Source organism: Pongo pygmaeus, chromosome 10 (assembly GCF_028885625.2).
Source record: "Pongo pygmaeus isolate AG05252 chromosome 10, NHGRI_mPonPyg2-v2.0_pri, whole genome shotgun sequence".
Taxonomy (NCBI): domain Eukaryota; kingdom Metazoa; phylum Chordata; class Mammalia; order Primates; family Hominidae; genus Pongo; species Pongo pygmaeus.
The window spans coordinates 50314185-50384629 of record NC_072383.2 but is presented as its reverse complement, the minus strand read 5'-3'; the positions used below and the strand labels follow the sequence as shown (position 1 = coordinate 50384629).

The following is a 70445-nucleotide window of genomic DNA, read 5'->3' as shown; positions in this document are numbered from 1 at the left end:
TGATTGTTTATCTAGAAAACCCCATCGTCTCAGCCCAAAATCTCCTTAAGCTGATAAGCAACTTCAGCAAAGTCTCAGGATACAAAATCAATGTACAAAAATCACAAGCATTCTTATATATCAATAACAGACAAACAGAGAGCCAAATCATGAGTGAACTCCCATTCACAATTGCTTCGAAGAGAATAAAATACCTAGGAATCCAACTTACAAGAGATGTGAAGGACCTCTTCAAGGAGAACTACAAACCACTGCTCAACGAAATAAAAGAGGATACAAACAAATGGAAGAACATTCCATGCTCATGGGTAGGAAGAATCAATATCGTGAAAATGGCCATCCTTCCCAAGGTAATTTACAGATTCAATGCCATCCCCATCAAGCTACCAATGACTTTCTTCACAGAATTGGAAAAAACTACTTTAAAGTTCATATGGAACCAAAAAAGAGCCCGCATCGCCAAGTCAATCCTAAGCCAAAAGAACAAAGCTGGAGGCATCACACTACCTGACTTCAAACTATACTACAAGGCTACAGTAACCAAAACAGCATGGTACTGGTACCAAAACAGAGATATAGATCAATGGAAGAGAACAGAGCCGTCAGAAATAATGCCACATATCTACAACTATCTGATCTTTGACAAACCTGACAAAAACAAGCAATGGGGAAAGGATTCCCTATTTAATAAACGGTGCTGGGAAAACTGGCTAGCCATATGTAGAAAGCTGAAACTGGATCCCTTCCTTACACCTTATACAAAAATCAATTCAAGATGGATTAAAGACTTAAATGTTAGACCTAAAACCATAAAAACCCTAGAAGAAAACCTAGGCATTACCATTCAGGACATAGGCATGGGCAAGGACTTCATGTCTAAAACACCAAAAGCAATGGCAATAAAAGCCAAAATTGACAAATGGGATCTAATTAAACTAAAGAGCTTCTGCACAGCAAAGGAAACTACCATCAGAGTGAACAGGCAACCTATAAAATGGGAGAAAATTTTCTCAACCTACTCATCTGACAAAGGGCTAATATCCAGAATCTACAACGAACTCCATCAAATTTACAAGAAAAAAACAAACAACCCCATCAAAAAGTGGGCAAAGGACATGAACAGACACTTCTCAAAAGAAGACATTTATGCAGCCAAAAAACACATGAAAAAATGCTCAACATCACTGGCCATCAGAGAAATGCAAATCAAAACCACAATGAGATACCATCTCACACCAGTTAGAATGGCAATCATTCAAATGTCAGGAAACAACAGGTGCTGGAGAGGATGTGGAGAAATAGGAACACTTTTACACTGTTGGTGGGACTGTAAACTAGTTCAACCATCGTGGAAGTCAGTGTGGCGATTCCTCAGGGATCTAGAACTAGAAATTCCATTTGACCCAGCCATCCCATTACTGGGTATATACCCAAAGGACTATAAATCATGCTGCTATAAAGACACATGCACACGTATGTTTATTGCGTCATTATTCACAATAGCAAAGACTTGGAACCAACCCAAATGTCCAACAATGATAGACTGGATTAAGAAAATGTGGCACATATACACCATGGAATACTATGCAGCCATAAAAAATGATGAGTTCATGTCCTTTGTAGGGACATGGATGAAATTGGAAATCATCATTCTCAGTAAACTATCACAAGAACAAAAAACCAAACACCGCATATTCTCACTCATAGGTGGGAATTGAACAATGAGAACAAATGGACACAGGAAGGGGAACATCACACTTCGGGGACTGTTGTGGGGTGGGGGGAGGGGGGAGGGATAGCATTGGGAGATATACCTAATGCTAGATGACGAGTTAGTGGGTGCAGCGCACCAGCATGGCACATGTATACTTATGTAACTTACCTGCACATTGCGCACATGTACCATAAAACCTAAAGCATAATAATAATAATAAAAAAAAAGAAAAAAACAAACAACCCCATCAAAAAGTGGGTGAAGGATATGAACAGACACTTCTCAAAAGAAGACATTTATGCAGCCAAAAGACACATAAAAAATGCTCACCATCACTGGCCATCAGTCTTGTCTTTTTGAGAATTTCATGTAAAGAAATCATACGGTATGTAGCTTTTTGAGACTGACTTCTTTCACTCAGCATAATGCCTTTGAGCTGCACCTGAGTTGTCGTTGTATCAATAGTGTGCTCCTTTTTATTGCTGGGCTTATTCCATGGTATCGATGGGTTATGCTACAGGTTGTTCATCTCCTCTCCTCTTGAAGGATGTTTTGGTTAGTGCCAGATTTTGGTGATTGCAAACTGACTTACTATAAGCAATCATGAACAGGTTGCTATGTGAACGTAAGTCTTCATTTCTCTAGGGTAAATACCCAGCATGGGATTTCTGGTTGTGTGGTGTAAGTGTATGTTTAACTTTGTAAAACATTGTCAAGCTGTTTTTAAGAGTGATTGTGCCATTCTACATTCCCATCAGCAATGTGTCACATTGCATTCTCAAGAGTGTTTGATATTGGTTTTTTTTTTTTTTTGAGACAAGGTCTTGCTTTGTTGCCTAGGCTAAAGTGCAGGGGCATGCTCATGGCTCACTGCAGCCTTGACCTCCTGGGCTCAAGTGATCCTCCCACCCCAACCTTCAGAATAGCTGGGCCTACAGGCATGCACCACCATACCTGGCTAATTTTTTTAAACAGCATTATTTTGTAGAAATGGGGTCTCACTATGTTGCCCAGGCTGGTCTTGAACTCCTAGGCTAAAGCGATCCTCCCACCTCAGCCTCCCAAGTAGCTGGGATTATGGATGTAAACCACCATGCCCAAATGTTATTTTTTTTTTTTTTTGTAGAGATGAGGCTTTGCTTTTTTGCCCAGGCTGGTCTTGAACTCCTGGACTCAAGCAAGCCTCCTGCTTGGCCTCCCAAAGTGCTGAGATTACAGGTGTGAGCCACTGTGACTGGTTTCTCCTGGATTTAAATATCCATTTTCCAATAAACCTAAAAGAGCCTCTCTATGAGCCATTTTGTAGCCTGAATCCAAGTGTTCCTCCTAAAGCACAGATCAGATGGTGTCACTTCTCTGATCAAAATCCCCCCATGGTTTCCCAGTGCTTCTAGGTGAATTCCAAACTCCTAGCATGCACACTCAGTCCCTCATTGCCCCATCCTTACTGACCTCTCCATCCTGATCTCCCACATCTCTTTCCTCAAATCCTATACGATTGTCACCCTACGTTGTTTTGTGATTCCATGAACATGTCACAGTTTCACTTGCCCCCAGGAGTCTGCTTACCTGCAGATATGCACAGACAGTCCTGCCTTCTGATGGCATCTGATTCTGAACTGCTTCTTAAATTTGGACACTAAAAGTTTGCCCCTTGCCAGAGAGTCTGGTTGTTGTCCACCCATATTCTTTGATTTTTAATTAAATCTGAAGAGAGTGAGATTCCAAAGCCTTTCTTTGCATTCCTTCTTAGATCTGCTTCCTCTGTAGGAAGTTCTCCTTAATGTCCAGCCTAAGACATGCACAGTGAAATGCAACACTCTGTCCTTGTCTTGGGATGGGGGACACAGTTGCTCTTCCATGTCTTCATTATCTGTGTGGTTTGCCTGCTGTTACTTGCAGTATGGTGTGGGTTTCAAGTCGGTGCTTCCATTCACTCTTTATTATCTGCTTGATTCCACTCGAGCGTGTGCTGGATTGCCAACAGAAGGGCTCTGGGTGTGGCAAGAGGTTGAGTATGCTGGGAACCTGGCATCTAGAGGCTGAGGACAGGCGAACATGTGTGGGTGGCTCCAAAGCCTGGCTGAGTGGCTGTTTCCTGACATTGAAGCCTCTTCTACCAATTATGTGAATAAACAAGAGTCAGTTGGTTTTCTAATGTGCCCGAGTCAGGCATGACAAATGACCCTGGCAAGAGAGAGAAACATGTCCCAAAAGAATGCACCTGGAGGTTGTAATTAGTATGTCTATCTTCCCACGCCTTCTCCAGAGATCCCATGCTCCGGGCCATGTGCTGAGCTTGGAACAAGGAAAAAGGATGCTGAGGTGGAAACATAAGCTTGCATGGGACGTTTTAGCTTCCTCCTCTCCTTTTTTCCCCTGCGAAAGTTCATTGCCCACTCAGCCCAGCATGAGGTTTCAAGTCCTTGGTGAGAGCCTAGAACGTACAGTGCATTCATTTGATGGTCTGGGCGGGAGTTAGGCTTCACTCTGAACCACCCAGGCATGAGATGATTGCAGGTAAAGCCCCTGCAGGGCAGAGAGTCCTGTCCTTGCAGGCTAGGCACTGTCCAGAGGTAAGGAGAGTCACTTCCTCAGGACAAAAAGGGAAAATATTACCTTAGAGACTCTTGATGGCCCCCACATCCCGAGGACCCCACCGCAGCGGATGTGGTTCCCAGGGGAGCTGAAGGGCTTTCTCTCAGGACCACACTGCACAATTAACTGAGACAAGGTCTCCTGTGAATATTTTATGTTTTAAGAGCTGGGATCTGACTGGCAGAAGTCAATGACCCAGGTCACCGGAGATGGGAGGAGCATGGAAAATCACCTAATTACAGCAAATGCCCTGAAGTTTGGGGCTAGGTTCCAGTAGGAAGCAGCCCATCCATTGTAGGGAGCCTAAGTGTTTTTCTGCCTTGGATCTGGTGAAGGAAAAATGAGGCCAATGTCAGAGAAAAATCAAAGCATCTGGTGGCTCCAGGGTTAGGACTAAGGTGTGTTTGGGATTTGAGGCATTGACCTGTTTTGGCTAGAAAACCAAGCTCAGGAAATTGTCAAATTAGTGAGCCAATCCACCAGGACTTATAAAAAGGGCCACCTCTCTCCTTGCATCAGAAAGTGCCCTTTCCTCAGGCTTTCTGAACTAGGACATCTTCCTGCATCCAGAGAAAATGATGAGCCAGCAGTCCAGCAGGACCTCCCATGCCACCCAGGGCTCCAGTGGCCACTCTGCCATCCTGGTGTCTGGCTAGAGCCATGGTGGTGCCATCAGATCCGTCAGGCTCATGCTCTGGGGGAGGCAGTGCTGCTGCGGCCTGTGCCATGACAGGGGGCACCCTTGGCAGCAGGAGTCTGTACAGCTTTGCAGGGAGAAAGATCTCACTAAGGGTTGCTGGAGGTGCCGCCCAGGCTGGGGGCAGGGCACAGGGGTGCTGGGGGCAGGGCACAGGGGTGCTGGGGGCAGGGCACAGGGGTGCTGGGGCGCCTTGGGAAGCAGTCTGTGTGGGGCTGAAGAAAGGGGCACGAAAAGTGGCTTTGGAGGAAGCTCCTTCAGCATTGGAGGGAGACCTGGTGGCTTTGGAGGAGAGCCTGGTGGAGCCTGGGGCTTTGGAGGTTCAGGGGCCTTTCCTTTTGGCATCCAGGAGGTGACCATCAATCAGAGCCTCTGGTATCCCCTGAACATGGGGATTGACGCCTAGATGGAGGTGAAGACCCAGGAGAAGGAGCAGATCAAGACCCTCAACAACAAATTTTCCTCTTTCATTGACAAGGTGAGTGTCTGAGGTTGGAGAGGGTCAGAGGCCCTGAGACCCCCTGGGATCCCAGGCATGGGAGGCCTGGATTTGGAGACCAGGTCTGCTCCTGAGCCGGGGACTGGACAGAGCACAACCCTCTCCTCCATGGTTGATCACAGGTACAGTTCCTGGAGCAGCAGAACAAGGTGCTGGAGACCAAGTGATGCTTCCTGCAGGAGCAAACGGCCACCTCCAATGACCTGCAGCCCTTCTTTGAATCCTACATTGGCTGCCTCCAGGCTCACCTCGACACACTATTGATGGAGCGGGGTCAGCTGGAGGGGGAGCTGGGCACCATGCAGGCGCTCGCGGAGGCATACAAGAGGAGGTGAGAGGCAGTGCACCCGGTGGTGAGGCTCAGGTGCCCAGAGCATGAAGGTCATCTGGCCTCTGCGGGCATCAACAAGGAGCTGGGGCAATGTGGATAAGGAAGGCACTTGACGGGGTTCATTGGTGGACCTGCCATGCAGCACCGTGTGTATGAGCAAAAGCTCTGCAGCCAGACTGCCCGGGTTTAAGCTTGACTATGTCTCTTTCTAACTGCACAATCACAGGTAATTTATTTAACCAATCTGTGCCTCAGTTTCTTCATTTGTAACATGGGGGTGATAACTGTACCTACGTTGAAAGTTTGTTTGAGAGCTAATTTGATATATGCTGTTCAAACAGTGCCTGGCAAATAGTGACACATTATTAATTAATTAGTTAATACGAATGAGAGGCTCATCAACCAAATAGATTGTTAATAATGCTGGTTTTATTATTACTGAGTGACATGAACTACGAAGGACATAATAATGAAAGGTATTAAATGTCTACTCTGTGCTGGTCCTGTGCTTGGTGCTGGGGCTACAGCTGTACATGGGGAGCTCACGGGGCCGGTTGTTCCCATAGGGCCCTGTGGCTGGGGTAGCTGACTGCATCAGTGTGGCAGAGGCAGAAGAGTGGGACCCTCAGTCATCGTGGCTGTGGTGTAGGGCCTGAACTGAGTGAGGGGCCCGGGAAAGAGAAGCTCAGGGGTGCTCTCTGGGAGTTCCCACCCTGTGGGACTGGAAGGGACATTAACTTCAGTGCTGACTGAGGAACACTGAAAGACCCCAGGGCTGTGGGAGGGGCCCAGGCCTCAGTGTGGGAAATGGGGAGCCATATGGGAGCATGAGGAGCAGGTAGGAGAATGGAGACTGAATTCCATGCAGTGTAGCTGGGCTTGGAGGAGGACAAGCTCTCATGCTTTTACCTCCATCACCAACATCCTGAACATTTATGCCGGTGCTGAGAAGGGCTGGGAGGACTCAGTGCTTCATGGATCCCTATGACTCAGAGAGATTTCTGCTTGACTCACCCCTGAGCTGGACCAGCCAGGGCCCTCTCCTAGCACAGCCCTCTGGTACAGCTGCGGCTGACCCATGCTGTTCCTCTTGCAGGTACTGTGAAGAGCGGAGCAAGCATGCAGCAGTTGAGAAGGACTTGGTGCTTCTCAAGTAGGTGAGCAAGGACGGGGGCTGGATGGGGACTGGGATTGGGACTACAGCTGCCAAAGCCAGGTTGAACAGTGCTCCTCAGGGGTCAGCCAAATTCCCATCATGCCTATGAGAATTCCCAACGTTCCAGAACTTTCTCAATGCTGCCAGCCTGGTCACTTCTCAAATGTCACACTCTGCTTCCCTCATGATTAGATCAGTGCCAGAGGGTCCTGGGTGATGGGGGCAAAAAGTGATGAAGAGAGAGAGAGAGATTTGGAGGCTCTCCCTGAGCCTGAGAGACTTCCTGGGAGAACATGCCCCAGGGTCACGTGAACACTTACAGTTCCCCCATCACTGGTGTCTTATCTATCTCTTTCAAAGGCAGAAATTCTGCTGTCTTTTTTATTGGCTCCTGTGTCTGAGCGGCTTCCAGAGCCTATAAGGGCTCACCAGTTGCCAAATTGCTTTGAGCTCTTTGGAATATAATGCTTTCCTGCTGCGATGAGGCATTAGTGTTATACATAAGAACTCTCTTTAATTCCTGAGTCTCATTTTCAAGTCACTTTTAAAAAATATTCATATATTTATTCTCAGAACATACAAACTTATCTTCTCAGAGAATAGAAAACAGAGATTTCACTCAGTGACAAAGATGGACACTTTGACAGGGGAACAGTCAGTTCACCCTGTCCCCCCATCTACTTAGAAAATCCCCTGGGGGAGGGATGCCTAGAGCACACAGCACTCCTTGGTGCGGGGCTGTGCACAGGTCTAAAGGTTCTCAACTTCCTTTACCATCCAAACAGGAAAACAGCGTCCTTTACCATCCAAACAGCTGTTCAGATGACAGTAAGATTCCACTGTCTGTAATCCTCATGGTGCCAGGTCTCCTGGGGCATCTAGGGCAACAATGCTGCTGCAGTTTACACAGTTTATACAGTTACACAGTCAAGTCAAGTCACTGGGTTCCAAAGGAGGTCCCATCAGGCAGCCAGGTTTCTGTTCAGTCTGGGGAGCAATGCCAACTGGCTGCCCCCATAGCCTGGCATGAGCTGATGGCCCAGTGCAATCCCAAAGCAAAGGAGGGCAGAGCTGGGACAAAAAGCTGCGGTAATTTGCTCTCCCTGCCTCCTACAGCATCATCCTCTCCTTTTGCAGCCCCACATACAGGCCTCCCGACCTGGGGGTCTGGGCTAGGGAGTCGGATTGTTTTCATAAGCCCCCATAACCCAAAAGTGAGGACCTGGAAAAAGGGATGTGAGAGTTCTGAAGAACAGGCATGAGGCAGCTTTGGAAATGCCCTCAGCCCACAGGAAGAATGCTGTGTCAGGCAAAGATGGTCTCTTCCCGGCGCTTCTTGGTGAGGATGGTGCCTGGCTTATGCTGGGCATCTGGGTGGTTGGCTAGTTCGGGGGGACAGGAAGACACTGTCTTCCTGTCCTTGCTTTCCAGGATGGCTTGCTTCGGCTCATAGAACACCGCAGAGTCCTCTTTTGTGAGAAAGGTGATGGCCACCCCACTCTTGCCTGCTCGTCCCGTGCGGTCAATGCGGTGTTTGTAATCGTCAATATTTTTGGCCATATCATAGTTGACAACCATAGACACATCTTGGATGTCAATACCACGACCAGTCACATCTGTAGCCACCAAGATATCCTTGGCCCCAGCCTTGAGGTTGGACAATGCAAACTCTCGCTGCTCCTGGCCTTTTCCACTGTGCAGTGCGCAAGCCTTGTACCCCATCTTCTCCAGGGATTTGGCCAAGATGTCACAGCCCTTCTTCTGGTTGACAAAAATAATGATGGCTGGGCCAAAGCCTTGCTTCAAGATTGCCAGCAGCTTTTTCCTCTTTTCTGACTCTGACATGAGAAAGACCTGTTCCACACGCTCATGGGGCTTGCCTGCGGGGTCAATGTACACCACAGCAGGTCGCTGAAGATAGCTCCTGGCCAGACGCTCCACTGCTGGGGGCATGGTGGCCATGAACATGACTTTGGTGGTCCTTAACGTTTTCCTGACTCAAAGTTGGCCAGCATCTTCTCAGGGTCCTCAGCCTCATCCATGTCCGGCTTCTGGTTGCTGACAGGCATGTGCTCCAGGATCTTCTGAACATCTGGCTCAAAGCCCATGTTAATCATCCTATCTGCCTCATCCAGAACCACGTAGTACAGCAGCTCAGCACCAGGTAGCGATTCTCCAGCACATCAATCAAATGCCCAGGGGTAGTGATCACAATCTCACAACCCATGCGCAGCCTGAAGCCCCGGTCTTCTCTGGAGATGCCACCAATGACAGCCACAGTTGGATATCTAGTGGCTTCCCAAACTTGATGGTCTCTTCCTCAATCTGTTGAGCCAACTTATGGGTGGGAGCCAGGATGTTGGCATAAGGGCCTTGGTCTGACTCTTCGATCCTGTCAATTTTGGGAAGTGTGGTGATCTAGACCAGCAGTGGGATGAGGAAGGCTGCTGTCTTGCTGCTGCCAGTCTCAGCCACATCAATGATGTCACGATTCTGTAGTCCAATCGGAATTGCCTGACACTGGATAGGTGTTGATTCCTTGTAGCCACACTTATCAATGACCTCCAAGATGTGTGGGGGCAGAGAAGAGTCTTTCCAGGATCGGATGGGATTGGGGATCTTGCCATCTTTGGTGGTGATGCTGTAGCCCTCACAGAAGAGCCACCAGTCCCTGTCCCTCATCTCATCTAACTTTTTCTGAGACCAGTGAGGATCATCCCAGTGCGCTTGGCTTCCTTCTTATGAAGTTTGCGGAGTCTTGCCTCCTTCTGCTCCTTTTCTTCCAGGGTTCGCCCTTTTCCATTAGGTCTCCACAGAAATGTGACTGCTCTTGAGGTCAATGCCTGCAATGAAGCCTTGCCCTAACACCTGCACCTGGTGCCGTTCTTTGTACAGGAGGTTGTAGTCAATGGATGTGTCCTCAGATGCATCCCACTCAAAAACAAACTTTCGGTCATTGAGATGTCTTGTTTGGTGCCGCTTTTTGATGCCACCCAGGTAATGCTCCTTAATGGCATGCAGTTCCTTGCTCTTATCCCTCTCTTCCCAGATCTTCTGCTGCCCTTCCTCATCCTCATTTCCACTGGTCTCCCGCTCCATCCTCTCCCTGCATTCCCTACATTCCCGTTCCTGAGGATCTTCCAACATCTTCCTGCCCAAGTCTTGGAACCGTTTCCTTTTCTTCCTCTCCTTTTCAAGCATCCTCTGCTGCTCTTCCACCTCCTGCTGCCGTTGCTTTACAGCTTCAGCCTCTTGTTCCACTTTGGAGAGGAACTTGGGCTTAGCCTCAGCGTCTTCCTCAGCCTTTTTCTTGGCCAGAAGTTCCTCCAGGGATAACGGCTGGACGTTAGGCTTCTTATCACCATGTTCATCCTCTTCATCCTTCTTAGAGTCTCTGTCCTTCCGAGATTTAAAGTCTTTTCCTCAGCCAGGAGAAACTGGATCATTTCTGGTCCTTGTCCCATCTGTGCCCATCCTTGTCTTGATATTGGTCCTTCTTATTCTGATCCCTCTCCTTATCTCATTCTTGTTCTTCGTGCCGTCATTCTTTTTCTGCAGATTTGGAACAAGAACGAAAGCGAGAATGGCTGCCTCCTCTACGTCTGTTCCTTGAACAATGCTGCTTCCTATCTTTAGATGGGGAAGACTTCCAGTTCTGGTCTCTATCCTGCTCTCTGTCAGGAGTCCATGATCGCCTCCTTTTCTCCTTTGAAGGTGATGCATTATGGTCCTTTTTGTCAACCAGCTCTCCTGCCATCACCCTGAGTCTGAATTGCCCAACGCCACCTCAACGTCGCTGAGCTGTCGCCATACTCAAGTCACTCTTAATCTAAGTTTAATGACCAGGGTAAAAGTGGTTTCCATTTCCCTTCATAACCATTATGGACAAGTATAGGCTTTAAGCAAATAAGAATATGCCCATCACTGGTCTGCTGTAATTATGGACAAGTACAGGCTTTAAGCAAATGAAAATACGCCAATTGCTAGTTTGGTGTCCTCCCTCCCCACGTGGCCAAAGTGGACCTGGAGGTGACAGTGGAGAGCCTGATGGATGAGATCAACTTCCTGTGGCCCTTCTCCTAGGCTGTAAGTCCCCCTTCCTTCTCAATATATGTTTAAGATATGATTGATTCTCTTAAGCCCTATTTTTTTATTCATTGCTTTTTTCCTTCACATTTATTACCACACCATCTACTCAGATTCTGAGACCTTTGAAACTATTTATCTATCAAATATTCTAACTCCCTTTCTTTTTTCTTCCTCCTTTTCTGTGTCCCCCACATCTATGATTGCCAGTGCCTATGGATAACATTCTTAGAGTCTCCTCCCCCATCGAAGGTACCTGGACAAAGAGACCCATGCATCCTGCAGTAGGATTTGAGGACAGATGCCTTTTCATTCTTTAGCCTGCTGGCCGAGATTTTGGCCTGCATTTTGGTCATTGTGTTTTTTAGTGGCATCACTAAAAAGCTAACTTTGGGGGTTTGTGGTAGGGGCCTGTCCATTAGATATGAGCAGAATTGTCTTTGTGTCTGCAGGAGTATAACCAACTACTGTCGGAACCAAATGACATGTCTGTCATCCTCTCCCTGGACAACAACTGGCACCTGGACCTGGAGAGCATCATCGCTGAGGTCCACGCCCAGTACGAGAAGATTGCCTGGAAGAGCAAAGCCGAGGCTGAGGCCCTGTACCAGACCAAGGTGGGTGAGTCAGGCACCTTGGAGGAATCAGCTTCCTCTTGAGCCCTTCATTCCTGCCCAACTTTGCCACCTAGGCCCGAAACTCCTATATTGTCCTCCAGCAGAGCTGGGACCCTCTGAAAACTGGCTCACAGAGACACAGGCTTCCCATGGCCTCTAGGACCATGTGTCAGATAAATGTGATTGAGCATTTGGGTGATCAGTAAGAGCCTGACACTGGGGTGATGGGTAAGCTAATTACCCTGATTTGATCATTGCATGATCTATACATGTATTAAAACATCACACTGTACCTCACAAACATGTATTATGTGTCAACTAAAAAAGAACTAAACAAAGAGTTTGACAAATCATAGCTATTGTTATAATCATCATGGTCAATACCATAGGGGCCAGAGTGAGCCCATAGAATGCCTTTATGCGAGTTAGAGAAAGTGCCACTCTGGGCAGATACAGCAATGTGGGCCACGGCATGGCAGGCACAGTGTGGGTTGGGCTTTAGCCCCCACCTGCTTCCTTGGCCAAAAGTGGAAGCCCTGCTCACCGCCAACATTACCATCATCACCACCACCACTGTCCTCCTCACCTTCATCATCATGATCAGCTGAGCAAGTTGATGAACGAAGCAAACCCAGCAGGACAGGCAGCAGTCTTTCCTAGCCCTTTGGTTTGGAGAAACCTCTCAGACTGAGCCCAGGTGTCCCCCTTCCATGGCATGTTCTGGAGGTGCTCCAGCCTTAGAACATACACCAAAGCTTGTCCCCTGGGGTCAGACCTCATATTTTCCCTTCTTCCTGGTTGACAGTTTCCTCTTCCTCCCTCCTCTCAGCTTGGGGAGCTGGAGACCATGGCCAGCAGGCACAGCAATGACTTGAGGAGCACTAAGAGTGAGATCGCTGAGCTCGCCAGGAAGATCCAGAGGCTGCAGGCAGGGATAGAGAGCGCCAGGAAGCAGGTACCCCGTAACAAAGGAGCAGCGCAGCCTGGGGGTTCCTGGGATGGGCCACACTCTGAAGAATGCTCCCTCCAACTCAGGCTTGCTACCTGAGATTCTGGTGGGAAAGCACGAGGGTCCGTCAGGAGGTCAGGCCAGACCCCCATCATTTCCTGACCCTCCACCCACGCAAGTGCACGAGGGCCTTAAAACACACCCATCCAGGTCTCTGGGTGACAATCTGGAAGGCCTAGGTGAGCCTGTCATTCTTAGGCTCGGTTGCACTGCACTGCCCGCTAGCTTTTAACCCCTCTTTCAATACTCCCACGGTGGCAACTGGAATGTCCTTTCCTATCCTCTTTAGCAGTCTCCCAAACTTCCTCTTTTTCTTTAAGAATGGGCCAAACATCTCTTCCTCTCTAAACCCCCTCCTCCTGTGAAGCCTTTGTCCTTCCCTCCTCAGCGTCTCTCCTCTGGGTTGCATGGTGCCCTGTGCTTTTCCGCATCATAGCCTGGCCTCCTGCTACCTTAAATGCCTACTCTTCTGTTTTCCTTCTTTAACAGTGACAGCATTAGGTGCAGGGGCTGTGTCTTGTTTATTGCTGTCTCCTGGCACCCAGCTGTGAAGGACAGAGGGCAGGGATTAGGGAGAAAGTGGGTGAGTGGTTCAGACATTGAGGGTGACTCCTCTGATCTCACTACTCATTGCTGCTTGCCTCAGACACAGAGACCCTGAGTTCTTTTCTCCCAAACTGAGACTACTTGAAACCTCCCTCAAAGTCACTTCCCAAATGGGATGCTCCTCTTCAGCCTCAGTGGGGTTGGGGAGTCCTGTGGAGGGACAGACAGATGGGGACCTGTGCTCACCCACCATATGGCCAGGTGAGTCCAGAGGTCCAGCACATTTTCCTTACCTCCTCCTGCCCCAGAGCAATAACCTGCAGACAGCCATCACTGATGCTGAGCAGAGGGGTGAACTGGTTCTCAGGGATGTCTGGGCCAAGCTGGCAGAGCTCAGGGAGGTCTTGCAGCAGACCAAGGACAACCTGGCCCAGTGCTCTGTGAGTACCAGCAGCTCATGAGCTTGAAGCTGGCCCTGGACATGGAGATTGCTGCCTACCATAAGCTGCTGGAGGGCGAGGAGTGCAGGTGGGTAGGGGACCATGGCTGTGGCAGAGAACTTGCCTTGAGAAGCAGGCTCATCAGGACTTTATGCCTCTGGTTAGATCCATAGTGATTTTGAGCCTAACTGCACTGGCCCATGTCTTCCCTCTCATATTCCCAGTGGCCCCCACAGCATAGGAGGGGACAAAGGAGGGCCTCAACAAATGTTCATTAAACTGCTGTCACTGCTCAGCATGCTCCCCTTCTCCTAGCTCCTTTAAGGCAAACTTGTTTTAAATTTCCGGCAGTAGATAAATGTTTTACTTGAAATGGGCATGCAGTGGATCCCAGGGGTAAATGTCAATCAAGTTTGCGTGTTTAGAGCTGCTGAGGTCATGGGTTCACAGGGGGCATCTCACTGATTCCCTGTCACCTCCCACTGAGATATCATAAAGTCCACCCCACCCTGTCTTACCACTCTCCTCTGATTCCCTATCTTAGTTTTTCATTATTGCTTAGGAAGTTCCTCCTGAGATCTGACTTCAGCCTAGCTGCTGCGATTCACATTTGTGTTGTCTGGACAGTCTCTGATGGAGCCAGGGAAACAGCACTGGCTTGGGAGACCTTCCCATTACTGGGTGATCATTTGGGGTTTACCTGTATTCACTGTGCGACCTCAGATTCCATCCCCACTTTGAGCCTCATGTTTCTCATCCTTAAAAAGAGAGGATTGGACCAATCTTTGAAGTGTTTCCTAACACTCACATTTAGAGTGGCAGGTGGCTCTATGTTTCTAAAATTTGTTTTTTTCTTTTCTTTCTACAACAGGATGTCTGGGGAGTGTCAAACCGCTGTGTGCATTTGTAAGCGTGCATACTATTTCCCTTGAGGTTGGGTCATACCATTGCTAGTGGGATCACATAACCACTCCCCTCAGGATGGAGTGTCAGGAAAATAGACAAAGAAAGTGAGTCTTTATAAAACAAAAGGATTTCTGAGTTTTCCACATTCCCACCTCTTCGAGCTGGAGAAAAAGAAAAGCGCATTCACTGTTGTTCCTTATGTCTGACTCTGCCACAACTGAGCTCACCTGCTTACCACGTACTGTGGCCACCTTGCCTCCTAATATTCCTGCGCCTCTCACTCTCTGTCCCTCAGCCCTGGGCACCTCCACCTTCTCTGCATCCTTGTCTAATTCCTTACCACCTTCCAGCACCTCATGGAGCAGAGGGGTGACTGGCCATCTCCTTGCAGCTGTGGTTCACAACACCAGCACTACTGGTTCCAGGGTGGCCAGCTACAACGGCAGAGGCAGTGGCTCCAGCATCTCCAGCCATGGAAGCCAGAGTGTGGCCAGGGTCAGAGTGTACGTGGGGGCCTGAGCATCCAGTCCACCAGCAGACAAGTCCCTGGGGGCCAGAGCTTGGGAGCCAGCAGTGACTCCTCTTCCTCAGCCAGGATCATCCAGACCACCACCAGTAGCAGCCAGCATGCCTACACCAAATTCTGAGCTGACGCCCTCCCCACTTCAACAGATGGCCCCAGCCATCCCAGCCCCCACCTGCTTAGCTCTCTGCATCACTGGGTTCCTCATTTCCTAGGCCCCAGACACCTCAGGCTCAGGGCAGAGCTTCTTTCCCTTCCTGTGTGTGCGGAGCCTCTGTCAGAAGGTACTTCACTGGTCACAGCCTCTCTGCTCCCAGTTCTGCCCTCAGCTTGCTTTGCAATTTGCTCTCACTTTCTCCCTCTGCAAGGTCTCCATTCATTACTCTCTAACAAATTGCTGTGTGTTTCACTGCATTTTCTTTGACAGTCAATGGGTTTTATTGATTGTCACTTTGCAGAGTGGGGTGGGAGGCAGGGGAAGGAAAGGAGAGGGGAAGAGAGAGAAGCTGTGTCCTCAGAGAGCAACCTGTTGGGAGCAGAGGGCATCATAAGGCATAGACAAAGAGGGGTGAGGGAGAAAGATCCTGTGGCACCTGGCAGGGAGGAGGAGGGGCCAGCCTGCCTACCACTCCTGGAGCCCTGCTCTCTGCACTGGTTTCTGATATCTCATCTGGCCTCTTCATTTTGGTGACCTGCTCCAACACTCCTCCCCTGGCTAATGGACTGAGCATTCCCAGGCCCCCTTGGCTCCCTGCTCTGCAGCCTGTCTCATTCCTGCACACCCTGCAGCCACCTGAGCATCGCTTTGCTGCTGCAGGCTTTGTGCCACAAACCTGCACTGGCCCAGTGGGGTCCTGGCCTTCAGCCCCTTCTAACTCACGACTGGACCCTCAAACCCATAATCCCTCCAGCTGATCCAGTTCTTGCAGCCCCATCGGAAGAGGGGTCCAGGGCCTCTGGGTCTCCACACCCTCTTGGCCCATGGCATGCTCCCATGTCCCCCTACCCCCAGTCACCTTGCTTCTCAAGGCTGGCTCAGATGTGCAGAGGAGAAGGGACTCGGGGATCCATGGGCTGTGACCTGATCCTCCCTCCTGGACACTCTGCTGCCCCCAGGGTCTGTGTCTGCCGGCCCTGGGGGCGGGTCCTCTGGGAGCTGTTTGTCTGTTTGACTCAGGGAAGGGACACCGGGGCTCCCAGTGCTTCTGTGATTCTTCTCACTTCTCCCAGGGAGGAGCCAGAAGGCTCAAGTTGGACCAGCGCACCCCACTCGCCCTGCCCTCTGCCACTGGGATCCTGCTCACCTCCTCCACCGACGGCCCAACTAAAGTCTCCAGGGACTTCCTCGGTGTCCATGTGGTGGCCTGGTTTTGGTCATTTTCTTAGTTCTTTCAGGCCTCTGATGCTGTCGCCCACCCCCATTCTCCCGTTTTCTCTCTCCTCTCTTGCCTTGTCTTCCCAGGTCTTTCTGTTGCCTCTCTTCCTCTGTCCACAAATTGAATGATGGAGTTCTGCAACGTTTTAAAAATCTTTTATTGAACTGCAATATATAGACACAAAAGAGCACAGTGCTCACGTGTTCAGCTTGATGAATTTTCTCAAACTGAACCCACCCACATAACCAACACCCAGATCAAGGATCAGGTGTTCCCCTCACCCCAGAAGCCCCTGCTCTGAGTTCCCTTCCAGCCACTCCCTGGACACATTCCCCGGAAACCCTTATTCTGACTTCTAACAGCTTAGGTGAGTTTCGCATGTTTTTGTACTTCATATAGATGGAATCCTACAGCCTGTGGCTGGCCTCTTTGCTCAACATAAAGTTAGTGAGATTTATCGATATTGTTGCAAGAAGTTGTAGGTCATTCATTCTTATTAGTATTTCACTGCATGACTAAACTCTAATTTATTTATCTGCTTTACTACTGATGGACATTGGATTAGATTCCAGCTTTAGGCTATTAGGAACAAAGCTGCTCTGAGCATTCTTGTACATGGCCTTTGGGGAATCACATATGCACTCCGTGTCTTTGTGTGTACCTAGCAGTGGTGTTGCCGTTCATAGGGTATGCATATGTTCAGCTTTGGCAGATACTCCAGACAGTTCCCAAAGTAGCTCCAGGAAGGCAGGGCAGTTCTTACCAACACTAGCTATTTTCTTTCTTTTGTATTTTAGTTTTTCTGGATGGGGACTGTTTTGTATCTTTGTGGTTTTAATTTGCATGTCCCATAGTGGCTAATGACGTAGAGTTCATTTTCACATGTGTATTGGCCATTTGGATACCTCTTTGGTCCCGTCTTTTGAACATTTTTCTATCGGTGGGGTTGTCTGTCTTTTTCTTACTAATTTATAGAAGTTCTTTATATGTTCTGGATATGAGTCCTTTGTCAGACATGTAAATTATGAATATCTTCTCCCACTCTGGGGGTGATCTTTGCACTCTCTTTTTTTTAACTTTTTTTTTTTATTATTACTATTATCATTATTATACTTTAGGCTCTATGGTACATGTGCGCAACGTGCAGGTAAGTTACATATGTATACATGTGCCATGCTGGTGCTCTGCACCCACCAACTCGTCATCTAGCATTAGGTATATCTCCCAATGCTATCCCTCCCCCCTCCCCCCACCCCACAACAGTCCCTGAAGTCTGATGTTCCCCTTCCTGTGTCCATGTGTTTTCATTGTTCAGTTCCCACCTATGAGTGAGAGTATGCGGTGTTTGGTTTTTTGTTCTTGCGATAGTTTACTGAGAATGATGATTTCCAATTTCATCCATGTCCCTACAAAGGACATGAACTCATCATTTTTTATGGCTGCATAGTATTCCATGGTATATATGTGCCACATTTTCTTAATCCAGTCTATCATTGTTGGACATTTGGGTTGGTTCCAAGTCTTTGCTATTGTGAATAATGCTGCAATAAACATACGTGTGCATGTGTCTTTATAGCAGCATGATTTATAGTCCTTTGGGTATATACCCAGTAATGGGATGGCTGGGTCAAATGGAATTTCTAGTTCTAGATCCCTGAGGAATCGCCACACTGACTTCCACGATGGTTGAACTAGTTTACAGTCCCACCAACAGTGTAAAAGTGTTCCTATTTCTCCACATCCTCTCCAGCACCTGTTGTTTCCTGACTTCTTAATGATTGCCATTCTAACTGGTGTGAGATGGTATCTCATTGTGGTTTTGATTTGCATTTCTCTGATGGCCAGTGATGTTGAGCATTTTTTCATGTGTTTTTTGGCTGCATAAATGTCTTCTTTTGAGAAGTGTCTGTTCATGTCCTTTGCCCACTTTTTGATGGGGTTGTTTGTTTTTTTCTTGTAAATTTGTTGGAGTTCATTGTAGATTCTGGATATTAGCCCTTTGTCAGACGAGTAGGTTGCGAAAATTTTCTCCCATTTTGTAGGTTGCCTGTTCACTCTGATGGTAGTTTCCTTTGCTGTGCAGAAGCTCTTGAGTTTAATTAGATCCCATTTGTCAATTTTGGCTTTTGTTGCCATTGCTTTTGGTGTTTTTGACATGAAGTCCTTGCCCATGCCTATGTCCTGAATGGTAATGCCTAGGTTTTCTTCTAGGGTTTTTATGGTTTTAGGTCTAACATTTAAGTCTTTAATCCATCTTGAATTGATTTTTGTATAAGGTGTAAGGAAGGGATCCAGTTTTAGCTTTCTACATATGGCTAGCCAGTTTTCCCAGCACCATTTATTAAATAGGGAATCCTTTCCCCATTTCTTGTTTTTGTCAGGTTTGTCAAAGATCAGATAGTTGTAGATATGTGGCATTATTTCTGACGGCTCTGTTCTGTTCCATTGATCTATATCTCTGTTTTGGTACCAGTACCATGCTGTTTTGGTTACTGTAGCCTTGTAGTATAGTTTGAAGTCAGGTAGTGTGATGCCTCCAGCTTTGTTCTTTTGGCTTAGGATTGACTTGGCGATGCGGGCACTCTCTTAATTAAGCTACTTGACAAGCAGAATTACTTATTCAAAATTTACTTCTTCTAATTTATCATATTTTTCTTTCGTGTGGTGTTTTTGTGTCCTGTTTAAGAACCCTGCTCTATGCTCTCAAGGCCATGGAGACATTCTCTGATTTCTTCTAAAATCTCTACTCTTTGGCCTTTCACACTGGGGTTTTTATAACATTTCATTTAAAACATGAAAAGACATATAAATCTACTTAATCTTGGTGGTGAACACACAGGTGTTTGCTCTATTGTTTTCAGTATGATTGAAATATTCTATAGTTGAAAATAAAATGAAAAATATTAAAAAATAGGTGTTTCCCTGGGTTCTTTCTTTTTTGCTCTGTTCTTTTCATGTTGCATATTGTCCTGGGTGAGTTTGCCTACTCTAGTTTCACTCATACATTTATTCAAATTTCATCTAGCACCAATCTGGCCCATGTACCATGGGGGCGGTGACCACAGAGATGACTATAACATGGATGCCCCCTTAAGGGACTTACAGTCTAGTGTATATTGGGACACACAAATGCAGGACATACAAATCCTATTCCCAGGAACAGCTATTCCAAAGAACAGCTCAGAGCTCATGCTGTCTTGAACATGAGTATCCTGTCCTTCCTGTCTCTTCTTCTTGTCCCCTTTTAAAAAACTTCATTGAGGCATAATTCGTATACAGTAACAATGCACCCATTTTCAGAGTACAGTTCCATGAGTTTTGACAAATGTAAATCCCTGCATGACCACAACTGCAACCAAAATATACAATATCTTCCAAAATGCTCTTCATGCCCCTTTGCAGTCAATCCCCTGCCAATCCCCAGCACCAGGCTGAGGCTTGCTTTATGTCACTATAGGTTAGTTTTGCTGTGTTTAGGGCTTCATAGGAATGCAATCATGTAGAATGCATTCTTTTGTGTCTGGCTTCCCTGGCTCATTGTAATCTCTCTGAGACCCTTCAGGCATATGTGTTGCAAATATAAATTTTGTCCCAGTCTGAGGTTTGCCTTTTCATGTTCTTTTTTTTATGTATATATGTAGAATTTATTTTTATTTTTTATTTTTATTTTTTATTATACTTTAAGTTTTAGGGTACATGTGCACAGCATGCAGGTTAGTTACATATGTATACATGTGCCATGTTGGTGTGCTGCACCCATTAACTCGTTATTTAACATTAGGTATATCTCCTAATGCTATCCCTCCCCCCTCCCCCCGCCTTTTCATGTTCTTAATGATGTGCTCCAAAGCTCCCTGTCCCTTGGAGTCCCTGTCAATTGGCAAGTGGTACTTCCCAATCAGCAGCATTTGTACCTGTATCTAGAGCTGAGTGCTTGGCTCAGCCCTTGGACTAGATCCAACTCTATGTCCTGTGTGAAGAGAAGTGACTCTTCCCCTTCCCCTAGCCTTTTATAAAAATGGGGACATTTCCTCCTTTAGTAAAATTGCTTACATTCTGGGAATTAGTCCATCAGAATTAAAGCAAACTGGAGCTTTAAAAAAATCCAGGTGCCCAGGCCATGCTCCCTGATTCTGATTCAGGAGACCAAAAGTAGGGCTTGAGGATCTGGATTTTTAAAAGCTGCCCAGTGGTCCTCATGTGTAGCTGCCCATAGAGCAAAGTCCCAAATCTGCAGCATAGCACAGAGAGACCAATGCAATCAGTTTCAAACTACACATTCAGCTCCTTCTCCATCATCTCTCCTCCTCCATTATGACGCCTATCCTGAACATGTGGGATCCCTTACAAATACTTCCCCCACCACATGAGATTTCCCCCTCTCTACCAGTGATGTCTTTTTTGAATTGTCCACCCACTGGGCCCACTCCGACTCCTCCCTCAGTACCCTACTCAAAACTACCTCCTCTGTGATGCCTTCAATAGCCTTTCTTCTTCTCACACCTTAGTACTTTGATCTACTGTCAATAACGCTGACTCCAAAGTGCTCTAAGGTGTTATTTACATGCCTGGTACTTCCTTCAACAAAACTGTAGGCTCCTCCAGACCATGAACTGTATTTTGTGTATCACTGTCTTCTATTGGGAAGCCTGCTGCCTGACACAAGCAAGTGCTCCACGAATTATTGCTGAGTGATTGAATAAATGTTTGGAGAGATGACTAAATGGATACTGGTCAATGTTGCATCTCTTGGAGGGAATGAAGTTCTAGGGGAGATCCTTCTGGACACTCCTTCTTGGATTCTCTGAACAGAGTGCAGGAACACCCATTATGCCTGACTCTAGATCCCTGCTCCAATTTTCACGCTTCTTGGCAGAAACCAGAGCCAGTGGCTAGGTTGAGATGGCTTCTACTTTCTGACTGAATCAGTTTTAAACCTACTTCATGCTTAATGCTTTTGTCATTTTCATTTGGGGCTACAGGTTGTATGAAAGTATTTTGTCTGTGAGTCACAGAGGGTGTGTGTCTGTGTGTGGCATGTTTGCCCATTGGTCTGTCAGGGCAGATAAATGAAAGGACTTTAACAAGTTCAAGACACTCCACAAATGCCAGATACTATTAAGTGTCATGTACGCTTATGAGCCTATGGCTTGGCTTTTTTAGGAACCAAGAACTTTCTGAATTGTATAAGGTTGGCTGGGAGCTGGGTGGGTGTATGTGCCGGGTTTGGGGCCTGCCCTCCCATGGCTTCTACACTGGTTGAGAAGTGAGATATTTTTGTTTGACTTATAGACACCGTAGGGACAATGAGTGTCCCAGGAGCTTGAGGCCAGGAGAGCTCAGGGGGCCAGGCTGGTCATATAAGGCATCATGTTGGGGCTGGGACTTTGGCTGGTTCCTAAATGAGTTGGTTTAGCGTGGAAGGGGAAGGGTTTTAGGTCTAGACTGTGGCCCTCTCCTGGCCCATCAGCTTGCAAAATCACAACCTTGATCCTGCTGAGGAAGGAGCAAGCTGGGGCAGCACAAACCATCCCCTTTGCTGGGAAAATCATGCAAAGTTCCCTTCTAAGGACTATGCTTAGAGAAGCACGGAGTCCTGTTTGTGCCTTTTCTATCAATTCCACACCACTTTGCAAACATGATCAAATACAATTCAATTGCTCAGAGTCAGGGCTTGTTCTGTAAGCTGAGAACTTACAGACACAGAAGGAAGGGACAGACACAGAACATCCTGCCAGTGCCTGCACAAGGAGCCTTTCCAGAGCTCTGAGTCGTATATGCCTCAGTCCGTAGCATGTGCTCCAGGCTGGGACAGAAACTGAACTGGAGGCCTGGCTCTGCCACTTATTGGCTGTGGGCCCCTGGAAAAGTTGTTTAACTCCTGAGCCTCAGTTTCCCTCATCTGTAAAAAAAGAGCTAGAGTGTTGCCATGAAGGTTGAAAAAGTCTATAAGTGTCAATTTAGAGCCTGCTACCTGGCTAGCATTCTATGGCCTGACTCCCTGCTGCCGTTGTGATCCCTCAGTTCCCACGGCGCTCCTGCTTTCTAGTTTATAAGGCCCTTGCTGTACTTCACTCACCTGGCCCTCGATGGGCTCGGGAGTAGAGGCTCAACAGGCAGAGCAGAGGTTTATCAGCTCCACTTTACAATGGGCTAAAAGGAGGCCCAGAGGACCCTGGAGACTGGAACTTGGGGCTCTTGCCTCTGTCCAGCGTGCTTTCCATGGCACTGTTCTGCTGGCCTCTTGGGGTGGGTAGGTCTGGGCACATTGAAGAGGCTGCCTCACTCCCTGGGCCCTCTCCTTCTGGGCTGGGCCAAGTTTCGAGCTGCAGCTGCCTGACCCAAGACCTTTTTTCCTAAGTTTCAGATGCCATGAGGCTGGCCCTCTTCAGTGAGACTCAGCTCAGAGCTCACCTGGTATTGAAGAACAGTTTCTGGCCAGGCCCGGTGGCTCACACCTCTAATCCCAGCACTTTGGGAGGCCAAGGCAGGTGGATCACCTGAGGTCAGGAGTTTCGCCCGGCCAACATGGCGAAATCCCATCTCTACAAAATTACAAAAATTAGCCGGGCATGGTGGTGGCTGCCTGTAGTCCCAGCTACTTGGGAGGACAAGGCAAGAGAATCACTTGAACCCAGGAGGCAGAGGTTGTAGTGAGAGGAGATCACACCACTGCACTCTAGCCTGGGTGATAGAGTGAGACTCCATTTAAACAAAACAAAACAAAACAAAAACAACAATTTCTTATGGAACAGATTCCCCTTTGACTGCAGAGCACAGAGTGGGACAGTCTGCCCAGGGAACCAGAGCTGAGCTCCTCCTGGCTCATGCCCAATCTGCCCCAGGGCCCCATCCATGTGCTCCCCTTGAAGCCTTCTGCACACACAGCTCTGTCCCAACTCTGCTCTCCCCACTTGCCCTCCCTGGCCCAGCATCATCTGCCAGCTACCATGCCATGTACTGTCAAGCTCTGGCCTCAGCCCTGGGTGCTGCATTTGAGGGCCCCATTTCCCCAAGAAGCTAGGACTGCCTCATGGCAGGAAGAATGGCAGGTGCGATTGTTCCTCTGCCCTTGGACTCCACTGGTGAGGGCACTGCTGCCCCAGAGCAGAGGGGCCTCAGTCAGGCGCCAGCCTGGGAGGCATAGCCATGGCCACGGAGAGGAGGGAGTGCAGGGCTCAGTATCTCTCCTGGGGCCTCTGTGCCCTCATCCCCAGGAAAGGCCCACATGGTTTAATTCTAGGGTTGGCGATTCCCTGGCTAGCAGTGCACTCTAATTTTGTTTGAAGAGGCAACAGAGGAGAATAACTGGACTTTTCTAGTTTGCAGGTGTGGGGGATTGGTGGGATTTGCCACTGCTAATGAAGGGATTTGGGATGGGTCCTCATTAGAGCCCCAACTTCCACCCTAATCTCTTTGGGATTTGTTCTTGATGTTAAAAAATGCAAACTGGCTTATTTGCGCGTTCAGACTAGGCCAGGTCATCGGCAGTGGTCAAGGGGTGGAAACCAGTGAATTGTTCTGCAGAGTTCCCCTTCAATAGCAAGGATTTACAAATGGCAAGTGCGGGACAGGAGGATGGTGGGACACCTTTCCTCATTTGCTCCTGGGGCCTCTTTTGACAAAAGCATAGGCCACACTTGGAAACCAAAAGATGACTTGGATTTTGGAGTCAGGATCAGCCCCATATGTGAACAAAGACAGCAGTTTTATGTTATGTTGCTGAGCCCCACCATCAGCACGGGAAGTGACCCAGAGGGCAATGGGCCCAGGAGTTTCCAAATTGTTTTTAAACAGCAGAGTCTTTTATTTAAGAGATCAGTGTGGAGGTGTCAGGATGGCAGTGGTGATGAGACTAGAACACTGCCCACTGCACCCCTTCCTCCCACTCATACCTCCTTTGAACCCTGGGGCTTCAGTAGGTCCAACATGAAACCCCTACTCAAGTATGAAGCCCTCATTCTGCAGAGGAGGAAACTGAGGCCTGGCAAGGGGAAGACTCAGTGGCCGAGTTGAGTTGGGACCTGGGTCTCCTCTCAGTCTGTGCCCCTATTTGGATCCAGCTGCCGTATCTTGGTTTCTTAGGTCAGCAAGGAGCTTTGGGCAAGAATCAGGGCCCTGGGGGATGGGGTAGGCACCAAGGTTTTAAAGGTGGTGAGAACGATGCCTACCTGTGGCACGAAGGGCTGCATGGGGAAGAGTGCCCTGGGCAGGGAATTGTGATGAGCATGTGCATCCTGTGGGCATGCTTGTGATTCTATGATGTCTGTTTCTTTCTCTCTCTGTGTGTGTGTGTGTGTGTGTGTTGGTGTGAATTTATGGTGCATTTTGCTTCTCTCTCTCTCTCCACTGAGTTCATTCTCTTCCACTTTACTTGAGGGTCTTTTGTGACTTGATGGAGAGGAACAGGAGCTTCCCTGAGGTTTGGCGGGTCACAGGTTTGAACTGGTCCTCCCTCCAGTGAGCTGGCAAGGGGAGAAGGAGGTGCTGAGTGGCTAGGAAGTCAGGTCTCAGCAAAGGGGAGAAGGTGAGATCAATGAGAGAAGGGTTCTCGGACAAGCATGGTTCAGAGGGAATTGGAGGTCAGATTAGAAGAGGAAAAGGCAAAGGTCATTTTAAAAGGGGCTGGCCTTTGCAGAGGCTCATTTTCCAGCCTTGGTTTGTGCTGTCAGGATTGGCGTCATCAAAGGTAGTCTTTGCTGCCAAAGGTAAGTAGAGGTAAATGTTACAAAAGTAAGTGACATTTCATGTCACACAGAACTTCTTCCAAATATTATGCCCCTAACAGCCTTAAGAAGAAGCCCTCGTTATTCTTAAATTTTACTGGTGAGGATCTGAGCTTCCTAGGTGGTGGGGGTGGTGTCTCACGTGAGCTGAGGGAAGAGGGCCTTGGGAATCCTGGATTCATTTTTGTTGCACAAGTTTGGAAGAGGAAAAGCTGATGGTTTTTCTGGCCTGGCCCAAGTGGTCCATTCCCTCTACCCTGCCCAGGCTGGCCTCAGCCCCTCTCTCTGCTCACCCTCTCCTAGGGCACTTGGCAGTGACTTTGACTTCTTCTCCAGCCATGCTCATTCCTGTCCTTGTCAGACTGACTCCTCTCTCCTGCCCTGCAGCTCTCCCTCCAAGGCCCCTTAGACCCCAGTTCTAGGTGCTCCTGTGGCTGAGAACTTGCTCTTTGTGCATTCATATGCGCACCTCCTCCCTGAAGGGTGAGGTCCTAGAGGCAGCTGCTGTGCGTTCTTGAACTTCTGTTGCACCTTCCTTCTCCTTGTCAGCCACGACATCACCTTCACAGCCCTCCTCCTTCCTCTCCCTTCTTCCTTGGAGTCCTTGCCTGGGGTCCTGTCCCCACTGGGGCTCTGCACCCATCCTGGGAACCTCCTGAGGCTGGCTGGTCTGGCTGAGTGGCCCAGGGGCAGAGAAGTGCTGACCTGTCACTCTCAGCATGGGGTCATAGATCTCTTGGGGATTAGGGGTTGTGTCCAGCCCTACAGGATGGTCCCTCTCCCAATTTAAGGTTATTTCAGGGGAGTAACCCTGGGAAAACAAAGTAATTTGGAAATTTGGAGGGATTATCAAGGTGTGTTGTGTGTTTTGAACTTGATCTCTTGCTGCCAGGCAAACCAAAACTGCTAATATCTCAGTTAGGTGGCTGGCACCATCAGCCAGCCAAGCTCCCAGGCTCTACATAAGGGCCATCCCCATCCCAGAACTTCAGAAGGCTTCTGAGTTTCCTCCAGCCTTCTGAGCCCACCCTTCCTTTGGAAGACCTTGCTGTCTGCCATGAGTTGCCAGATAAGCTACAGCCAGCAGCCCTCTGGTGGGGTCTACTGCCAGGCCTTCAGCAGCCACTCAGCAGTGGTGTCAGGCCACAGCTGGATCAGCTCCATCATGTCGTCCATTGCCTCCAGCTCAGGAAAGGCTGGTGGTGGGTGGGTCTGCTGTCTGTGCCACGATGGGGGAAGGTTTCTGCAGCCAGAGTCTCCATGGCCTTGCGGGGAAGAAGACGATCCCTATCAGTGTGGCTGGAGGTGGCACCTGGGCTGGTGGGTTCAGGGGGGCTGGTGGGTTCAGCGGGGCTCGTGGGTTTGGGGGGCCTGGTGGGGGATGTTTTGGAGGCAGTGGTTTTGGAGGTGGTGGAAGAGGGATGGGTGAAAGCTTTGGTGGAAGAGCTGGGGGCTTTGGTGGAGGAATTGGAGGCTTCAGAGGAGGAGCCAGGGGTTTCTGCAGAGGAGCTGGTGGCTTTGGTGGCTCTAGTGGCTTTGGTGGCTCTGGAAGCTTTGGTGGTCCTGATGGCTTTGGTGGCCTCAGTGACCTCAGTGATCTAGGTGGCTTCCTGGGTGGAATCCAGGAAGTGACTGTCAACCAGAGCCTTCTGCAGCCCCTCCAGATGGAGACTGACCTTAAGTTTGGGCAAGTAAAGGCCCAGAAGCGGGAGAAGATCAAGACCCTCAACAACGTTTGCCTCCTTCATCGACAGGTGAGCCCATCTCAAGCCAGCTAGACAGTGAGGAAATCTGGCTCAGTTGTGTTGGTCTTTTTTTTCCCTCTTCTCCTTATGAGTCTGAGGAAGGAGCTGTGGGTTCACCCAATATGTCAAGCCCTCTGTGGTATCTCAGCAGTAGTGGGCCTGCTTACAGCAGCAACAGGTGAGGAAAACGCTGCAGCCCCTCCCTGGATGGAGGTGCCATCCCTCTGTGTGCCCCATCCCGTGGCTCCTCAGAGGGGCTGCTGAGGCTGCTGCTCCGGGGACTGCTGGCTGCCATCACTGATGTCTCCTAACCATTGCCTTCTGAAACCCAAATGCAGAACTCCCCCTCCATCTCGGAGGACTTGCAAGCTGCTCATCTTTGAAAGAGAGGCCGACTCTGCCCAAGCTGAATTTGTATTTGAGGGATGAGTCAACCTGCCATCAGCTTTGTGACATGAGATGAGGGTGAAGGGGCACCTCCTCCTAGATGCTTCTCATAGGAAGATTTTAGTGTGAGGAGCTGCAAATGTTGAAGGCATATAAGGCTTGTTTGCACGTATATGTGCAAGGGCCTGGCTGAATGAATGATCTATGGGGGTGTCTGCGTTCTGGATATTCCATGCAACGGAAACCATGGCAATGACAGTGGTGACTGTGTGGTGTCTGGGCTTGGTTAGCTGCTGAGAGTGTCATCAGTACTCTTGGGGTGTGATGTGTGGAGATCTCTTTGTGACCCTGGGGTAATAGTAGGCCTCACAGAAAGGGCTTGTAGTGATTCTTTGCGGGGTCCCATTTCCATATGTGTCCCGGGCAAAGATGAAGAAGTTAGTCTTAACATTGGAACATCACACCTTTTTAGAGGTGAAGCTCTTGAAAGTTAAGTGACCTTCTAGAGGTACCTAGCTGGTTCCTGGCAGACATCTGGGTGTCTGGATAAATTTATTTACAGAGGCCGGGTGCGTTGTTTCACTCAGACTCCTAGGGAGTCTGAGGCAGGTGGACTGCTTGAGTCCAGGAGTCTGAGACCAGCCTGGGCAACATAGTGAGACCCTGTCTCTACAAAAAATACAAAAATTAGCCAGGCATGGTGGTGCACACCTGTAGTCTTAGCTACCTGGGGGGCTGAGGAGGGAGAATCGCCTGAGCCTAAGAGGCAGAGGTTGCAGTGAGCCAAGACTGCGCCACTGCACTCCAGCCTGGGCAACAGAGTGAGAGCCTGTCTCAAAAAAAATTTGTTTACAGAAAAACAGAAAGTGATGCTGAAAATGCAGCTGCTCCACAGCAAGTGGGTTTGGCTGCCCAAGGTCTCAGCAGTAACCCTTATCATCCTCAAAGGGGCCTTCCGAGATCTTGGAATCCTGAGTGTCTAGCATAAGGCCTGACACATGCTCGGTGCTCTGCAAACGTTTGTTGAATGACCAGTTGACTGATAGTTACTCCCTTGCTTATATGGCTAGCGTTGAATTTTGTGCAGAAATGTCTCATAGCAAATAAAAGTTTGAGACATCTTTAGCCGGTGGTTAAGTTTAAATGCAGGGCTCAGGTGCATCTAGGATCCTTCTTGGGAAAAGGTCTGCTTGAGAGACATTTCTCTGTGGTTTTCTCTAATTCCCACCTGAGTGCAGTGTACCCAGGACTGTAAACATCTTCCTGGAGACTGCATCTGCTGTAGAATACTCACTAAGTACCTATGGAGAGCCCATGGTTCTACCGTACTTGCTGTACATAGAGTTGGCACCAGAAAATTCCCCTGAAAGCTCTTGGCAGCTCAGCCATCTCCCTCTGATCCCATAAACAGTTGAAAAAAATCAAAATTTCTCCAGAAAGCCTTCTAGGATCAATCAGAATAGTATAAGGAAGGGGTATCTACTTCACTGTCCAATTATCATCATCATTATTAAGTGGTGCCTGGCACATATTAAGTGCTAGTAAATGTCTGTAGAATGAACTCGGTGTTACCTGAACCCAGAAGGCCATACATTGGAAAGATGCAGGCCTTGGGCTAAACTGGTGGGACAAGAAGCCCTGAGTCCATGTGATTCATGGGATGTGCTCTGGGGCCATGGGGATGACTGAGAGAAGGCAGACCACAGGTAACCTTTCTCTCACAGGTATGAAGATGAGGTCAACAAGTGCACAGCTGCAGAGAATGACTTTGTGGTCCTGAAGAAGGTGAGGGGCCTCTTCCCAGCTTCCCACCCCAAAGCCCTGCTAACCTAAGTGGTTTGAGAGTGGAGGGGAGGCAGAAGCTTAGTGCTGTTGATCTGAGGACTTCTTGTAGACCTTGCAAGTGAGGGCCAGGAAGAGGGAGGAGGCCAGACAGGGTTCAGGCCCCAGCAGCTCCCTGCCCACCTTTGCTGAAGGGTGTGAAGATCCCAGCAGCCTTTTGCCAAGTCCTTTCCTGATGGGCATGCAGGGTTTATGAACCTGATTAGGCCTTAAGTTGTGATTAGAAAATGGACCAAAGGAAGAAATCATTTCTTTCTTTTTTCTATTAGGAGTGCATTCCCAGGAGCTATTTAAAGAGAGAGACTTTGAGTGTGGCAAATTTAAATTCTCCCTCAGACCCCCTTCCTCACATATTCTTCTCCCCTGGCCTCAGTGTAAGGGCCCCAGCCCCAGACTTCATTCTTCCTCTCACCTTATAGTTTCTTTGTGCCCTTCCCTGGCATGCATTCACCAGCCCAGCCTGCAGAGTACTTGGTTTAGCAATGTTAGGGTGCAGCTGCCTGTGCCTGGATGGGGTCTCCTTTCCCCTGAGTGGGAGCTCCCAGGGGCAGGGCCCTGTAGCCCCTTCTTCCTGCCCCTTTCCATAGTATGCAGGACTGGACAGAGCCACAGGTTGTGGAGACAGTGACTGAATTATCTCCCAGGATGTCGATGCTGCCCACATGACCAAAGTGGAGCTGGAGGCCAGTGTGGAGAGGATGACAGGCGAGATGAACTTCCTGAAAGCCCTCTACGATGCTGGAAGTCTCTCCTCATTGCCATTCCTCGGGACTCACCTGCCCTGCCTCCTAGAGGAGAGGGCATTTAGAAGTCCAGCAGGACGGTGGGTCTGTCTGTCCTGACCAGAGAGACACTGGCCCACCTTTGTGGGTAGTTCTGTTCTCTACCTGGACCATTCGAACCTCTGCCTCCTCACCTTGTTTCTTCTGTTGTAGAAGTGGCCATTGTCTTCCAGAAAAGCCTCTAGTGGGGGTCCCTTAGTCCTGAGCACCCCTCTCCTGAGCTGGTGGCTTCCCGTCCTCTGTTGGGCAGCCTGGTGTGGGTCTGCTCAGGAGGGGGCATGTTTGCTTGGCCCAGTGGGAGCTGTCCCAGATGCAGTCAGACACCAGCGACACTTCTGTGGTTCTTTCCATGGACAACAACCGCTGCTTTCCATGGACCTGGACAGCATCATTGCCAAGGTCTGCACCCAGTACGAGGAGATTGCCCAGAGGAGCTAGGCCGAGGCCGAGGCCCTGTACCAGACCAAGATGGGTGACAGCATCATGTAGCTTTGAAGAATCTTGCTCCCCCATCAATCTGCCTAGACAATCCACACAGGAGGGCAGACCCCGCCTCCAAGCCATTCTTCCCACACCTCCATATGGCAGTTACCTCATCTTCCCACTGGTCTGGTCTTATTAATAGAGAGCTTTCTTCCCAGTCAGAAAGCTCTGACTTTGCTCTAACCCAGTGCGTCTCAACAGAGGGTGGGAAAGGTACGATTTTCCCCCATGGGACATTTGGAAATATCTTCAGGCATTTTTGATTGTCATACCTAAAAGTGGGGTGGGGGTACTAACTGACCTCTAGTGGGTAGAGGCCAGGGATGCTGTAAACATCGTATAATGCACAGGATGCCAGCCTCTGCAAAAAGAACTATCATGCCCAAAATGTCAACAGTGCCAAGGCTGAAAAATTCTTAACCTAAATCTTTCTTGCTGCATCCCCTTTATTGTTATTTCGTGTTAGAAACTCTTCCATTTCTCCTCCACAAAGGCTCTGCATCTGCATGTGCTTCTGATCACACTGAGGTGTTGAAGCCGGTATCTGGAACAGCCAAGGGAGGGGGATGGGCAAAGTCTAACTCCACAGGCACAGGGAATTCTGTACATTTCCTTCCCATTCCCCAAATCTGAATGAGACAGAGTTGGTCCATCTACATTTGACTCTTCCCCTGGATTTTCTGGTGATTAAGAAAGAAGCTGACTCCAGCATCCGGGATGTTTGCATTCAAGTGCCCACACTGTCACTCCATAGCTGGATGACTTTGATCATGGAACTCAGGCAATCTGAGTCTCAATTTTCCTTTTGTATAAGATGGGGATAATAATGCCTTTCTCATCAAGTTGTTGTGAGGACGAATGAGATAAAACAGAGGGTCTGGTGCACAGCGACAGCTCAACAGACAGTAACTACTGTTCTGGAAGACAGGGCCTCTGATGCGGGGAGAGAGCACTGGGTCTGTATATGCCTGTGCTCTGGTTTTTCCATTTGTGGTATGAAGGTGTTGAAGCAGGTGAACTAAAAGACCCCTTTTCTGAAAATGTGACTTTTCTGGACACAGTTGGGGGAGCAGCAGACCATGGCCAGCAGGCATGGGGATGACCTGAGGAACACCAACAGTGAGATCATGGAGCTCAACAGGATGACCCAGAGGCTGTGGGTGGAGATCGAGAGCATCAAGAAGCAGGTGTGGTTGAGGAGGAAAAGAACATGACCAGGGCTGTGGGCTTATGCTTCCATCATGACACTCAGGCCTAGCACCTATGCAAAGCGAAATGCCCCACACTCACGTACACTAAGATTTCCTGGGTGATGTGCTGGGCTAGCGCTGAACTAAGATTGTTACGTGGATTTAGTGTCTGCTTCCCTGGAGCTTGAAGGTTGATATGGGATAGAAACTGAGTAAAGACATGATTAGGTGGTTGGAGAAAGAAGTTGACTGTTGAAGACTGAATTGGGGGAGTAGCCAAGGAAGCCCACATCTAGATGGGCTAAGGCAGAGGGAAGGTTTCTCTGATAATTCATGAAGACTTCCCGGAGGAGGGAAGTTTTCAGAAGATGCTCAGTTATTTCCCATAAAAAAGGAGAGAGGCACAGGAAGGGTCTGGCTCCTCCTGAGTTGGTATGGCCCCTTGAAGCCAGGTGTTTCTAATCCCACTCCCTGGTGTGCTAGGACCTAGATCCAAGCAAGCCCAGGCTTCTCTGCTGACCAGCTGCATAGCCTTTAACTCCTGTGCCTGGGGTTTCCTCATTTACCCAACATCAGGTAACACACGTGCAAACACCAAGCACACAGGACGGGCTGTCAGTGAATGACACTCGAATCTAAATTGACTCCTGGCTCCCCACACTAAGAACGCCAAGCTGCAGACGACCATCGCTGATGCAGAGCAGCGCTAGGAGGTGGCCCTCAAGGACACCAATGCCAAGCTTCAGGACATCAAGTCTGGACTGCGGCAGGCCAAAGAGGACCTGGCCCTGCTGCTTTGTGCTTACCAGGCGCTGATGAATGTCAAGCTGGCCCTGGACGTGGAGATCGCCACCTACCGGACCCTCCTGGAGGGCGAGGAGTGCAGGTGAGAGTCCGTCTGGTTCCCGGGAGGCCAGAGGCCTGGGGCTTTCCTGCCTGAGTGTGCTGCCAGGTGGGGGAGCTGTGCGTTCTGTGGGAGGTGGCGGTGGCCATTGGCAGGCACAGCCTCTTGTTCAGGGTTGGGAGATGCTGTCACACCAAGAAAGCTGTGCTTCCTATGCCATATGAACACGTTAGCGCCTTACCTGGGGTAACGTCCTATGTTTTAGCTATACAGTGTATGTCTGCAAAGATGAGGGGTCATAGACACAAATGTTATTTCTAGACCATTTCTTTATTACTGCCTTAATTGCAAGTTTTTGAAGAGTGTGTTCCCGTATACTGGCACATGGGTATAGGGCTCTGTCCCATGGGGGTTCAAATAGCATTTGCTAAATGAAGAGTATCTTGAGGAGGTGGAGAGGATGGGTGGGTCCAGAAATGTTCTGTATCCTCTGGTCTGTATCTCTTTGAGAGATGTCAGTGGAAAGAGTAACACTTTAACCTTACCCAATAGAAAGAAGAATGTGTTTTATGATTTTCTGAGCACCCGTCCAGCTTATTTCTCACTCTCTATATCAATTAGGAGGGAATAGGAGTGGGGTGACCAAGGCTCTGCCTGCTGTTGACCTAAGGAAAACCATTTAGGGAGAGGGAGGAACTGAGCGAACTGTCTGGTCTTCCGCACAGGGTGTCTGGGAGGTGCCAGAGTTCCGTGAGCCTCGGTGAGTATTGGGTTCTTTCTCCGGGAAGGGGCTGGAGGCCTCGGAATGCAGTTTCTCAAGCTATGTGCCAGCGCTGGTGCAAGGGCAACCGGCCTGCAGGCTGGAAGAGCTGTTGGTGGCTGTTTTGGAGGAACCAACCTCCCCTCCCGTCTTTGAAGCCTGTCCTCCCCACGCGGGGCGTCACCCCGGGGAAGACCTGCGGCCCGGGACTGTGGGAGGGGCTGGCGTGCGGGGCGGACACTGCCAGGCTCCCTGACCCCGACCCTGTTTGCAGACATGGGCCACAGCAGCACTGGCAGCGGCTGCGCCCTGGGAGGAGGAGCCGGAGCCGGAGCCGGGGCCCGTGGCGGTAGCGGGGGCCGCAGCGGCTGGGGCTTGGGCGGGAGCTCCGCGGTGCTTGGGGGCTTCTGTGGCTCCGGGACTCCTGCGCCGTTAGCCGGGGTGGCGGCGGCGGCACCAGCAGCGCGGCAAGAGTCTCACAAAGCTCCTCCCAGAGCCGGCGGTCCCACCACAAATTCTGAACCCCGCGCCAGGGGCGTCCTCGGACCCCAGTCCCCTTCGCCCTCCGGCATGTCCCGCTCTGAGCTCCCCCGCACCCCCGCGGGGCCCCTTCCCTCCGCTGCTTCTGACCTGTGTCCCGGAGCCCCACCTTCCCAGACTGCTGGCATCGCAGCAGCCCGAAAGTTGCCGGGAAGGATGAGCAGGCGGTAAACCCTCCACCGCGGACTCGGCGGCTCATGCCTGTAATCCCGGCACTTTGGGAGGCCGAGGCGGGAGGATCACGTGAGCCCAAGAGTTCGAGGCTGCATTGAGCTAGCATGGCACCACTGCACTCCAGCCTGGGCAACTGAGGGAGACCCTGTCTCTAAACAAACAAACAAAATCTGAGAAAACATCCACCCACACAAGGCAGTGCCCAGGAGCTGTGCCATGTCACCACTTGTGCCCTGAAGGTGCCCTCACCCCAGCCAATGTCCCACTGCCTTATGGGACAGTTGCAATCGGCCCATTCCCTTTCCTGTAGGCAGGACCTCCCCGGTCACCACTTCCTGCTGGTACTTTGATTTCCCGTCTTGGCTTCAAGAAAGGAATTCTTTGTTCTGTACAATCTTCAATAAAGTGTGTTGTGTTTCAGACATCATGGTAGAATTTTTATTCTGGATTCCAGGTCATTGAGACTTTCTCTGTGGCCAGTGGGTCATTCACAGTCCCTTTCACACACACAGCTCTGGTCTAAGCTGGGAGGGGGACCCTGGGGAGGAAGTACTGAGAGTTCCCAGGCTGGGGGGCCTTTTCACCCAAGAGATACTATGGATGACATACATCAACCTTCCTAATTGTACAGATTTGAATTCATAAACATTTCATTTTATTTGAAAAAAATTGTAGGTTAGATTTCCTTGTTTTTCTAGTAATTCGAAATATGTCTGAAATTATCCAGGAATCACAGCTAATTATAATCAAAGGAGTTGCTGGTAGTCAAACATTTTCAAAAGCAATTATAAAAATTCAAATGTTTTATGGCAAAAGTTATATATGCCAAGGATGTATGTTAACATGTTTGATATGATGTAGGGCGGAGCCTTCAAATATTGACAGTTATGAGAACAAAGAACTTCAAATGGTCTGGTAACAGGTCACCTCCACCCTCATCCCTACCCCTACCCCAGATGGGAGCACAGAATACAGGCAGATCCAGGAATACTTGGATAGAACAGAAGTTTGGTGCCGGGTGTGGGGGCCCCTTGCAAATTAGGGCATGTGAGTGGAAGAAGTAAAAGATAAGCAAACATGCAAAGGCATACATGCATGACAGCCTTCCTCGTAAAATGCTCACTAATGTGGGGGACTGAGAAAGGTTGTCAGAGAAAGCAAGAAAGAGACAATACTCCTTGATAACAGATCAGAGAAACTCTTAGCTAAGTACACAAAAAGCCAAGAGGGATAGCCAAAGGCTCACCACACTAGAAAAACAACACATAACTACAGCTTCAACAGAGAATGTTCCAGCTGTAAGGTGAAGCACTTATCTGGGATAGTCTAAATCAGAGAGCAGGAAGCCTGGGGACTATCCACTGCAGCTTGCACTGGGAGGGGCTAAGGCTTCACCTCTCAAAAACAAGCCTACTGTCCAAGGATTCTCTTTTCTCCGTGCCCTCATTCTTTTTTTCTTTTTTATTATTATTATACTTTAAATTCTAGGGTACATATGTACAACGTGCAGGTTTGTTACATATGTATACATGTGCCATGTTGGTGTGCTGCACCCGTTAGCTCGTCATTTACATTAGGTATATCTCCTAATGCTATTCCTCCTCCCTCCCCCTCCTCCCTCCCCCTACCACATGACAGGCCCTGGTGTGTGACCCTGGTGTGTGACAGAACCCTGCGTCCAAGTGTTCTCATTGTTCAATTCCCACCTATGAGTGAGAACATGTGATGTTTGGTTTTCTGTCCTTGCAATAGTTTGCTGAGAATGATGGTTTCTAGCTTCATCCATGTCCTTACAAAGGACATGAACTCATCCTTTTTTATGGCTGCATAGTATTCCATGGTGTATATGTGTCACATTTTCTTAATCCAGTCTATTGTTGATGGACATTTGGGTTGGTTCCAAGTGTTTGCTAGTATCTCCACGCCCTCACTCTTATCCTTTATCTTTTTGATATAGCCATCCTAACAGTTGTGAAGTAGTCTCATCGCGGTTTTGATCTGCATTTCTCTGACGGTTAGTGATGTTGAACACTTGTACACTGTGGGTGGGAAGGTAAGTTGGTACAGTATGGCCATGATGGAAAACAGTATGGAGGTTCCTCAAAACATTAAAAATGGAACTACCATATGACCCAGCAACTCCATGTCTGAGTATATATCCAAGGGAAATTAAAGCACTATCTTGAAGAGATATCTGCGCCTCCATGTTCACTGCAGCTTTATCCACAATAGCCAAGATATGAAATCAACCTAAGTGTCCGTTGATGGATAAACGGACAAAGAAAATGTAGAATATATACACAATGGGATATTATTTAGCCACACAAAGGAGGAAATCTTGTCATTTGCAACAACATAGAAAAATGGAGGACATGATGCTAAGTGAAATAAGCCAGACATTGAAAGACAAATATTTTAGCCGGGAGTGGTGGCACATGCCTGTGATCCCAGCTACTTGGGAGGTTGAGGCATGAGAATCGCTTGAACCCGGGAGGTGGAGGTTGCAGTGAATACTTCAGCCTGGGCAACAGAGCAAAACCCTGCCCTGTCTCAAAAAAAAAAAAAAAAAAAGAAGAAGACAAATACCTTAGAATCTCACTATATGTGTAATCTAAGACAGTCAAACTCATAGAAATGGAGTTGAAGGGTGGTTGCCAGGGGTTGGAAGTAGGGGTGGGAGAAATGGGGAGATGTTGGTTAAAGGGTACAAAATTTCAGTTATAATGAAATTTTCTCTACGGTGAACAAGTTCTCTAAATGAACAAGAAAAAGTGAGCCCCCATGTGCCTCCTAAGCAATGAATGCAGCTTGGAGAGATTGCCCTTTAGCTTAATGACAGAGGAGATACTTTTGGCTTGTTTCAAACTCATCAATAAATTGCCATCTTCCTTTAAATAGATGATTAAAGAAAAGCTTGTCTGCATCTTTTATATGATTTACAATATATTACAGGGCCACAGTTTCCTGCTTATGGTGACTTTCTAATTTAAGGGAAGCTGGATGAAAAATGCAGTTTGGTTAATGGAAATTTACTTTTGTAATAATATAATAATCGCTAAAGTTGATGATCTCTTGTTATTTGCCTGACATGTGCTGAGCTTTTTCTGAATTAGCCCATCTAATCTTCACAGCCCTGTGAGGTAGGCAGTGTTATGGCCTCTGCTTCACAAAAGAGGAAATGAAAGCACAGAGAGATGAATGAACTCATCCAAGGTCATGTAACTAGAAGGGATGGCACCAGGATTCAAACTCCAGCAGGCCTAACCTCAAAGCCCTCCTAAATTGCCCCATAAAGCAGAAGATAAGATAGTACAGCAAGAAACTCTCAGGCTTTGGAACCCAGCTGCTAGGTGTAATCTGGGCCCACTCCTTACCAGGAGTGTGTGACCTTGAGCAGGCTGCTTGGCCACCCTCCCGACCCCTCACCCAAAAGTCATCAGTAAAATGCAGTTGTGTGGATGGAATCATGTCATCTGTTTAATTCTTGGCACATTGTAAGAGCTCAATAAAGTGTCATTACTAATTATGGCCAACGTTTCAGGAACCTGTCTATTCTTTAAATGAAGAGAATAATACACTGCAAATTCCTTATGGTTATAAAGCACTGTAATCTCTCCCATCATGGTCAAGTGAGACACGAACCTGGAATTGATGGCAGGACTCATATTACCCTCAGGGACTTGGAATGCTGGTCCCACCCCACCACTAACTACCCCTGTAACCTTGAGACTGGCCCGTCCTCTTTGATCCAACATATAGAAGCATTCTCTGCCCAGACAGCACCATTCCTCTGCCGGGACCTCACTGTTTCTTTTGGAATTCAATCCAAGTCTAACCTGTAGCCTTATTTTCCTTTGGGGCCACACCTGCCTAGCTGCTCCCTTTGCTTCAGAGACAAAAGAGTTGCCAGGCTGAGGCACAAGAATCACTTGAACCCGGGAGGTGGAGGTTGCAGTGAGCATTTCAGCCTGGGTGAATTATAAACAAATAAATGGTTGTATAAATAAATAAATAAATGATTGTATAAATAGTCATGACTTCCAGCATGTTGGATGGAAGAGCTTTGACACGCTTGGCACAATATTGTCTCTGGACCTTTGCCGTGGGAATTTGCAAGCTGCCCTTAGTGAGGCCTCTAGACAATATCCAGGCCCAAAAGCACCTATTGGGTTTGCCGAGAAGGAAGGAACTGCCTGGTTCTTATGCCCTAGGCAGACACTGAGATTCTAGGTTAAAGGGATGTCAAAGTGGCATCCAGGCTAGTTTTGGGCCTCAGGAGGAGCTTAAGGTCCTAGTTGTTGCCCCAAGCACACACCCCAACCCAGAAATCAGAGGATTCACCAGGGATGTTCCTGTGTGCCTGGCACCACCTTCCCACCCCTGCATGCAGGCTTGTTAGAGATTGAAGGTGGAACGCCCCATATAGTCATCTCTCCCAGGCTGCAGGAGCACAGATGCACCTGGGAATTTCACATAGGCCTCCTTATTCTTTCTGAATTCGGCGGGGAGGGTAGCCAAGTTCTCATTCTATCTGCACCACCAACTTTTCTGGGTAACTTTGGCCAAGTCCCTGTCTTTGTACCCATTTCTTCCTTGTAAAATGAAGGACTGGGCTGATACCGTCCATCATATGTTTGGCTGTGATGCTCTTATGCAGGAAGAAGATTGGGCCAAGGGTGGGGAAGCCAAGGCTAGCAGCTTCTATTCAGTCCCAAGAGGTTTCTCTCCCTGATATGTGTCACATCACTGCCTCTCCTGTGCTGACGACAGGTCAAAAGGCTCTCATTTCAAGGAGGTTAAAGGCCCCCATTCCTAGACCGGGGCTGCAGCTCTCCACTCTCTCCTTGGTGGGGACTGGTGAGTGAGAGTCTCCCTCCCTTCCTTTTTCCAGCCCCACGCCCCTGACACACCTCTGTGATATCCACCTCCAGACCCTGGGAAATGTAGGGTGAGGTGGGGAATAGAGCTTTGGGAGCTGCTCCTGCTGGTCACGCCAGCAGCTCTTCTGAAACCTGCTTCCCGCTGCTGTCTGGAACTGTGATCCAGGTGGCTGATAGTTGCTCTGGGCCTCACCTTCTTGGCAGCCCTGGGTCTCAGTAACTGGGAGATGGGCTGGGTGAGCTGGAGCCTTCAACTAACTTCCCACTTTCCTTTTAAGGTGGCAGGTGGGGAGAGGAGGAAGTGGGCACATCTCTCTCCAAGGACCCCATCTCTTCTGCAATACATGTAGGTTCCGAAGTGGGAATGCCTGGGTTCAAATCTCCATTCCACTATTTTCATTAGTGTATTCTTGGACAAGATTCTCTTTCTAAGTCTCACTTTCTCCATTTGCAAAATGAACATAGTAAGAGTATCTTCCTTATGATGTTGGTATTTAGATTTCACAAGACCTTCCATATTATAGACAGCACAGTGCATGGTCCATGGAAATCACCTGGTGAAGTTCACTATTATGATAATGATCGTTACTCCTATCTGTGTCCTTAGACTGAATGGAATTCAAGAGGCCGTTTCATTTGTCCTGTTTCCTCCAGGCCAGTGGTCTCCAAACTTGCTGCACATTAAAACCACCTTTTAAAAATTCTGAAGTCCAGCTCATAGCCCCAGACCAATTAAACTCTACTCCTTAGGTGTGGGCCCAGGCACCAGCGATTTTGAAGCTTTCTAGGTGATTCCAATGTGAGCCAGTTTAGAAACCGCTGCTCTCTGCAGTCTAACCAGCTGAGGAGTTTCTTTTAGGGGTAGTGATTCATCCTAGGAATATTATTTACCCACTAATATTGATCTGAGTTGAAACATTTCCTTTGAGACAAGCAAAATCTCTCGTGCTTCACTTTAAGTCATTTTTTTTTTCTTCTGAGGAAGTAGAGAATAACTATCACCCTCCACCAAAAGCTCAGTTAGTGGGTGTGTCCCTCCTCCCCTCCCAAGCCCTTCAAGGGAAGACAGCAGCCCAGCAGGGGCCATCAGCTGACGGGAGGTAGACGACGATGTTGGCATTGGATGCTGAAAGCTGATCATAGACAGAGATCAAAGAAGCTTCCTAAACTCTGCTGTCTGGGACTTCCTTTTTTATGTTATCACAGTGGAATATTTTCACATTCAGCATGAGAGTATATAGAAACCTGGGTGAGTGCTGAACAAATTCCACTCAAAGACATTGCTGGAGCCCTCTGTGACCCAAGCCAAACTCAGGCCTCAGGGTTTCCCAGTTGCTCCCTCGAGGCAAGGGGGCCTCTTCATGGCTCCCCCATCCCACCGCCTCACGTGCCCATTCCTTCCTCTAGGCCTTGGCACGAGCAGTTTCTCTGGTCCTTCCCAGTCCCAGTCCCTACCACAGAGCACCCTCCCACTGGCCTACAGTACATCCTTTGAGGTTAGCTTGAGCTTGCCTTTGCTTCTGTGAAGCCTTTTCCAGCTGCCTCTCTTTCCAAAAACTCTCATCGCATTCATAGGTCTCAATGCTGTAGCCATAACCACACAATAACACCTCTCGTAAGAGTAAGCCTTTTAAAATATTTGTTGTCTTCAAGTGCTCTATTTAAGGGTGAATAATTCATCTATTTAAGATGAATAGGGTTCAGGGAACTCAGTGATTAGTTCAATCATAAAACTGGTACATGGGGGGAGCTGGGCTTTAACTCCAGGGGCACTTAATTGTGGGGCCCAAGCTCTTGGTTCTCCAAGCTGTCCATGTGTCTTTACTTTAGCTCAGTCATGAAGGCCTTTGTTATTGGCACAGTCTGCCCAGCAGTTGTGGGAGGAAAGGGGCTCCTGGTCCATGAAGTTTTGTCCCAACAGCAAGGAGCTTCCTATCTGTTTAGGTGGCAGTAGAGATGGATGCAAAGGGGTTAATTATGTGCATTCTTCATGAGGGGGAGGTGGAGTTGAAAGTGAGTGGTGCAGCCGGAGAGAGAGGTGGGTTCACAGGGAGGGGTTGGGGAACAGAACCCCACTTGTGTGACTCCTTGGGGCTTACAAAGTGCCCTTCCATATTTGATCATAGCCATTCATTACTATCAGTCTACAAAGCTGTTATTTTATATATATATATATATATATATATAGAGAGAGAGAGAGAGAGAGAGAGAGAGAGAGAGAGAGAGAGAGATTTTGAGACAGAGTCTCCCTCTGTTGCCCAGGCTGGAGCACAGTGGCACCATCTTGGCTCACTGCAACCTCTACCTCCCAGATTCAAGCGATTCTCCTGCCTCAGCCTCCCAAGTAGCTGGGATTATAAATTTTTGTGTTTTTAGTAGAGACGAGGTTTCACTATGTTGGCCAGGTTGGTCTCAAAACTCCTGACCTCAGGTGAGCCACCCACCTCTGCCTCCAAAAGTGCTGGGATTACAGGTGCGAGCCACTGTGCCCACCTGGCTACTATTTTCTTTATTTTAGAGGTCAGGAAACTGAGGTTCAAGGAGTCAAGTGTCCCAGCCATGAGGCTAGGAGGGGGCGGAGCCAGGAGTCAGAGCTGGGTTTCAAGATGCACAACTCAAGGATCTGTTTGCCTTACCACTGCTGTTTCCTGTCTGGTACTTACTGTCCCTTCTCCTATCAGCCCCCATTTTCTCAGCCAGACCCCTGCTTCTTCCCCCTGCTCTGTTCTCTCTGCCTCTCCTCTGATACCTGACTCAGAATCCTGGTCTTCAGGCAGCTTTCTCACACGAACCCACCCCTTTCCCTAGCTTCACCTCTCTTTCCTTCCTCTGCTTCTACTGGTTCTCTCCTTGTCACTCTGTGCTGGAGGCTAGGCCCTGGCTTCCCTCTCTTACCTTAGGGTTAGGAGTACGGCTATGTGGACCATAGGTGCCTAGAACTAGGGTGCCCAACTGTTCTGATTTGCCCAGGTATATCTTCGTTTAAGTACTGAAAATCCCAGGCAAAGCAGGGCAGCTGTCATCCCACCCGGATCTGTGAGCAGCTATTTCTGCTTGTTTAGTGATTCCAGTGCTCTGCTTTTTTATCCCCACATGACTTATAGCTTTGAATCCTTGAGAAATAGACACTGTGGTTCCTTAAGTGTCTGAGGCTCTAGAGTAGGCAGCTTGCCTAAGATGACACAGCCAGCAAGCAGCAGGGCTTCTGCCTATAAATTTCAGGCTCATTGTCTCCTCTATCCCACAGTGTCTCCTGGATGACCCACTGAACAGATACCATGCACGGAATGCAGAGGTTCATGAGAAGAGGGCGTGGAAGCTTGGAATTGCCCTTGGAGCCTTTCCCTGTCCCAGGATGACTTTTCACTGTGGCGCCCCCACACTGCTCTTGTTTCTACCACCTGTTCTTCCCCACCTCTATTGGGATTTCTGCCACAACTTTCTTTTTCTTTTCTTTTCTTTTCTTTTTTTTTTTGAGGTGGAGTTTCACTCTTGTTGCCCAGGCTAGAGTGCAATGGTGCGATCTCGGCTCACTGCAACCTCTGCCTCTTGGGTTCAAGTGATTCTCCTGCCTCAGCCTCCCGAGTAGCTGGGATTACAGACATATGCCACCACGCCTGGCTAATTTTTTGTATTTTTAGTAGAGACGGCATTATCCGTGCTGGCCAGGCTGGTCTCGAACTGCTAACCTCAGGTGATCCAACTGCCTTGGCCTCCAAAAGTGCTGGGATTAAAGGCGTGAGCCAAAAATATTTATTGCAATGAACATAAAGAAAAAGGACATTTAAAACACCAGGAAAATTCAGCAGGGCACAGTAGCTCATGCCTGTAATCCCAGCACTTTGGGAGGCTGAGGCGGGTGGATCACCTGAGGTCAGGAGTTCTAGACCAGCCTGGCCAATATGGTGAAACCCTGTCTTTATTAAAAATACAAAAAATTAGCCAGGCATGGTGGTAGGCACCTGTAATCCCAGTTACTCAGGAGGCTGAGACAGGAGAATCACTTGAACCCAGGAGGCAGAGGTTGCAGGGAGCCAAGATTGTGCCACTGCACTCCAGCCTGGGCAACAGTGCAAGACTCTGTCTCAAAAAATAAATAAACAAACAAAAAAACCTAGGAAAACTCCTCCCACAGTCTCTAAATAAATCAACTCACTTTCTAGTTACTTACAAAGTCTGTCTTATCTGCATTTTTTTTTTTTTTTTGAGAGAGGGTCTCATTGTCTTGCCCAGGCTGGAGTGCAGTGGCACGATAAGGGCTCACTGCAGCCTTGACCTCCCAGGCTCAAGTGATCCTCCTACCTCAGCCTCCCTGACCCCTGGGAGCTGGGACTACAGGAGTGTGCTACCACACCTGGTTAATTTTTTGTATTTTTAGTAGAGATGGGGTTTCGCCATATTGGCCAGGCTGGTTTTGAACTCCTGGGCTCAAGTGATCTGCTCGCCTTGGCCTCCCACAGTGCTGGGATTATAGGAGTGAGCTATTGCGCCCGGCCTTCTGCATTCTTAATTCTTATGAGTTCACAGCACAGACTCCATCATGTAGTCTGCCCTTTCCCTTTAATATGGTACATAGTATCACAAGTGGTTTCCAGTTCTGCTGCAGAGCTCCAACAAGATGATTTAAAATAATTGTATCCATTTGGGCAAGCCATCACTTAGCCATTTTTCTAAGGCTGGAGATTTTTTCCCCAAGTTAAAAAAATTATTATTACGTTTTGGATGAAAGCCACAGCTATTTGAGTCCAGAGGGAAAACACACATTTTTTTGTTGGCGGACACTGATGCTCACTGAATGAGCTTCTCCTCAAGATGCTGTCTGGGACATGCTTCTCAGAGGGTGAGCACAGATCAGTGCTGGTCTACGGCACTTTGTTATTGCCTTGTGGTAAGCACAGAATTTGAGAGTAACCATTTAGAAAATTATTATTATTGTTGCTATTTTTAGCAGTTAAACAATGTTTTGTTTGCTGAATCTAAAAATCAAAAAAATTTGGGCTTGCATTTTGTATATCTTTTTAAAAAAATTATCTTTAGGAGGTAATTCCTTTAATTCTATTTTACAAAAGTATTGTCTATAAAGAACTGGAAATGATAAAACAGAAAGAGAGATAGTTAGGGATGGTTTGTCTTCTGGTCTAGAAGACAATACTAGGTACTGGTAGATGCTCAACAAATCTATAACCACAGACTTTTGGTGCTGAAGTACCTTGTGTGGTTTTGTGTTTGAGAAGTCTGAGGCTTATCAAGCAACACACAATGTGAATGACCTTGGGCAGAATCTGTGGGCCTCCACTTGTACTCAGTGACCACAATATTGCACTTCCATGTGATAAAATTTTGGGTGCTCATGGTGATGATAACTGCAGGGAGCAGAAGCAGTGTGTCGGGAGATTGGAACAAAAGTTTTGCCCCACCAGGACAATGCTATGACAGAAAGTGTTTCCACCTCTGTCCCAGCTGTGGTCCTGAGGTCTCTAGACACCATCTAACTTTGCCCCAGATCTCCCAGGCACATCCCAGAAACAAACAACTCAATGGTGGAGTTTCTTAGGAAGAGATGAACTGATGATTTGGGGGGAATCTGTATAGAAGTTTCCAGCAATGAGATCCTGAGAGATTCTTGCACTCTGATCTCTAAATGGCAAGAGATGAATGATAAATGATCGAGTTGGGGAAGTTTGTCTGCAATCTGATTTCTGCAACTCATAGGTGTGAGGTTTTAAACAGATGTTGCTGGCAGGCAAACTAAACATTAATACTCCCCTTTCAGGATTGTAAAGGTGCCCAGCCCAGTAATGTGTGTGTGTGTGTATATATAGAGACGGAGCCAGATCCTTTCCAAAGGAGTCAGAACTCCTTTCCTCTCTGGTCTCTGCCTCCTTCCTGCCAGGCTCTTTCTCTTGCCTGCTTCTCTGGATGCTCCAGCAACTATGAGCCGCCAATTTAGTTCTCAGTCCGCGTTTAGTTCAATGAGCAGGCGGGTTTATAGTACCAGCTCTTCTGCAGGCTCTGGTGGTGGGAGTCGGGCAGTGGGTTCTGTGTGTTATGCTCGAGGGAGGTGTGGTGGTGGTGGATATGGGATCCATGGAAGGGGGTTTGGCTCTAAGAGCCTCTACAATCTGGGTGGCAGTAGAAGCATCTCCATTAGTCTAATGGGGAGGAGCACCAGTGGTTTCTGCCAGGGTGGGGGAGTAGGGGGATTTGGCGGGGGCAGAGGCTTTGGGGTTGGCAGCATTGGGGCTGGTGGCTTTGGAGGTGGTGGCTTTGGAGGGGGTGGTTTTGGGGGTGCTGGATTTGGGACTAGCAATTTTGGGCTTGGGGGCTTTGGGCCTTCTTGTCCTCCTGGGGGCATCCAAGAGGTGACCATTAACCAGAGCCTCCTAGAGCCACTTCACCTGGAGGTGGACCCTGAAATTCAGAGGATCAAGACCCAGGAACGGGAGCAGATTATGGTTCTCAACAACAAGTTTGCCTCCTTCATTGACAAGGTGAGCACCTCAGGGGCAGGGAGGGTCATTGGTCACTGACCAAATGACTGAGAGAGATTACACTCTACCACCTCTCACCACATCGTGCTGTTTCAGCTTGACCTGGGACCTTAGGAAATCATTTACCCATTTGGGCTTCAATTTGTCTTCTTGCGGGGATTTAATTCTATCTTTTCCTTTTGGCAGGAAAGGAGATAAGCAGTGTGAATATACTCAACAGATACATGGTGTAGTACCCTCATTCTCATTCACAATTATTCACTTTCCATCCACCCATCCACCCATGCACCCATCCATCCATCCCCATCCACACAATCCATTTATACACACACACACACACACACACATCCATCCATTCATTCATTCATCAATCCACCCAACTATCCACCCATCTGTCCATCCATCCATCCACCCACCCATCCACACAATCCATTTATACACACACACACACACACACACACACACACACGTTCATCCGTTCATTCACTCATCCATCAATCCATTCAACTATCCACTCACGCACCCATCCACCCATCTAGCCCACAAATATTTTCTAAGAATCTATGATAGGCCAGACATCGTGCCAGGTGCTACAGGTGACTAGAACACAGGTCCTGCCGTCAAGGAGCCCACGTCTAAAGGGGAGAGAATTACGACAGTGCATGTGAAGTATGTCAATAGGGGTAGTACTCTCTGGGCCATGGTAGCTCAAAGGAGGGTGTCATGAGCTCTGCTTGCTGAGTCTGGAAGGTGGATGAAAAGTTAAATGGGTTCTAATTTTAGTATATGTGCTGCCGAAGTGAGCACGAGTTAAATGGGTTCTTTGGGCAGAGGGGATTTTCAGGCGGGATTTTCAGGCACAAGGACCAGGAGGCACGAAAGTGTGACGCCTTTAGGGAATTTCAAACGGTGATAATTCCTGGAGAAAATGGGATACCAGGGAGTGGAGGAGAGAAGTGGAGATGAAGCCACAGAGCCAGGGCAGGAGAAGCAGGCAGGGCATGGTGAATGCCCTGGTGGTGGGTATCTCTTGGGGCTAAAGTCAGTAGCATACAATGTAGGGTTCTGTCTGAGTTTCCCCTTTTGGCTCATCAAGGGCCAAGGATGGGCCAGATGGAGACACAGAAGCCCCTGTCCCTAGTTCCCTGTTGAAACTTCAGATTAGGTCCAAAGCAGCAGCAGAGGCTGGAGAACTCGCCATGGTGAAGACCTCCCTCCAGCATCTCCTTTTGTCTGGAGGTCGAGGCACAGCGGCCACTAGCACCTCCCCAGGAAGAACTTTGCCTTCAGGGGTGCAGTGGGAAGCTCCACAGAGCACCAAGGCCGCTTGCACACTCAGTGACTTTCCCTCAGTCCCCACAGGAGTTTAGTGCTGAGGCCAGAGCTTGACCTGTGGCCTGACTGCAGGGTAGCTGTGGCCAGAGGCCATGCTGGGTGGCAGGGCAGGCCTCTGATATCTGAGCAGTTGCTGGGGATGGGACAGTGTGTGAGTGGGCGGAGGAGGGTGAGAGTGCTGAGGCCCAGAGGCTGCTGAAGAGGAGCGCAACACAGCAGCGTGCTCCCATGGCTTCTCATCACGCTGCGTGGGAAATTTGGCTGAGTATCACCACGCTTTAGGCACAGGCAGGGGTTAGAGGGTTTCACTGGAGCAAGGAGTCAGTACTCGGAGATCATGGCTGGGCCAAGAGAGGAGCAGGGAGGAGAAAGGGCTGGGAAATGACCACAGGCTGCTGGCAACTGACCTCCTGAGGCTCATCTGATTATGGCCCCTGTCATGAACAGGGTCTGTCCAGTTGCATGGCATAGGGCAGTGGGCAGAGGCTAAGGTGCAAGAGACCTGGGCCTCCTGTCCTTTGAAGGGCATGGCCTATGATGACTATGAGGAGAGGCTTCTCAGCCAGGTGGGCTCTGGCCTGGCTGGAAGGGAGAAGGCTTCTATGACAGGTGACTTCTGACTCTGCTTTCCAAACTGGTCTTCCTGCTTTCACCCTTGACCCTGTATGCCTATTCTTGACACCACAGCAGAGCCACCCTTTAAAAGCATGCCACACCACTCCTCCATTTGAATCCTCCAATGGCTTCTTGTCTCAACTGAAAGAAAAGCCCAAGTCCTAAAAGGCACTATGTTATCTGCTCTTCAACCTGCAGCTGCTGCTAAGCCCACACTTGCATTTGTGGAATCAGGCCACGTTGCCCTCACTGGGTGGAACAGCTTTCAGGATACAATGGCTAGTAAGCAGAGTGAGGCCTGGAAAACAGCCCGCAGGCTTCCAACTCATTGTTGTCTGCAGCGTCCTGTGCCCCTCTGCCTCTTCTCCTGCTCTCCTCTTGCTCACCAGCATGGAAGGCTCAGTTCTGTCTCAAGGTCTTTGCACCTGCCATTCCCTCTGCTTGGAACTCTTACCCCCAAAGAGAGGCCCACCTTCCTCCCTCACCTTCTGTGGGTCTTTTCTCAGATGCCACAGTTTCAGTGGGGCCTTCCCTGACCACCACTTCAGTGTTCCTGTGCCCCGGCCCTGTGTGACTCCATAGTCCCTGCAGCCATCTGAGGCACTGTATTTTTTACATGATTATTTCTTTATAGTAATCTCTCTAAATAGAATGCAAACTCCTAGAAAGCAGGGATTTTGCCTGTTTTGTTTATTACCAAATCCCTAGCACCCAGAATAGTGCCTGACATATGAGAATTGCTCAATAAATAGAAACTGGATGACAAATTGGGTCAGCCCCTCAGGGGTCAGTACTGGATGCTCAGAGAGTGGAAATGGAGCCAAAGGCTTTCTAGAACCAATGACAAGGGGACAGGGCCTCAGAAAGGAAAGGAGGGGTTCAGCTCTTCCCCCTGGGACACTGGCCTGGCCTTGATCAGCTGACCCTTAGACCTCTATGCTAAGAGTGGTGAGTGGCCTGGATAGCCCACACCAGCGGGCAATTCTAAAACCTTTTGCACTTCATGAGTGCATGACACTTTTTGTCTTCTCCGTGTTGGGCATTGTGTGTCCATGGGTCCACTGTGTCCCCTGGAGAACAAAGTAGACATAGGCCTGTCCTCATGGGGCCCAGTGAAGCCTAGGAGAGAGATGCTCACACACTGCCACATGACTGCAAGTCTCAACAGATCTAGACAGGCAAGGAACAAGGGGCTGCAAAGGGGACATACTGGTGGGATGCCACCTCAGCTGAGATCTAAAGGATGAGCAGGAGTTTGCTGGGCAAAGAGTTGAGGAGACCTGGGCTGCTGAGGGCACTGGGAGTCCCTGTGCAGGGGAGGAGCACTGAAGCAGAGGGTGGGTGAGAAGGTTGCTCAGCAGCATGCCTCATTCCATCGGTGCTAGCTGAGCTGCCCTTGAGTTTTGCTGGTGGGACACAGACCAGGAGTGTTTTGGGGAACCTGGGGAAAAACACAGTGGCTTTTACTGATTGTTCTAGTGGTTAAGGCACTCCCTGCAGCCAGACTCTGCCTTTGCAGTTTGGGTGGCCTGATGAGAACCACAGTGTCTTCTATGAGCTCCTGGATATTGCGGGTGGGTACCTGGGCTAAAGCCAGAGCACCCAGAGTTGTGTCACTGCTCCCTCATTGTTTTATGTGGAGACTGTCCATGGGACCACAGGATTCTTTCTTTTGGTCCCCACAATGCCACTGCCACTGAGTGCAGTGAATGAGTGCTGAATTGATTTCTTCACTCCCTGGGAGTGCCACCACAGAGTAAAAATAGAGAGTGGCAGGAATTTCTCATGGTGTTGTGAGCTGTGCTGACAAGCCTGGGAGAGCTGCTTGCCTAATCTCTTGCTTTGATAAGGTGAGCAAAAATGAGCCATGGGAGGTGGTGTTGTCTGCAAACATTTTCCAGCCTAGAGTCAGAATCCAAAGGGAGCTAACCAGGGTTGGTCCCTGAGACGGGCAGAGTGTCAAGGGCCGTGGGATTTGGAGGACCCTCACTAGTGTCACGTGGTAGGGGAGTGTCTTCAGGGTTCTGTTCTGCCCACACAAAGCAGTGGGTTTGCCCCTTTACGTGGTGCCCGGAGGAGGAAGCTGGATTCTGGAGGGTGTGTGTTTTTGTGCGTCTGCGCCTGCATGTGGCCGAGAAAAGTCTGGAGGCAGCACCACTGCTTCGATCAGGGCACTGGAGCGGAGGCTCCACAGTGTGTAGCTGGCTGAGGAAAGGTGGAGGCTGGTCATTACCATGGCAAGGACAAGCCACACACTTTGCACAGCCAGCCGCCTCCCTGGGACCCATATCTTACCTCCATATCCACAGTTTTGGGAGAAGAGGTGGTGAAAATATTGGGTGATGTCCACTCTCCATTTCCCAGGAAATAGCAAGTGGGTAGTTCTCAAACACCTGACAACCCAAAGTCCTCACTTTGGGGCACTTGAATGCATCAGACTTTTAAAAAATGAGAACATTTGCCTTAAAAATTCTGTCTGCATTATAAAAGCGTTTAAATGAGTTACTTTCCTGAAAAACATCCCGGCAGACAGCAGAGGTGGTGGTGGCTACAGGGCAGGGGCACCCAAGCAAGTTTGCTCAGGAATTAGTTTAATGTTCTAAGCCAAACTGATCCTTCTCTCTTTTTCTTTCTTCCTCTCCTCTATCACATAATGCATTTTGACCACAAAGAGAAAGGAGCCTTGGGGTCATCAGTGTCTCAGATGCTCCGAAACACCATTTCCTTACGTTGGCATGGATAAATTGAGTGTGGAGTGTGAGTGCTCTATGATGTAAATGAAGGAAGTGATTTACCTTCAAAACCAGAGTGAGCTTAGTGTCAATTTTAGGCAAGTTGACCTTACAGCCATTGGCAGTCAGAAACCACATTGCCCTCTGTGTGTCTGAATCCCAGAGAAAAGGAAGCTCTCCGACCCTTGGAGGAGCCATCCTGATTCTCTGAGGTCTGGATGTGTTGAGGGGGTATGGATGCTCCTACTTATGGGGGAGCTGCTCTGATCCGTGGACTGGGGTCTCTTGCTCTTAGGTGCGATTCCTGGAGCAGCAGAACCAGGTGCTACAAACAAAATGGGAGTTGCTGCAGCAGGTGAACACCTCAAGTGGAACCAACAACCTGGAGCCCCTCTTGGAGAACTATATCGGTGGCCTGCGGAGGCAGGTGGATTTGCTCAATGCAGAGCAGATGCGCCAGAACACGGAGGTCAGGAGCATGCAGGATGTCGTGGAGGACTACAAGAGCAAGTGAGACTCCAGGCAGGGCAAAACAGGGGAGAAGCATGGCCGGAAACTGGTCACAGGGGCAAGACATTCTGCTTCAGTGTTTATGTGTAAGAGTGGGGGGTGGCGCATGCAGGCTCTGCACTGCACAACTGCAGGAGGCGCTGTTTTGTATGTGGCAACCCAGATAGACTGACATTGGCAGCCAGCTGTCAATTGCATTGGGTGGGGAGGGGCAGGATAGCTTCATGGATGTTGAAACCAAGTAAGCCTGATTTCCAGTGTGGGCTCTGCCATTTACTAGCTGCCTACAAATTCATCTTTTAAAGTCTCTAGTGTTCACATTAGTAATGTGGGAATAGCAAGAACCTCCCTTGTTGGATTGTTGTGGGTAGATCTGTGGTTCTCAGACTTGAGCATGCATCTGTTTGCTGGAATCAGATTGCCGGGTTCTGTCCCCTGAGTTTTTGATTCAGCAGATATGGGATGCGGCGAGAGTGTTTGTACTTCTAACATGTTTCCAGGTGATGCTGATGCTTGTGGATTAGGGACCACACTTTGAGAACTGCCGGTTTGAATGAAATGATGCTTAGTAAGTTCTTAGTATTGTGGTTGTACACCCCTAGCAGTCAATAAACCCTTGCTATTATGACTATAAACAGTAGGGGTGACAGGAGTTGTCGAATTCCAGATCAGCTGCTCCTGAGCTGTGCAGGCAGCCGAGCCTCTCCCTCCCTCTTCTTCCCCATGTGGGGTGCAGGGTGCTTCTCTCCCATCACCTTGGCATGCTTACTGTGTCATGCCAGTAGAGATCCAAGTGTGTGTGAATCAACGAGGGAAAAATGAAATCCACACTGGAGGTGCTGGTGGGGGGTGGGGTACAGAATTGTAGGTTAAATTTTTTCTCTTCAAAAATATTTAGTAAAAGTGGTTTTCATTTCATGTTCTCAATTTTAAGGAATGAATGAGTTTGACACATTTACAAAGGTAAAACATCAAAATAAAAATAGACATTCCAGGGACCTTCTCTGTGGCTCTGGGTTTTCCATGTTGGCCTGGGGTCCCCTCTGTTGGCCCACAGACCCAGGAGTTCGCTCTGCCCTCATCCATGAGAGTGCCAGCCTCTGGGAATGGACAGCCAGCACCTTAAGCAGGGTTCTCTGAGCCCAGGAAAGCAAATGTTGGGGGAATTCCAAGCTTTCTGCTGTAAGGAGGGACCTCAGGGAGCCAAGGTCAGCCTGCAGCCTTTCTGTGCTCCTTTGCCTCACCTGACAGGTATGAGGACGAAATCAACAAGAGGACCGGCAGCGAGAATGACTTTGTTGTCCTGAAGAAGGTGAGGGAAGGGGGAGTCCCGAGGGTGGCTGTGGATCCAGGAGGCTGAGAGGTGTGAGGAATCCCTATGGGATGCTCTGTGACAATGGCAGGGTGGCCTTTATGGCCGGCTTGCTGTGTGTGTTGCCTGAATGCGGGGCCCTTACATTGGAACTGATACTGATAATGACTCTTTAGGAAGCCTTGAGTTCGTATCTCTCTGGGGTCCTGAAAGTGAAATGAAGTGAAACGACAGCTTTTGAGTGTCAGTTACTTGTAGCCTTGGGACCTGGGGAAGGACCTGGGGTGTTGGGTGTGACTGACTGAGATGTGGAGGTTGGTGTCACATCTCCTTCTGGCCAGGAAAGCCAGGACTTATGGGTCCCTTGTTCGAGTGAGGTGATGAATTTTTTAAGTAAGGAAATAAACCCAGAGTGGCTCTGCCACTTGCCTGAGCCACCCAGTGAGCTGGTGGCAGGCAATGCCTGGGCAATAAAGTCATACTGTTTCTGCCTGCTATTCAGGATGTGGACGCTGCTTATGTGAGCAAAGTGGACCTGGAGTCCAGGGTGGACACTCTGACTGGGGAGGTCAATTTCTTGAAATATTTGTTTTTGACGGTGAGTTAAGCCTTTATGAGAACTCCCCTTTCTTTTCTCACATCTCACAAGGAGTATGGGCTGTAAGAGGGGAGGCCTGAAACCCAACACTACCCACTAGGGACTCATCTCCCCAGGTACCTCAACTCTGTGGGCCTGGAGTCAGCCATCCTCTCCACCCCAATCCTCAGAATCCCCAGGTCGGGGTAATGAAGATGGAAGGCTGGGAAAATCCTGAGTTAGGTGGAGGCAAACATGTCCCTGGTTCATGGCTTCCAATCTGTCTGGGAAATCACCCAGACATATAAGGGGCAAGACCGACCAGAAATCTTCATTAATTCTGGGGAGTTGATGGAGCTGTTAGGAAACTCTGTGGGAGGTGACAGTGTGAGTCTCAAAGGGAGTGAAAACTGACCTTAGTGGTGGGGGATCAAACACTCCGCCACCGGCCCTCTTTTGCCTGTGTCTAACTTGGGGGTACGTGCTCTGGGCCAGATGCTGTGTTAGAAGTTTATGTTATGGGTATCTCCATTCTACAGATGGGAAAACTGAGGCACTGAGGGGTTAAATTACTTGCTTCATTACCTAGCTAGTCAATGGTAGAGCCAAGACTCAAAATTGAGTCCAAGTGGCTCCTTAACTAGAGTCCATTCTACTGCCTCAGAGAACTCATGTGGTTTCAAGGAACAGGCATGCCTGCCAAGGAGCCCAGCTCATTATGGTGGCCAAGTCAGAGCAAGGCAGAGTGGCAGCTGCAGGAGAAGTGTGATGGGGAGATGGTATCTGAACGCTCCAGGTTTAGGCTCCTTTCTTCTCCCTGGAGGCAGTTAAGACTCTCCCTATTATCTCTCATTGCACACAACAATTCCAAGAGCTTTTCCCAAGACTACCTGGCCCAGGCTTCTGGCTTCCCCTGAGAGCCTTGAGGGAGCAGCAGAGGAAAACTGAGGCCCCCAGAGGAGAATGGAAGGAGTCAGCCTGTGCGCCATGCCTCGCAGGAGCTGTCTCAGATGCAGACTCACATTAGTGACACCAACGTCATCCTGTCCATGGACAATAACCGCTCCCTGGACCTGGACAGCATCATCGATGCAGTGCGGACCCAGTACGAACTGACTGCACAGAGGAGCAAGGACGAGGCCGAAGCCCTGTACCAGACCAAGGTGGGCGTGGCCCCCAGATTTGGTGCCCAGAAAAACAGATTCTTCCCAGAATTGTCTTTCTCTTATTGCATTGTCTTTCTCTTATTTCTGAAGTAAAATGTGTTTGTTATACAAATTCTAGAAATTATATTTAAAGATTACCCATCTCTCACTACCGCTATTAATATGTTAATATCTCTTCTACCAGTTCTTTGTTGCTATTAGGCTAGTGCAAAAGTAACTGCGGTTCTTGCCATTAAAAGTAATAACAAGAACCGCAATTACTTTTGCACAAACCCAATAATGTTTATTGAGAACTCATATGTGTTAGGCACTGCACAAAGTGCTTTACATATATATTATTATTTCATTCAGTCCTTACAACAACCAATGAGGTAAGTATTTCATTATCACCATTTTATAATAGATAGTAGCATGTGAGATTACTTAATTTCCCTAATGCCTTGTAGCTAGTAAATGGCAGAGCCAGAGCTTAATTAAACTTGGGGTTGTGTCTACAAACCCATTCCCCTCACCACTAGAATGATTTTTATTCTTTTTTTCATAATGGTATCTATTAAAATATACTTTTTTTACTTTTTTTTTTTTGTGTGTGATGGAAACTCACTCTATCTCCCAGGCTGGAGTGCAGTGGCCTGATATCAGTTCACTACAAACTCCGCCTCTTGGGTCCAAGTGATTCTCCTGCCTCAGCCTCCTGAGTAGCTGGGATTACAGGCGCGTGCCACCACACCAAGCTAATTTTTGTATTTTTAGTAGTGGCAGGGTTTTGCCATGTTAGCCAGGCTGTACTTTCTCTTTTACTTATCGCATATGGATACTTTTCTGTGACACTAAATAATCTGCCGCATTTTTAACAGCCTGGTATTATATTGTAAGACTACACCCTCCCTTATTAGATCAACCTTTTTGTGGCTAAGTTGTTGGGCACATCTTTGGTTACTTGTTTTCCATAAACTGACCTGGATCTTTTTGGATGGTGAAGCCTCTGGTTGAAAGGCCGTGGCTGACAGTCCAGTCACTAAATTCTGAACAACTAGCATTGATGACTGGCTTTGAGGATGATCTGTGGCCAACTCCAATCCTGGCTGACCTCTGTCCCACTGTCCTGCAGACAGTGTTCTGCGGTGGAATGGATTTCCACATCAGACTAGGAGGCAGATGGCCAACAGTGAAAAATAGCAGAGTGCAGATTCCCTTGAGTCGATGCTTCTACCCACTTCAGAGCCCTGTCCTGGGGGTGGAGTTCTGACTGATGGGGCAATACAGAGACAGAAACAGAGATGGAGGGGAAATGAGACTGAACGTGGAGCAGGTGGAGGGCCTCTGAGGACACGAGGTCCTGCCTGACTGCTAGGGAGATCATCCTGGAAAAGGGTGAGAAGCTATAGGGTGGGTGGAAAGAGTGAGGGGATCTCAGTGCGGGTAACGACCAACGTGAAGGCTTAGATGTGTGAAAAGGTGATAGAAAGGGCATCACAAAGCAGGTTTGTCTGGCTGGGATGAGAGTCTGCCCAGAGACTGGTGGGAATGCAGGAGGCTTGGTATAGTGTGAGCGTGTGCATGTATACATGTGTTTGCAGCCCAGGTGAGGGAGGTTTGGTATAGCTGTGAGTGTGTATGTAGGGGTGACCACAGTGCAAGGTGGGTGGGAATCTCCCAGGGGAGAGCAGCCCAGACCTACTCCCTCCTGGAGGGGCTTGTGGTGGGCAGCACATGCTGACCATGATGCTGCCTTTGGCCCCTAGTACCAGGAGCTCCAGATCACAGCAGGGAGACATGGAGATGACCTGAAGAACAGCAAGATGGAGATTGCAGAGCTCAACCGCACCGTTCAGAGGCTGCAGGCAGAGATCAGCAATGTGAAGAAGCAGGTGGGATGGGTGCTCAGGGAGGGGTGACCAAGCCCTGCACCTCCCACAATGCCCTGCCAGATCGAACTCTGGAAACTCAATCATTAAATGGTCTCCAACTGTCTCTGGAGCAGATTGAACAGATGCAGTCACTCATTTCGGATGCTGAGGAGAGAGGCGAGCAGGCCCTCCAGGATGCGCGGCAGAAGCTGCAGGACCTGGAGGAGGCCCTGCAGCAGTCCAAGGAGGAGCTGGCCCGGCTGCTGCGTGACTACCAGGCCATGCTGGGGGTCAAACTGTCCCTGGATGTGGAGATCGCCACCTACCGCCAGCTGCTGGAGGGTGAGGAGAGCAGGTGGGTCTGGCAGCTGTGTTTCTGGGGCTAAGGCTCGAGATGCACCCATGAAGCTGTGGGACTGGCTATTTGGAGAAAAGATAAGCCCCACCTTTTTGGGAAGATTGGTAGCCCAGAGTGAGCAGAAACATTCCAATTAGAGGTAGAGGCTGTGTGAATGGGCAAGGTAGGGAGAAGTCATTGTTATCATTCCTCCACCTCCAAGTAGAATGTCTTTATACACCAACCCAAGTCTCTGCAGCTGGGTATTCACCCCCAATGCTGAAAGGCTTCATGAAAACGCTGAAATTTCTCTCCACCCACTGGCTTCCTGACCTCTGCTCATGCACACACATTTCCCTAAGGCTTGGGGACACCTCTGATCCAGATGTCTGTGGGCCACTGCCTTCTCTCCTCAGGCCCTGTGGGTCTGGCTGACCGTGTGCTTTGGTTTTACAGGATGTCAGGAGAGCTGCAGAGCCATGTGAGCATCTGTAAGTAGCAGAGCCCAGGGCCAGAGAGAGGCTGGCGGTGCTGGGTGGAGGAAGGGCCGGGAGGTGGCCATCAGAGAAAGGACAGTCTGGCATTTTAGCTTCCAGTCCTGTACAATAGACACCAAAGTAAGCAAGCGTAATTGCAAAGCCTGGAAGAGTTCATTTGAAATAAATGGTTATGATTTCAGGTCTGCTTATCTTAATTGTTATGATGCCTTTTTATTAAATGATGCGTAGGAGGAATCAGCAGCGGCTAGAACTCTTTAGGGTACATATTCAATAAACAATGAAATTGTGTTGCTGAGAGGTACCCTGGCATCCCTTTGTAGTATGAAGAATACTTTTCAAGTGGGAACACTTTCAATTTTCAATGTATGGGGTTTGCAAGTCGATGCCACGGGTGATCGAGGATGGAGGAGGCTACAGGTGCAGGGGCGGGTGCGGTGGGGGCCTTGCCCGGTCCCTCTGACCCCGTGTGCGTTGTCCCCTCTCCACAGCCGTGCAGAACAGCCAGGTGAGCATCAGCGGCGGCGCGGGAGGCGGCGGCAGCTATGGCTTAGGAGGCTACGGCAGCGGCAGCGGTGGGGGCTATGGCGGCGGAAAAAGCTACCGCGGAGGCGGGGCACGAGGCGGGAGTGGAGGCGGTTATGGCAGCGGCGGCGGCGGCGGCGTGAGCTACGGAGGGAGCAGCAGAAGCGGCCGCGGATCCTCGCGCGTGCAGATCATCCAGACCTCCACCAACACCTCCCACAGGCGGATCCTGGAGTAGAGGCTTCGTTTCTGCCACACCTCACGCCTGCACCCGCGCCGCCCTCTCCTCAAACTCCTCCCCTCCACGCCCTTCGTGACCCCCCTCTCATTCACTTTTCTTGATGGGTCTCAGCAATTTTGCCAATAAATTCGACTCTAATGGGGGAAGCAGGGTGGATAAGTCCAAACAGCAGATCTCTCTTTGGAGGGCACTGGCTTGCAGTCAGAGTCACAGCTAGGCACATTCTCACTCAGACCCCGCTCTGCTGGCCCTGCTGCTGTTCCTGCTCCCACCTTTTTGGAAGATCGGTAGCCCAGGGTGAGCAGAAACATTCCAGTTAGAGGCAGAGGCTGTGCGAGTTGGCAAGGTAGGGAGAAGTCATTGTTAGCATTCCTCTGCCTCCAAGTAGAATGCCCTTATGCCCCAATTCAAGCCACTGCAGCTAAGTATTGATCCCCAATGCTAAAAGACACCAGGCAACTAGTTTAGTAACGGAGGGAAACAGCCTGTAGAGCATCGACAAGGCGCATAATGGAGAGTTGGTATCTCAACCCCAGGCTCCCTTTGCTATACCTGGGCTGCTCTCTGAACAAGAATCCACACCCCCCTGCCCTGCTGGAAGCCACAAAATGATCCCTTTGGGGGAAGTTGCTGATTGCAGGGCAAGCTAGCTTGGTAAGGAAAACTTCTGCACCAGCGGCCTATTCCTGCCTCTTGGTCCATAGCCTCACACACTCATGTTGATGGAGAGTATAGATTTGCTGCCCACATCAGATATCTGTAAGGCATCACTGTCCTGATTCTGAACCTCTGTCTCAGGAAGCATTCTCCCCTGTGTAAACAACTCAAGGTGGAAGTATTTCAGAGGGCATGGGGTCATGAATCCTTACCCAAAGGAGGCCTGTTTTAGCAGTGGATGCAGGAGTTGATGAACAGACAAGCAAGTTCTGCTTCCGTCCTGTTTCCTCCTGACAGCTCCATTCTTTTGAAGCCTGACCCTTCCTAAGCTCTGCTTCATAACCACTCTGAGAATTGTCCCATTGGGTGGGAATGTGAAGCCCAGTTCTGTTCCATCCAGGTGCCTCGGGCCTGAGGAGTCTGTGGATCTGACTTGGTTCTTGGAAGGGTTCCAACCCCAAGTCAGTCAGGAAGCTGCCCGTTTTTTTTGCAAGGCATGTTAATGCCCTTTCCCAGACCTCTCTAGTCCCTCCTGCCTTCTGTTCTCTGTGGCTGTGAGCCCTTTATGAGAATACGACTCTTAATTTTGAGTCTTATGTAAGAGGCTTCAGATGTCCTGGAGAGTGCAGGAAGAGGAAAGTATCAGGCCTTGAGAGAGGGAATGTAGCTTTGCTTCTATGATCTGGAGTCACCTTCACTTGCTAGCTGAGTCCTAACACAACTTCCAAGTCCATGATTCTCTTGGGGCATTGGATGGGCTCAGTGTGGGTCTCTTAGGCTGTGCTTGTGACTTCATCATTTCCTGGTTCAAAGTTGTACTGTCAAGGGGCAGCATTTCTGGTATTTCTATAATAAATTTTTCTGTGATTTCAAACTGCTGTTTGGTCAGGAGATGCATTATTTCTTCTACTCCTTCTCCTTCTTCTCCTTTGCCTTCCTCCTCTTCTCCCTCCTCTTCTTCTCCTTCCTCCTCCTACTCCCTCCTCCTCCTCCTACTCCCTCCTCCTTCTTCTTCTTCCTCTTCCTCTTCCTCCTCCTCCTCTCCTCCTCCTCCTCCCTCCTCCTCCTTCTTGTTCTTCCTCTTCCTCTTCCTCCTCCTCCTCTCCTCCTCCTCCTCCTCCTCTCCTCCTCCTCCTCTTCCTCCTCCTCCTCTTCCTTCTTCTCCTCTTCTTCCTCCTCCTCTTCCTCCTCCTCCTCTCCTCCTCCTCCTCCTCCTCCTCCTCCTTCTTCTTCTTCTTCTTCTTCTTCCTCCCTCCTTCTCCTCCTCTTCCTCCTCCTCTCCTCCTCCTTCTCCTTCTCTTCTCATTCTTCCTTCTTCATCTTCATCTTCTCCTCTTTTTCTTCTCTCTTCTAAATAAAGATGGGGTCTCACCATTTTGCCAAGGCTGGACTTGAACTCCTGGGCTCAGGTGATCCTCCCCCCTTGGCCTCCCACAGTGCTGGAATTACAGGTGTGAGCCACGGTACCTGGGCCATTTCTTTTAAAATTTCTGCAGACCTCTGAAATTATTTATATTTGGGAAGTTAAAATTTCTTCTTCTTATTTTTTATTGTACAAGTAATACACAGTCTTGAAGAATCTTACAGACATAATCTTATTAATCCTTAAAGTGGCTGATCATTCAAAAGTCAATTATACATTTGTTCAATGAGCACTTATTAAGCTCCTATTGTGTGGCAGGCAGTGGCTTAGGCACTGGGAATGCAATGTTGAATGAACATGTGTCTGACTCTTAAGTTGCTCACAACTAAATGACATATTATGGGGGAGGGAAGATTCGGAGAGAAGAGAAATCTGAGTGTGCATCTAAGGATCTCCTAGCTTGAGATGGAAGCAAGGCCTATCCTGAGGACACAGGCAGACCCCCCAAAACAGGAACAGTGGGACTTACGACAGGTGCCAGTGCTGAGGAAAGGACGTTTGGTTCCAACAGACTCCTGGAGGACTGGGATATGGAACAGGGTTGAGGAAGAGAGGAGTGGGTGGGGAGGTGAGGGAAGGGCCCTCCAAACAGGGGAATAGTCCGCTCAGAGACTCAAAATAAGAGAGAGAGTGGGAATGAGAAGGAGCAGCTGGACAGGAGAAACTGAACTAGGGAGGGGAGGGGCTGAGGCCCGTAAACTGAGTGGGGTCATGGGCAGAGACATCTTCAATCGATGCCTTGAGGGAAGCAAAGATGCAGAAATTCCATAATGGAGCAAGTTAAGCCATCAACTCATCCTATGTGGTAGTTCTGAGTCCATGTAAAATAATCACATAAAAGATGTGATCTACTTTCTAATTCCCTGGAGGGACTTTGATGAAATTTGGATATGGGATTCATTCGAATATGACAGGAGCCCATATTGATAAGACACTGTGTTCCCAGGCACACCCCTCCATTCTCTCTGAGAAGTTTCTCCCCATCTCACCTGTCCTGGCAGCAGGCCTGCCAGGAGATGGGTAGGAAAGGGAGAAATGGGCAGAGAGGCTGTCTGAAGGGAAGCAGAGAGGGAGCAGACAGATGCAGTGTCCCACACTTGCAGCCAAGAGCCAAGAGCACACGGACTAGGAAGGGAAGACATGGATGGAGAGCAGCTGGCAGGTGAGGAGACGTGAGTCAGAAGGTGTGGCAGCTGCTGTAGGCAGCCGTGGGAATCAGGAAGAGAGTCACATCTAGAGCTTGTTTAGGCTCTTCTGGAGTCAGGTCACTCTGGGGACTCTGAACTCCAAGGACTGTAATAAATAGGAGCCTACTCAGAGGAGGGTGACCAGGACAGTGGTGGTGGGGAATCGGAAGCCTGGTCACAGGAGTACCAGTGAAAGGCCAGGAGAGCAGTCTCTGGGGGAGATGTGGCAGCTAACTGCAAAGATTTGAAAGGCTTCCGTGGGACCACAGGAAGCGTGGCTGACTCTAGCCGATGACCCAGATAGGCAGTGTCTTTGCAGTTAGCTGCCACATGTCCCCTGAAAGGTGGGCTTCTCCTCCACATGTGGGCAGGCTCTCTGCCCGCCTTTCCCTTTTCTGCCTGTCCCCTGACAGGCCTGCTGCCAGGATAGGTGAGATGGGGAGAAGTTTCTCAGAGAGAATAGAGGGGTGTGCATGGGAACACAGTGTCTTATCATTATGGGTTGATATGATGTTTGCAGTTAGCTGCAACATCCCCTCCAAAGACTTCTGGAGGGGCATGCCTGGGAACACAATGTTTTATTCATATGGTTGCTGTCCTATTCCAATGAATCCCATATCCAAATTCCATCAATATTGCTTCAGGAAGCTACAACAAATTTGGCTTAATATAAGAAGCACCTTTCTATTGATCCTGACATGGGAGAGGCTACCTGGGGAGTGATCAAGTTTCAAGCAGAGATTGGCTAACTGTTTGGCAGGAGGTTAAGGGAGTGGAGATGGGTGGGGATATATGTATGGAGGTGTCTCGCATCTTTGCTGTACTACGAGTTCACGTGGCAGAGCCTGAGAAAAAAAATTCTACTCTCTGTGTTATATGGGAAGAATAAGGTCAGGTGCCAGTGAAAGCTAAAGTCACAAAGAGGCCAAAGGCCCTAGCCAGAACTGTTAAATGAGGCTAAGTTTTCTGGCAGCACAGGGTCTATTGCAGGGTGTGAGTTTGATTATCCCTGGGATCATGCATGTGTGATACTCTAAGGGGATCCATGTTGGCTCTGAGATAAAGCGCAAGGGTAAGGCCAACCACAGCTCACCTTTCCCATCCTCTCCTGGGAACAAGTTGGGATTGTCCCAGAAAATGTGGCCCTGACTTTTCTCTTCAGAATTCTTGATATTGTCCTGTCATGGAGGCCTGGGGGACAGATGGAGGGAATCATGTGCCTGAATCTGAAGAATATTGGAATAGAGATTCCACAAGGCGGGGCAGGAGAAATAAAGGACAGAAAGGAGAGGAGTTAGTCAAAGAAGGCATCTCAACGTCTAAATGAGAAGTCTTAATTCGATGTTCAGGGCAAGAGGGAGTAACTTTAGGGACCTAAACAAGGAGGACTAGCACTGAGACACTGAAGAGATTTCCTGAAATGGACAATATTTCCATCAGAGACAAAGAGAAATCCCATCAGGAGAAAACGTCTCTCACTTTCAGTTCACCCCAGTGAAAACACCAAGCAATTCTATAAACCATGTAGGAAATGCCCACACATGCATTATCTCACCTGAGTCCCACTGTACCTGGGAGTGGGGAGACCAGGTGTGGGGGTCTGCAGCCCTTCTAGGGACCATGGAGTGCTCCATCCCTGCCCCTGGTCAATACTATTCCCACAAGGCAGTTACTCAGAGGGAGAGCCAAGCAGGCCCATTCATCAATCAAACCAAGAGGCTGGCAGGAGGGAGCAAACACCTGGGTTGGTGAGAGTCCCAGGGAAAGTCTGCCAGCTGCTCTTTGCTCCGAGAGGCAGGGTGTCAGGGTGGGGCACTCTGGAAATATAAATTTAATTCCACCAACTTCTCATCCACGGAGATTTTGATCTGAGGACATGGCGAACTGGAGGAGCAATCATTGACTCAGTAAAATTCTAACCGCATCTGACCTTAGACAAGGTGTGCGTTTCTGGGCTGGGAAAGTTCCTGATCTAAGGAAAAGTCTCTTGAGAATGTCATCTCTTTTCAGTTACCCAGCCTTTTGGCCCAGAATGCATCTTCAAATTAATGAGCCATTTGCTTGTTAATTTTGTCCCAGGGAAAGAAGTCCAGCAAATTACTGGGCATTACACTGAGCTTGAAGGTCCCTCTTCAAGGTTGTCCTGGTTTTATCAGCTTTCTGGTCAGTCCGGGAAATGGGATGTCTTCAGGTTGATCAATGCTCTGTTGCAGGGCTGGCTGGGAATTTGGGGTATTGGGAGGTTTTCTAGCATGGAGGACCGGCTGCGAGTGGCCCAATCCCAAGCTTGGAAGGGCTTCCAGGGGGCTCTAAGTGTGCATTCTGACCTCCACACCTGCCCCTGTGTGCTCAGCCCTCAGTGTTTGTGCTCCCCCTGCAGAGCAGGCACTCTGCAGTGAGGGCAAAGGCTCCTCACATCTGGCCCTAGCTCCCTCCAGCCTCAGGTGTGCCCAGTGATGCACCTGTGATCCCTTCTTCCACGTGATGCCCCCTAGCTTTCCCAGGGCAGGTCCGTGGACTCCTTAAGGCTTTCTCTCACAAGATGAGAAATGGGCCCCTGTCAAGGGCTTAAATGTCCTATTGCAGCCTTTTCACTGTTTCCAGTAAATCATGGGCTTGTTCTAAAGTTTTTTTTTTTCTGATTATTATATCAGCTTCTGGGTTCTCTCAAATGCAAGAATGAGGGAAAAATCTTTCCTTTTTTCCTTTTTTGAGATGGAGTCTCACTCTGTAGCCCAGGCTGGAGTGCAGTGGCGAGATCTCGGCTCACTGCAAGCTCCGTCTCCTGGGTTCAGGCCATTCTCCTGCCTCAGCCTCCCGAGTAGCTGGGACTACAGGCGCCTGCCACCACGCCGGGCTAATTTTTTTTTTTTGTATTTTTAGTAGAGACGGGGTTTCACTGTGTTAGCCAGGATGGTCTCGATCTCCTGGCCTCGTGATCCGCCCACCTCGACCTCCCAAGGTGCTGGGATTACAGGCGTGAGCCACCGCGCCCGGCTCCTTTTTTCTTTATCTATCCTCTACTATGCTTCAGTTTCCCTGGAAGGTACATAGAGCCTCCTTTTTACAGAGGAAGGAAACTTAGGCTCAGAGAGGTTCAGTGACCTGCCTAGAGCAGTGCAGAATCAGGAGCAGAGCCCAGGCCTGGCAACCTCCATGGCACAGAGTAAGATGGGCCCCACCGCCTCTCTCCTCCGTGCTCATCTTTGGTTTCCTCCTTCCTGGACTCTGCTGTGCTCCAGCCTTGCTCGTGAGTGACTCCTGGGGACCTCCTTCTTTGCTGTCCGTCCCAAATAGGGCTACCCCTCTGTCTGCAGCTCTCCCTCCTGCATAAGAAGCCTTGGCCCCTCCTTTGCTGCCTGGCTGCTTTCAACATCTCACCCCGCCTCCCCATTGTCTGTGATTTCTCTTCACTCCGCCCAGGCCTCAATTTTCCCCACTCCCCTGGGATTTCCCTGTCCCACGTCCCTGGTGGAGTCCCTCAGGGCTGGGTGGCTTGTCACTGCATGTCTCTCTTCACTCTTTTCTCGGTCCCATCCCACAAAAAGCTCTCAAAACATCACCACACCTGCTCCTGCCCATGCCCCACAGCGAGCCCCTGGCAGCCTCATCTCAATGATCAGTTCTGGGTTGTGTGTGTGAGTCCTTGGGTGGGGGTGTTTTGGTGCTCTGTAATCCAGCACCGCTGGGGTAACTCTCAAGTATAAGGGGCCATGTGGGATGCTGGAAGGGCATCAAAAGACACAGGGGACTTAGTCTTACTTTCCAAAGGCTTACAGAGCGATTGAGGGGCCAGGAAACACACAAGCACATGCATGAAAATGAGCCAACCAATGCATCAATATGTACTGAGTCTGGCAGCAGCCGAGCTTGGAAAAAGAGACCAATAGAGCACTTGCCTGGTGTGGACTGAGGAAAACTTCCTGGAGGAGATGAGATCTGGACCTGTCCGCTGCCTGCTTGAGCAAGAGATGAAGGCATTTGCCCGCCAGGCCTGATGGACCGAAAACAGATTCAGGACCAAATGCTCAGGAATTGAGATCTTTGGTGGCCCAGAGCTTGACTATGGGTAGGGATTTGTGGCAAGTTGCCGAGGCAACCAGAAGACCTTTCAGAGAAGAGAAGAGTAGAAGTGGGCTTGGAAGACAGAGAGGAACAGGGATGGAAAGGGAAGAAGAGGGTTGAACAGTCTGGGCAAAGCATGAGAGTGAAGGGGTCAAGGCGTGAGGCCAGGGGAGTGTGTGAGCAGGGTAAGATGTAGGAGGTGCTGGTGGTGAGAGCAGGCCGATGACAGAAGGAGCCCATGCGATGTGGTGGACTTGGACTCTGGAGTGAGGCAAGCGTGGCTTGTCAGTTACCTGCTGGATGACTTTGGGCACATATTTCAACCTCTATAAACCTAAGATGCCTTTCCTTTAAAACGGGGCTAAGAGCTCCCACCACGCATACTTTGTGTGGTATTTAAATGCGATGTGGCTCCTAACAACATAGTTGCTGCCTGTAAATGTTAGGGTCTCTTTCTCTCTCATTTTGTCTTTATTTCATAAATGCACAGTACATAAGTAAGCCAGGAGAGAGTGTGTGGCTCACACCTTTCCTGCATGTGGTTCTTCATGTCCCACACACCCATGCTGATCCTGGGGACATCACAGGAGATGACGGGCCTGGTCTGGCAGCACTGCAGCTCCAGCTCTGTTGGGCTGCCTCGTAAGTGGGCAGTGGAAAAAGAATAGGAGTTTGATTCAGCAATTGGAAGAGTCTCAGGAATTGACTTATGACTTGGACACTTTTTTTTTTTTTTTTTTTTTTTACTTTTTTGGGCCTGTTCTCTCACTTCTCTGTGAGGCAGGTTAGATGATGTGACCTTTGAGGCCCCATGAATGGGAACATTCTGTAATTCTCTGTGTACTCGTTTATAGGGCCCAGTTCCACTTGCCTGTCTTTGAGCCTCTTCCCAGTTCAGGAGGAATGTCACTTGAATTGAAATCAGAAAACCCAGGTTCTGGTCCCAGATGTGTCTTTTCCTAGCCGGAGTGTCTAGAGGAAGCCACTTAATCTCTGAGAATCAGTTTTCTGTTTCATGAAATGGGTTGAGAACAGCTTGATTGCCCAGTTCTCAGGGCTCTTGTGGGATGCTCTTTGCGTATGTGTTTGGTGGGGTAAGCTGTGCAAATGTAAGCTGTGCAAATGTAAGGTTTATGGTGCTTATTCCTTCTAGTCCTGCATTTCTCCCTTCTCACAGGAGCACGTGGAGTACGTTTTGCCGCTAAGTTGTCTACCAATTCCCTAGCCATCCAAACCTTTGATTTTTCTGTATGTCAGTTTCTTAGTTCAAAGATGGGAGTGTGCATCACTGCCAAGATCTGTTTTTGGCTGGCACACACATGCACACAAACATGTGTGCACACACATACTCACACCCCTCCAAAATGCTAGAAGGAATCGATTGTGCAGAACAATATGTCTCATGAGGGAGTATGCTGAACTAAAATAATTTTGATTGCCTGTCAGAAAATGATTAGGCAACAGTCATTACCATGCCAAGACTGTCCCAGTCTCCATTGTTCCTAACAAGACCTGAATTACTCATTCCCTAAAGAGATGGTTGGTTTAGCAGCCGAAGGATTTTAGTGCTAGGACAGAGTCCTAGACAGCAGTGCCACAGTGATGGCGAGGGAGAGGGGTAGCAGGGGAGTGGTGAGGGGCACTTTCTGGAGGAGGGTATAGGGCAAAAACTGGGAGGAGAAGAGGGACAAGGCTCAATAGCGAAGAGTGCAATGGAAAGGACAGACACAGCCAGCCCGATTCAGAGCCACAGAGCAATGGGACCAGATGATCTTCACAGACTCCCTTTCTCCCACAGATCTTGCACACCATAGTGGAGACTTCCCATGTACATCTATGGTTGCTTGGAGCCAGCTGAAGTTAGAGCTGGCTTCTCCCCTTTGAGTCTTCAATTCTGTGTTTATATGCAGGCCTGGGGACCACGCCAGGCTTCTAAGAAGTCTTTGAATGAAAGTCTGCATGGGCTTCTGGTCTGTCCAGATCTCAGTGCCACTATTATCCATTGATATTGATCAAGTGCTGCTCTCCAGGAAGGCCCCTGAGGTCTCCTGGTCCATTGCAATGCATGCCAGGTGCTCTTGCACTTGGATGGAAGTAAAATCTCCTCACTAAACTCTGTGCCACCAAAATCCCCTTCTCAGAGTGAATTGAAGAAACATTTTCCAAGGCTTGCATGTGCCAGGAGCCAAGGACTCAGAGTGATAAAACAGGCCTTCTGCCCTCAGAGCTGTCTGTGGTGGGGCACTTTCTGTGCTGTCTGGCTTTACACACAGGAGGCAGAATGACTTGAATTCGGCTGCTGTGCTGTCATACAAGATGCTGTTTAGGATCTTGCACAAGATAGCTAGGTATTCTTGCTTCAAATCGCAGCCACCCCACTTAACAACTGTGTAGACTTGATCACGTTATTCAACCCCTGTGTCTCAGCTTCCTCATTTTATAAATGGGGAGAAAAATAGCATCTATCTCAAAGTTGTGAAAATTAAGCAAGTTAATACATATGTGCTACGCAGAACAGTGCCTGGTACAGGGTCAGTTTTTGATACATGTTAGATATTATCATTATTATTACCTCCAGAAACAATTTAAACTTCTCAGATCAGGCTCTCCAGACACCTCTCATTGTCCTCCCTTCCAAATCTGCATTTATCTCTCTCTCTTTGCAGTCCAGTGTGAGGCTTGAATCACCTGTCAAACCTCACCTCCACCCCGTGCTTTACAAAATGTCCTAGAGCTTCTATCTACTCGTCTCACTGCTCTGTGGGCTTTTTCACTCAAGGGCGTTTGCATGCTATCCATTGCTACCTGTTTTCTGTTGCTGGTGTCTGTCTCCTGCTCTATCTTTGAAGAAAAGAAACAAGAAAAGGAGTAACTGAGAAACAGAGAAAAAAATGTCTCTCCCTTCTGGTTCTTCCAGACCACCCACTCATCCATCTTGTTCAATGACAGCTTCTCTTCCTTTAATTAATCACTGTGGTATATTTATAAAGCTTATATTTATGAAAGACCTTTTAATTTTTTAGTTATTAAAGCCCTTTCTCTTTGTCAGGGTGTAACTGAGTGAGCTCTGGAGTTTGGAAGGAAGATCTTAGAAATGGGCCAGAGAGCTCCTTCTGAGATCCAAGCAGGGGAATTGCACCTGCTGTGCATGGTAAGAGAGTGTGCTTGGTAGCTCACAAGGGCAAGGTGAGAATAGAAACTTTCATGCCTTTGTGATGGGGGTTATGAAATCCTACCAAGAAACACCAGGTATCAGATGTGGGGTCCTGTTTTCCCAAAGCCACAAACGCTTGAAGGAAGATCTTGTGTGATAAAATAATTACCACATGAACCGATCTTGCATGCACAGCAATTTTGAGAGCCCATCCTGGGAGCTAGGTGTGTAGTGTTTATCATATTGTTGAGGCTCGTAAAAATCTTGTATGGCTGCAGGCAAGCCAAACCCTTGACAGGCACTGCATCTCCGCTGACTCTAGAGGACCAAGCCCAATTTCTTCCCTGTATATAAGGGGAAGTCTCTATGCTTGGGGTAGAGGAGTGTTTAGCTCCTTCCCTTACTCTACCTTGCTCCTACTTTTCTCTAAGTCAACATGAGTCGACAGTTTAGTTCCAGGTCTGGGTACCGAAGTGGAGGGGGCTTCAGCTCTGGCTCTGCTGGGATCATCAACTACCAGCGCAGGACCACCAGCAGCTCCACACGCCGCAGTGGAGGAGGTGGTGGGAGATTTTCAAGCTGTGGTGGTGGTGGTGGTAGCTTTGGTGCTGGTGGTGGATTTGGAAGTCGGAGTCTTGTTAACCTTGGTGGCAGTAAAAGCATCTCCATAAGTGTGGCTAGAGGAGGTGGACGTGGTAGTGGCTTTGGTGGTGGTTATGGTGGTGGTGGCTTTGGTGGTGGTGGTTTTGGTGGTGGTGGCTTTGGTGGCGGTGGCATTGGGGGTGGTGGCTTTGGTGGTTTTGGCAGTGGTGGTGGTGGTTTTGGTGGAGGTGGCTTTGGGGGTGGTGGATATGGGGGTGGTTATGGGCCTGTCTGCCCTCCTGGTGGCATACAAGAAGTCACTATCAACCAGAGCCTTCTTCAGCCCCTCAATGTGGAGATTGACCCTGAGATTCAAAAAGTGAAGTCTCGAGAAAGGGAGCAAATCAAGTCACTCAACAACCAATTTGCCTCCTTCATTGACAAGGTGAGTTTCTCTCTCATTGCACTGGTAGGGCTGCTGCTGGTCCACTTGGGATTGGTGCAGTCAAAACACATGTAGGTTTGAACCTCAAGTTTCCATGTTTGCGTGATTAAAAGGATGTTTTGTGGAATGGTCTCCTAAGAGATATGTTAGAAGTATGCTTGTGAATGGTGCTAATGACTCTCTCTTGGACAAAGGGTTCCTGGTCTACCTAAAGATGGATCAGTGTGACATTAACATTTAAGTGCTTTTTATTCAGCTCTTGAGCTGACTTGGGACTCATATCTGTTGAATGAAGATAATAGAAATGGGGCTAATTGAACTTTCCAGGGTGCAAGTGAGAATCCTGGAAAGGTCTTCCTAACCATAGAAAGGGAGCTGAGTGTGAACATAGTATAGGGTGTTATTGTAGCAGAAAACATGTAGTAAGTCAGTGCCAAACATCTTTTGCTGTCAGAGGGGAGCTCTGCCTTCTAATAATTTTACATTGGTACTGGATGAGGCTAGAGTTTTTTTATACTAATATCTCCAAAAATCAGCTCTAAAAAACTCAGATAAACCATTTTTTTTTTACTTTTTGCTTAATCATTAATAGTGCCAATCCAAGGTTATCCACAACAAATTTCAAATCCAATTTTGAATTTTCCTGATATACTTTTGAAATGTGTGTGTGCCCTGGGGATGCAAACCAGTTTTTATGGTAATATGCCTAACAAAATTTTGGAAGGCAAATCTCTTAAATACCATGCACCGATTTCAAAACATAATTGCAATAATTCTGTATGCACTTTGCTATTGGTATTTGTTTAGTTACTCCCTTCCAAGCCCTCTCTGAATTAGCGAGTTGGGTTTTGTTATGCAGATGATGTTAACTTGATCATCTTCTTCCTATTTCTCTGTCATGGTCAGAAGATAGGAATTGAAGTTCTTTTCCAAATGAGGCACAGGCCTTCATGGCCATGGGACCCCATTTCTGCATCAGGAGTAATGGGGTCTTGTGTTTTTAGGTGAGGTTCCTGGAGCAGCAGAACCAGGTACTGCAAACAAAATGGGAGCTGCTGCAGCAGGTAGATACCTCCACTAGAACCCATAATTTAGAGCCCTACTTTGAGTCATTCATCAACAATCTCAGAAGGAGAGTGGACCAACTGAAGAATGATCAGTCTCGGTTGGATTCGGAACTGAAGAACATGCAGGACTTGGTGGAGGATTACCGGAACAAGTAAGGGACCCTGTCTGGGCAGTTCTTAACTTTTGCTCTAAAAGAGTTCCAGAAAGTGATAAGCTAAGATCATGAAGCAGCATGTAGCTATGTCTTTTCTTAGGTTAGAGGCACATCAGTTTGACATTTTCAGAAATCTTCATTTTCTCAGGAGATGGAAATAGTCTAGTGGTTTTATTGCTCAGTAGAAAGGAGTGGCCAATATGTCCTAGGTTCATAAAGAAAGGCAGTGATAGGCAATGCCACCTTTAGTCTAGAATGCTGGACTTCAGGTCTTACCACCTCTGAATCTCCTAATTGTTTCTGCTTTTCTGCAGGTATGAGGATGAAATCAACAAGCGAACAAATGCAGAGAATGAATTTGTGACCATCAAGAAGGTGAGCAAATTCTGTAAGACGGAACTCACATTTGAAATAAATAAGGGAAGAGGGTCTCCAATTACTAAGCAGAAAGCAGCCATGATATGGAGAGCCAGGTAGTAGACCTGAGGAGTATATGGAGTGGGGCTATATTTTCACATAATCACGGACCTGGACTGATCCAGGCACTTGGCTTCTCCGTATTTCCCAGCACCTTACATAGTAAGTGGAGAGGCAGGTTCTCAGCCAGCCAGGCACACTCCATTGATGGTGCTATCTGGGGGTGGGGCAATCAGGGAACTGTGATTTACCTG

At 48.8% G+C, this 70445-nt stretch overlaps 2 protein-coding genes and 2 pseudogenes across 2 annotated transcripts in view; 3 read left to right on the top strand and 1 right to left on the bottom strand.

The window, feature by feature from the left end:
- Nucleotides 1-8243: 8243 nt before the first annotated feature.
- Nucleotides 8244-10752, bottom strand: LOC129010299 (probable ATP-dependent RNA helicase DDX23; annotated as a pseudogene).
- A 15701-nt stretch (nt 10753-26453) lies between these two features.
- Nucleotides 26454-33968, top strand: LOC129010710 (keratin, type II cytoskeletal 3-like; annotated as a pseudogene).
- Nucleotides 33969-44694: 10726 nt separating this feature from the next.
- Nucleotides 44695-58570, top strand: KRT77 (keratin 77). The gene is made up of 9 exons (XM_054445038.1): nt 44695-45342; nt 50320-50534; nt 51786-51846; nt 52349-52444; nt 53422-53586; nt 55335-55460; nt 55574-55794; nt 56233-56267; nt 56765-58570. Exons 1-9 carry the CDS (start codon nt 44785-44787, stop codon nt 57034-57036), a joined length of 1749 nt encoding a protein of 582 aa, XP_054301013.1. The 5' UTR covers nt 44695-44784; the 3' UTR covers nt 57037-58570.
- Nucleotides 58571-67887: 9317 nt separating this feature from the next.
- The window catches only part of KRT1 (keratin 1), a 5678-nt gene continuing 3120 nt past the window's right edge, over nt 67888-70445 (top strand). The window contains exons 1-3 of the mRNA XM_054444964.2: nt 67888-68552; nt 69557-69771; nt 70089-70149. Of these exons, the coding sequence (XP_054300939.1) occupies nt 67962-68552; nt 69557-69771; nt 70089-70149 (867 nt within the window). The 5' untranslated portion in view covers nt 67888-67961. The remainder of the gene's footprint in view (nt 68553-69556; nt 69772-70088; nt 70150-70445) is intronic.

Coding starts and splice junctions, on each gene's coding strand:
- KRT77 (XM_054445038.1), top strand. CDS start 44,785: ATGAGCCGCCAATTTAGTTCTCAGTCCGCGTTTAGTTCAATGAGCAGG. Junction 55,461..55,573: donor TCAGCAATGTGAAGAAGCAG/GTGGGATGGGTG, acceptor TCTCTGGAGCAG/ATTGAACAGATGCAGTCACT. Junction 56,268..56,764: donor GCAGAGCCATGTGAGCATCT/GTAAGTAGCAGA, acceptor CCCTCTCCACAG/CCGTGCAGAACAGCCAGGTG.